The 71,807-nt window shown below is 40.3% G+C and overlaps 2 protein-coding genes across 3 annotated transcripts; one reads left to right on the top strand and one right to left on the bottom strand.

Moving 5' to 3' along the window:
• Positions 1-33,842: 33,842 nt before the first annotated feature.
• On the bottom strand, positions 33,843-41,817 carry RPL7 (ribosomal protein L7). Its single transcript, XM_071554352.1, has 7 exons — positions 41,710-41,817; positions 40,463-40,565; positions 39,552-39,718; positions 38,394-38,531; positions 37,940-38,049; positions 36,604-36,814; positions 33,843-33,909 (listed from the first exon to the last, which is right to left on the bottom strand). The coding sequence occupies exons 1-6, from the start codon at positions 41,751-41,753 to the stop codon at positions 36,606-36,608; spliced, it is 771 nt and encodes a 256-aa protein (XP_071410453.1). The 5' UTR covers positions 41,754-41,817; the 3' UTR covers positions 33,843-33,909; positions 36,604-36,605.
• A 1,914-nt stretch (positions 41,818-43,731) lies between these two features.
• Positions 43,732-71,145, top strand: RDH10 (retinol dehydrogenase 10). Of its 2 annotated transcripts, none has more exons than XM_071554351.1 (6): positions 43,732-44,288; positions 44,754-44,989; positions 64,561-64,659; positions 65,989-66,134; positions 66,450-66,581; positions 68,538-71,145. In XM_071554351.1, the coding sequence occupies exons 1-6, from the start codon at positions 43,997-43,999 to the stop codon at positions 68,659-68,661; spliced, it is 1,029 nt and encodes a 342-aa protein (XP_071410452.1). In that variant the 5' UTR covers positions 43,732-43,996; the 3' UTR covers positions 68,662-71,145. The 2 variants fall into 2 exon arrangements, with proteins under 2 accessions (XP_071410452.1, XP_071410450.1); XM_071554349.1 differs by having other exon boundaries at positions 43,733-44,288; positions 44,751-44,989.
• The last annotated feature ends 662 nt before the right edge of the window (positions 71,146-71,807 follow it).

Genomic DNA, 71,807 nt, shown 5'->3' with positions numbered 1-71,807 from the left:
TGTGTTCAGCATTTGTCTTATACATTAGTATTTTGGATTGTTGTTCTGTTTGAATGCATAGGCCTCCCAGGGATAGCCTTGGATGGCTGAATTGGAATATCTGGGCAGTATCTCTAACAATTTTGCTTCTCTGTTTCATGAGAGAGAATCCAGCTTTATTAGATTTCTTTTTCCTATTTAATGTACTGGGTATGTGCATGGTTTGATGTACAGCATAATGCCTGTTTGGTTTTATTTCCCCTCCGTGACATATAAAATCTAATAAGCAAGTCTTTTTCTTTTGTTGCTACGACAGAAAGATTCTTGGAACACTTAATGACACAATACAATTTTAAAAACCCACCAAACAAACAAATGAAAAAAACCCCACAGAATGGCATCTCACTTCTATTTTTGGCAAGTTTGTTCATGTATGTTTACAAAGCCAGACCTCTGAAAGGCTCTAAGCTAAGAGTTCTACAGTGAAACCAAGCCAACCCCATAAAGCTCAGTAACTCCAGAGTCTAACTTCTTATGCTAAATGCATTATGGTTCAAAAGGAACTTGTAAGGATCATTTACTGGGAAGGCATGCCTTCCTAATAATTTCCAAATAAGGCATTACCTGATTGCCACAATGAAGCAACACATAGGGACTGTGCTTTACAGGCCATAATTTCAGCCATGCAGTTGTTCAGTACTCAGAACCCCATTTATAAACTTTTCAAGAGATTTGCTTTCCCAGCTCCATCCACAATTTGGACATTTTTCCAAGTGTAACTGCTACAGAAATTTCTAGAAACATTTTTAGTGTTTGCTGGTTTTAGGTTTCAGGAGGTACAGCATCAGACTGTGGTATAAAATGAATAAGGCAGAGGATTACAAGACGATGTTTCTGTAAAAATGTGGTAAGGAATGGCACCACTTCAGTGGGATCTCCTGGCCATGTGATGTTTTGTCTCAGATGACTGATTTTAATTTTGCAACCCCATTTGATAATTAAGTGGAGAAGGAAAGGAAAGCTTAATCCTTACCAAGAATTTATTGTTTTTATCTCTTTGCCTATGTGTACAACCTTTGCCTTCCATCTTCTTGTTTAGATATCTCACTTCCCATCTTGTCCAGTACTCCCAGAAACTCTCCTGCATCATCTGTTCTACCGTGACTATGTTTTATTCAGCCTAAGCTCACAGAAAGCTGTATCCCTGCTTTCACAGTGTCCATCCACATAGTGCAACCACACACCATTGGACTCCTTTGGGTCTGAAAATGTTGAGAGAGAGCACATGTGCAAGGGAATGTACTGGTGGTGCAGAGAAAAGATGCAGTAAGAGCAAGTTCTATTGAATGGGGCCTTTCTGCTCTCTGTGTACTTTCTGGTACTCTTGTTTCCTTGAGCTTTCCAGTTAGAGATAAATATAATAAACATATAATAACAATAAATAAAAAATAAAGCATGTGGAACCTTATCACAGTCACATTATGCTAATGTTACCCTTACATGGAGTAAAAGTGTTCACCCTGTTTAACTGTAGGTACCAAACTTGTGCTCACTCAGAAGGCCCAGTGGCTTCCACAAATCAGATAATTTAATTGGATACGTAATGTTGTAAGCAGCACTAAGGTAGCCATACAACTTTCATTTCCTTTCATGTTCATACATTTGTAATGCTTCTTTTATTTAAGGGAATTGTCAGAGCAGTTTCTAACTGCCCAAATAACTTGTCCTTGATCAATGTGTTATTGGCAGAATTTAGCAGCTTTTCAGGCAAAAGCAAAACTGTGTGGCAGAAATTGTCTTAGTTGGTGCCCACCTTAAGTCAATAAAGTGTATCTGCCTGGGGCAAAAAGCATATCAGAGACCCGAGGGGGGTTTTATTGACTCAATTTCAAAGAAACAAAATGAGTGTACAATTCTGTTAAAAACAACTTTTAACCAATTAGTTTTTTCATGGGGATGTTAGAAGTAACGAAATTCAGTAATACACTATATAGGTAGATACATGTTTGCTGTATTCTTGCAGTCCTAGCTGCTAATGAAGTCATATAAGAAATTTTTCACAAGACCAAGATCTCACAGAAGACAAATTCTGAGGCCGGGACATAAGAAGGGGACAAGCAGGACCTGGTACCTTTTCCAAAGCCCCCAGGAGTTACTGGTGCCAGGGAAAATTAACATCCTGTTTAACATAAAAATAATTTTTTATGGGTCAGAGGCATAACACTGATATAATACAAAAGAAATGTATGTGAAAACAAGGAATTTACAGTATTTTGTAGATATATAATCTGAGGAAATTAAGCAATTACATGTTATAATGAGAACCTGCTTTCGATTATTTCTTTCAAATTCTTCTCTATGTCCTAAGTGCAAGTAAAGCTGCTGCTATAGCATGTACAGCAGGGTAAAAACTAAGACAAGAACATAAACAAACTCCATGGTGTTTTGCTTGGCTGTGAATTAAGAGATAGCTGAAATTTCAGATCTCATTCTGCAATACTTTGTCACATTGGGCACATCACTTTGATCCCACAAGAGTTCTCGATATTACCTTGAAGCTTTCAAAAAAGGACAACAAGAAAGCCCATCAAGATCAAACCCTTCATGGATTGTGTCCAAGACAAGCTCAAGTCCAGCATGGGAATTCATGAGGGCCATCAAGTGAGTGTAATGACTAATAGAAGATGAAGCTTTGGGGTGGCAAGGGAGAGGATGCTGGATACAGAAGGAATTCTTGGTTAAGTTTGAAAGCCAAACAGATAGTTCAAAACAAATACACAAAACAAGGTTTAGGAAATTCATTGGTGGTCTTTCTTAAGGTGAGAGGTACTGGAGCTGCCTGTCAGCATCTTGCAGCTTAGAACCAGGCCCAGAACAATATAATGGGAGGGAAAAGTAAGAGTGACTGGAAATCCAGCCCATTACAGGATTGTGAACTTGGCATACCCCACAACGACCTGGAAGGCCAAGTCAAGCAAGAAGTATCATCTATGCAACTGGAAACTTAAGGCATTTGGGAAAGAAATCAGCATGTATTCTCAGGAAGCAGGATCTTCAGGAAAACAAACCCCAGAGTTGTTTACTGAGCACAGGAAAAGCTGGTGGTAAATTCACTTTAAAATCCAACTAATATTTAAATTGTCTGAAATATTATTAAATCTAATGTTCTCCTTATATTTAAACACAGGGATGAAGGCTGTGCTGTGCGACAGCCAGATACCACTGAGTTCATCAGGCTACATGCTCTGCTGCACAGCACTGCAGGGAGGGAGGCAGCTTTGTATCACAGATGAGGGTAGAGCTGGGTGGGCACTGTTACTGTTCTGTGCCATGGACTGGAGGATTGTCCCAACTTCATGCCATCTGTGGTCTCTAGTTCAGAGAAATACAGAAGTGGGTTATTTGCTTCTAACTATTTCCAGGTTCTCTCTTCTTCCTACAATCTCCTTTTCAAAAAGTAGTGATACAATTCTAGAAATTTAAAGAGACTTTTATTGCACTCCTGTGCTTTTTTTGCACTGGGTTCTTCAGACTAAGGCCTCATGTTACACTCAAATGATGTGGTAGTGAGCTGCTGTCAAAAGGAGCAGGCCCACTATTTGCCCCCCATCTGCAAATATTTGCTCTGGCCGTAGCACCCAGTTCCTCCTACATCCTTTCCATCCAGGGTAGTGACTGAGTAGTTCTAGAATTAGCCTGTTTATGTGGCCCATGACACAGGAAACTATTCTGCTTCTTCCCTCCCAGGCAAGGGTTTCTTTTGGATCAGTTCATTCATGGCTGCACCTTTTCTAGATATAAAACATAGTAATGCTGAGTATTTTGTTGTTATTTTTTTGCTTTTTATTTCCTTTAAATGTGATTATGAAATTCAATTGGTAAGGAGGCAGAAGCTTGGTTTTCCCACACATACAATGTGCAGGTACCCATTTCCTGTGACATTCTCACATGCTAAAGTAAATCACAAATTATATTTGTTTTGTTAAAGCACTTTTCAAAGGTAAGCAAGTGGGGAGCATGATTTGTATTAAAACATTGAGGAAGGTACTGCCTGTGCTGCTGTCCCCACTCTTGACTCCTCTGTAACATTTTTAAGCCTCAAGAAAATAATGAGAGAACTTTATAAAGACTGATGAAATGCATCTCAGTAAAAGAACTGAGAATTCTTCACTGATTTGGGTGTACCTCAGAAATCTGCACTCTTCATCACTTTCCTTTGCTTTGCAGATCCTTGGTGTTGCAATCAGTCAAAGCAGACTTGGAATTTATAACAAGACAAGGTCCAGCCTGGACTGATACGCTTCATCACTGGCTACCAGGGCTCTGTGTTACTGTGCATGTGGGTCAGAGGCAAAAGTTTCTGCAGCATGATTAAAATTGCAAGACTCATTTGTATGGCAAGCAGCATGGACACTGCAGAGGGACACGGCTGATCCAGTGGTACCTGCATCTCAAGCAGGCACGTGTTGTTGACAGAGACACCTGACTTTTTCAAGAATCCACCTCACAAATACAAGATGTCGTGATAGCCTTGATAATAGAGACCAGATCTCTTTATAGCTGACAGAAACATTTGTTTGCATTCCACTGGATGTTTCTGTTTCCCATCACTAAGAGCTTAAAGAATTCTTGACATTATGAGTTTTTTAATAGCTTTCCTTTTTATTAACTTAAACAATTTTCCATTAACATGCCAGTGTTCTAACTATTTGTTTAATGTCTGAAGGTGATGTAAAATCACCTTAATTGTTGCTACATCACCATTTTCTGTGCTGGTCTATTCTTTCCCCAATATGTAACTTGAGTAATCCTGTCTTTAAGAATCCTATGTTCTTGCTAGAACAGTATGTTGCCATTATAGTAAAACCAATATAAAGCACAGTCAGTCTCAGAGCAGTTCTTACTCATAAAGGATATAAAACTGATATCCAGAAGATTTCAGTATGTGTGGCAGTGTAAAAAACTGTTCTGAAGAAAAATTTGATGTTTTATATTATTTTAGCTAGTTTTGGAAATTTTTAAATGTTCTTTGCTGAGACCACAAAGACCATTCTTTGCAAACTCACATTTTATTCTTGATTATTGCACCACTGTCCCATCATTCTGAATCTTTTCTTGAATGCTTTTAATGACAATCTGTATTGACAGAAGAGAACAATTCATCATTACAGGAAGTTCTTATGGAAGGGTTTATTGTGGTTCTGAATCAATGCAAATCACTCATAGTCATGCTGTATTCATAGCAATCATATACTTGGACACACTTCATTTGCGAATTTGTGGAGTATAAATCATTTATCCAGAGAGTACAGAGGTGACAGAAAAACAAGTGAGTTGTAGAAAGAAAACTTTATTGATAAGCTCAATTTGCTTTCCCTTTAAAATATGTCAAATACCTCTTGCTTAAGCAGTCAATGCACATTATCAAATCAATTTTTATGTTTAAAAATATAAAATCATGTCACCCATTAATGTCAGTCTTGTGTAAATGTGACTCAGAAATCATTTGACTTCTGAGAAAATTTATGACATTAGCCATTGGGGGAAAAATCCACTGGATAGCTAGCAAAGCGAACAACCATGAGGATTTGGAAGAACCTATTTGGGTGCCTGTTAGAGATTGACGTACTTACCAGGGTGTGTTGAGAAAGAGTTTCTGTCTGTCTACTGCAGTTATGGGAACTATCACATATCATCTTTGGAGCAGATACACATATCCACTCTAATTTCAAGAGGTTAGGAAGAAAGTAAACAAGGACATTCTGGGTGTGGATTTCAGAATGAATAACTGATTGTTTGCATAACTCCCACACCTTTTCTTTCCCTTTAGATTTTACTTAGATACAAAAAAATATCAACACAGTTAAAAGCAATCTGAGTAGGACTGATTTTTGAGAAGCCCTAGCCCAACATGTGTGCACATACAAGCAATACAGTAAATTTAAGTATTTATTCACATTTTCTCTATTTTGTTTTTTACCTTTATATTTTAAGCAGATCATTTTCATCTTGGGCATGTAAGGAACAAAAAGCACCATCACATTCTATTTCTGGTCATAGACATCTGACTGAAAAGACTGCATCAAGAAGACCACTGGTGTGCTTTTTCTTTGAAAGTAGCTGGAGGAGTGCTTTGTTAAAGACACAAAGGATGAAACAAATGGCTAAACGTGTCATTTTCAGAACTGCAATGTGGTTCAGTTCTAACAAAACCTACCTCATGGCAGTCTGCAGCTTCCTGAAGGGGGGCAGTGCAGGAGGGGAGCTGATCTCCTCTGGTGACACATGGAATGAGGCTGCACCAGGGGAAGTTCAGATTGAACACTAGTAAAAAGTTCTTCACTGAGGGGGTGGTTGGTCACTGGAACAGGCTCCCCAGGGAGGTGGTCATGGCACTAAAGCCTGTCAGAGATTAAGGAGCGTCTGATCAATGCTTTTAGTCATACAGTTTAATTTCAGGTTGTTCTGCAAGGAGCAGGGAGTTGAACTCCATGATCCTTATGGGTCCCTTGCAACTTCATATGTTCTATGATTCTCTGATTTCTAGTGAGAATTTGCTGATGAGCACCACGTCCCGTGTTTTCCTGAGTCAAGTTCTCCAGATTAAGTTATTTCTCCTTAGAAAGTAATCAGGATCTGTGTAGGCTGGCTAATTACCTGCCTTGAATTGCAGTGTCACTGCCAGCTCTGCTAGACACAGCCACACTGCCACCCAGCTGCTCTTTTGAGCACTCCCTGATGACTCCCTGAGTGATCAAAACAAGTAGGTTTAATAGAAACCTACCACTTTGTATTAACTTTGCTCACTTTTTGATGAAATTAATGTAGGAAGTGATCACACAGCAACTCAAGTCAGCAGGACAGTCTGCTTGGCACGAAATTAATGGCAAAGGTACAGTAGTCTCCTGTGCATTCTAGAACTTCTGCCACTGAATTCCAGGAGTGCTATTTTAAATTACTGATACATCTTGTATTTCCTGCTCTTTTTAAAGGTTTCACATAACTATGGCAACATGGTCAGACCATTACATGAATTCTTTCTTCTCAAAAAAAACCCCAACCAAAACACCTCTGATTTTAAATGTATAAAAGGAGTTTAATATGAATTAGTTGGTTACTGCTCTTTATTATATCAAATGTCTTAGTTATAATCAGATGCTAATGTTCTATATGTGTCTGTAAACACTAATTTTAAGCAGAATACAGGTCAATTTTTTTACATAAGACAGAATGAATAGACTGTTGCAACACCTAATTTTGCACAGAGACTCCAGAGCTGTGCAGTCATCCCATCTCTTATACTTCAGAAGAAAAAAGATTTGGTGCTCTACAACCATTTCCAACATGACATACTATATATACTAGTGTCTTTGTGTGTGTATATATATCCATGACAATTTTTTACAGATAAACTAAAGCCAGAATGATACTAGTTTGCTCTTTGTCACAACATTTTATACATATTTAATAGTGCATTCTCAGTTGTTTTTATGTCCAGAGGATACCAAAGTGAATGCGTAGGTTATATTACTTTGTTAATCTTGAGTGATGTTTACAGAATAGCACTTACAGAGTACACATAATTCTGAAAATACTTTTCCATTAAGTTAGTAAAGAGATCAAAACAGATTGTCTACTGGTAATGCTGCAGATAGTGTCAAACCTGCACTACTTTCTGCATGCATAGATTTTGCTAGTATAATAGAACTTTTTATTATTAGTGGCAGTTTATGTAAGACAGTGTCTCACTGGAATAGCTGAGACTACATGGTATATCCTTATAGAGTCCTACTGGCAAAAGAGTAAAAGATCCCAGCCTTGGAATAAGAGATGGAGCATACTCAGTAGTACTTTCATTCTTTCTTCAGAACATTACAGTACTAGAGTCTTCTCTTAAACAGCTGTGCATAACTATGAATGTTAGTCAGGGGGCTGCATTATGCTGAATGAGTGACTTGTGTGAGGAAAATAAAGTTCCTGCTTTGACAAGAACAGAACATCTATGTGTGTGGACATTTTCACCTTCTGGTTTTAGAGTTCTTTCTCATTTTCTTCCAGACCAGTTCCCTGAGCCAATTAAAAGCACCCATTTCTTCTGCCAAAACAGCATGGAGCAAACAGCAGGGGTGAGTGTTGGACAGTAGAAAATACTTACGCAACTTTGCTCCTTTCTTATTTCAACCTTACTCTACTTTACAAGTGTCACTCAGTTCATTAAAACGTCAGTTTAGGGTCATGTGAAGGACGTGAGTAACTTGCTTCCTTGTGAAACATTTTTCCACAGTCTTAACATCCACCCAAAAATAAGTTCTGTCTTGAAATCTAGAGTCCTGATAAGCAGACTGGAATTCCCCTAATTTTCACCATTTCTTAGAATGTTCCTTTGACTAGTTTGGATCCTGCTATAAAGAGAGGTTTTGGGTTTTAATTTGTTGTCCTTTCTGCCACTTGGCAGAAATACTCCTAGCTTTTTAAAAGCAGATCAGATTTGTTTGTGCAGCCCTGTGTGTTCCAAGTAGCAGTGAAATATCTTCTTTAGTACCATCTGTACCAATTTCACCATCCAAAGAGATTCAGTTCCTTCCTTTACACGCTCACAATAACAAGACACCGCAGTTGTGCTCATAGCATTTACCCAACAAAATCCAAATAGTTGAGCTCAGCCCTTCTCACCCTTTGTACTGCTTCTACTAGGAGTGTTCAGGGTTCAGATAACCTACAGGCAAACAACTGTTCAGTAGTCTATTCATTAGCTTTCTTTCAAGGCTGAGTCCACTATACCCATTCCTTTGAAACAGGACACACTGACTTGCTATTGCTTTATACATTTCTTCACCTGTGCGTTTTTCAGATCCAAGGCAAACGTTAGCTTTTCTTATGGTCTTCAGAAAACCTCTTCTTTTTACATGCTTGTTTTACACTTTAGGTAATCTAATATTGACTTCATCTTTGGTGTCTTGGTTTCCACCCACTGAAACAATAGAACAGTTTACACTTCAAAGCTGTTCTTTGTAATAACTGACAAGTGTGTGCCCATACAAGTCCTACATTCTCATTTTGGTGGAAAGAAAGTAATGATGAAAAAGAGAATGACCAAGTGTTTTCTTCAATACAGTGATCAAAATAAAAATCTGGTCCCTTTTTCAGAAGGACTACTTCTCCATGTGGGGGAGCTTGTCTGACAGATCTGCAGGTGGGGTGAAAGAATCCTTGATGCTGGGCATTAGGAGGACTGCAGGCATCCATGGTGAAATGGAGAGATGGAAAACTGGAGGTATGTAGTTTCTAGTACAGCATGTGGGGGAATAAAAATGTTATTATATAGGAAGGGAGTACTGGTTATCAGGCACCTGCAGGAAAGAGAGGACCAGCTGCCAGAGAGAAATAACAAACAACTCAATTCCTTAGACAGGCTCACTGAGATCAGAGGAGTGCCAATCCACCTCCCTTTTGCTGTGCATCCTAAGAATTGGAAAAACTTCGGGAAGGGGTAAGGTGAGAAAAGACTCTATATAAAACACAGTAGAATGGTTGTGAGGAAAGATGAGTTCCTACAAAAATATTTTTAGTTATTGCCATGGTTGCGCAATGTTTTCTAATACAAAATATACAATAGAAAATTCTGTCATGCTTGGTTTGGCTTTAACATTATTTAGCAATACAGAAATCACTGCACTTTGGTGTAGTGTAATTTCCCAGTCTGGAATTTGACTAGGGAATTGGTTGCAGCTTTACATAGGTGAAAAGCCACACACCATAATGCTAAATCTTTCATCTACCATGTACTCCACCAGAAAAATAGAGAATTAAGTAGTTGCTCCAGAAGACAAATGTCTTTAATGATAATGCCCATCTCACCCCTCACTCCCACCCTCACCCTGCTTCCTTAGCCTATTTTACTGATCATGTTATGGTATGGAGTACACCTTTGGTCAGTTTGGTTCAACTGTCCTGGCTGTGTCCTCTGCCAAGATCTTGCCCATTGGTGAGAGGGGAATGCTGCAGAGATGGCCTGGATGCAGTGGGAACAGTGCTGAGCAGCACTGCTGTGTTACCAACCCCTTTCCAGCCACCAATACTAGCACAGCACTGCGAGGGCTGCTATGGAGCAAATAAACATCATCTCAGCCAGACACAGTACAGTGATGCATGAATGAATGAAAAATATCTCCAAAGAAAATGGAAACTGTTGGTGGGTTTTTTAAAATCCTTTGGCAAAATAGGCTTTCTCAATGTGATCATAAATGACAGCAAGGCAATGGAGATGGGACAAAAAGAAGTAACAGAGGCTTCAAACCTAACTCTGTTTTCTTTGTAGGAAACATTTTAACTACATTCTCATACTTTTTTCAAAGCATTTTCTTGTCCTCTGTGTTTACTTCAAGATTCTAGGGAGTTACTCTGTTGAGATGATCAGTTAAGTAAGATGCCTCTCTCACTCTGTCAGCTTTTCTGAAACTTCATTTTCCAATATTATGGTTCAGCTTTAGATGAATCATACACTAAAGGAACAAAAGAAAGTTCCAGGTCATACTAATGAGAAATAACTATTTTGTAAAGTACTTGATTGTGTAAGATGTAATAAATAGTTCCTGTTTTGAGGCTTTCCCTTAACCACCATTGCAAAGATCCCTTAAATGTAGCTCCATCTGAGTATCTGTGAAGACATGGCCTCATTGCAATGCAGAAATATGTATAAAAAAAAGAAAGAAAACAATTACATAAGTAAAAGATGGGCAAACTCACTGGAAAGAGTAAAGTTGTTCAGAACGGTACTTCAGGAACTAAGTGTTTCTTACCACTGAAATCCAAAAATTATTTTCCTGTGCAGCATGGTGCTCAATAATTTTTCCTTAAAACCATACCTATGTAAGCAATTCATAAATATCATAATTTGGTATTACAAAATTCTGTATTTGTGCATATTGTGTGACTTAACATCAATATTTATATTTATGTAAAATATATTGTATTTTGTAATTACATTTATATCAATATTTTATACTTGCATAGACTGTTCTTTTTAGCAAATCATATGGGTTATTTCTGGTGGTCCTGGATGTGCCTGTGTCCCTCTGGGTCTAGACTTGCCCTAAACATGTACCTTCATTCCGTGTTGTGCAATGAACCAGCTTAACTCAGTCCTCCCTCTCTTGGCCTTCCCACATCCTGCCCCTCTTATTTTCCTTGGAAGAGAAACTCCGGGGTGAGAGATGCTGCACCATATTCCAACAGGTCTGCCCATGGCCAACAGAACTTCAGTCAAAGATCTGGTTAGATGCCTTGGGGAAGTTCTAATGAACATGAAGATATTTTTTTTTATTCTGCTGCTAGTGAAATCAGCTGTAAGTACCCAAGTTGTTTCCTCATATAATTTTTTTTTATCTTTTGATGGTATATTGTTAACTAAATAGTTTATTCATGGATTTTGTTTCTTAATTTCAAATGTCAGGGATTTTGCCCATCATCTCCCTCAGCACTTTTTCTTCTATGATTTTAAACTTCCACTGGGTGGCATAGTTTCTCCCGTATAAAATCCAGTACATGTGATTCTGCAGTAAACTTGGAATTTTGAGCTTCTCTAACACAGCTGTGGCTAACACACTGATGATGTAGATGGCAAGAGAATACACCCTATGAATATATTCTTTCTGTCTATTTATAGGAGTCTGCAGATGGTCTCTGCCTTGAGTTCTTTTAGACTGTACTGAGAAGAATTGCTAGGTAAGTTTCTTTGGTTTGCTCCTTTTATACTCCAGGCAGCTGGGGAAACAAGCACAACTCAACATAATTTATTTGTGTATGCCAGATTGTATTTATGAAGCTTTCTCTGGAGATGACAGTATTAGTGAATTTGGAAACAAAGGAAAAATGTAAGAATTGTGCTGCTCGAGGACCAAACAATAGACATTTGACACTCTTTCTAATAGATTTACAGATCACAGCTGGTTGCAAAATGCAATAAAAAAGTTGCATCCATGCTGGGAGAATTCTTAGAATCTCAAATGGGAAGTAAAATCTTCAATCATCACACACACACACAAAAAAAAAGAGTATTCACCAAAAAAAAATTGAACTAAGGGGGTAGCAAGGATCTTCTGCCTTGAATTGTCTGTAGAAATTGAAACTAAATTGTGAAAATGTCTCGGTCTTTTCATCAATTAGAGGAAGCAACCTTCTGTGACTAAATCAAATTTTTGTGAATATTCTTAAGCTAAATATTAAGAATTGACCCTAACTAGATGCCTAATTTTCTACAAAGTAACTCGGCAATCTTTTTGACATGCAGCTCCTACTTGATGAGAGGGAACCAAAATTTTTAAGTCCAGTGTTGGCATCATCAGCCAGCCCAGCACGCTGTCATGAGACAGGTACCATTCTAGCCCTTTTCAAAAGCCATCAATTGTCTAAAAGTTACTTGAATGTCAAATGTTCCTCTAAATTCATCAGTGAAAACTAGTGGGAAGTGATCCTTGACATTGTGCACAGTTAGGAATCCAGTATTCCCTGGTTTGCTTCCAGGCCTTTGGTTGGCTCGCCAAACTCTTTGAACACACAAAAAGACAATTCCTGGCATGTAGTTTTTGAGTGGCATCCATCATCTTGTTTCTAATTATGAGTCATAACTTCTTTCTCCATACTTTCTGATTAATGTCGTGTGTTCTGTCCTCACTCCCCATCTTCCCCACCATTTCCAGTGTTTCATCCAAGTCTATTGAAAAGGCAACAGTCCAGTTCTCCAAATCAAGAGTTGAAAATGTTCAGACAATTTAAAACAAAACAAACTAAACACATAAAACCTCTTGTGAATTTTCTTGATCACATATAGCACCATTCAGTCTGAAAATCAGGAGAAACTGAGTCTTACTTTGATATATACTGCCCAATTGATACACCCTTTATATTGTAGCTGTTTGTGACTCAGGATGATATTTCAGATGAGATGAGATGGTTAGAAAGGCAGGGAATTAATGCTTTTGCTTATTTCCATATCCGTGGATAGCTTTGTGGAAACTAAATCAGTCTCTAAGTGTTGCACATTAATGTCAAATAGCCATTCTATTGCCCAAAAATTGGGTTGCATCTTTAATCTGAAAACTTGGTAAGAAACATTCTCTACAGTGATTTAACTTCTTTGTTTCCTTCAATTAGCAGAAGACTCTGCATGATTTGCAGAAAAATGCTACAATATGCAAGTCAACTTTGAAACTTGACAAAATACTATAATTGCCTCGAAATCCCTTCATCCTAAATTTAGCTGCTTTAGGAAGATAATGCTAGTATCTCCTTCAACATGCAGCGCCACATTGTGGGAAAACAAATGTCAAGTTTCACTGTGTGGATGTCAGTCTTTGAAGCAAAAAAATGAAGCTTGCTTCTGATTTCTGAAGAAGTCTGTAGGAGCTGCAGGTGGTCTGCATTTTTATAATTCAGACAAGTCTAAATAACAATCAGTAGATGAAAAACATATTTGCTAAGCATTTTATTGAATTAATTAGAAATGTCATGGTATTTCTGAGGACAGTAAACAATTATTATATTATAGAACCCAGGAAGGGACATTGGTGTGAAACAGAGAATATGAAAATCATAGTAAATTGGTCTAATTTTCATACATGTGGTAAGAAAGCCTTTACTGTGGTGAAGGGTTAGAAGAAGGAATCACTGCACAAAATAACTAGTCCGTTTTTAAAAAGATGAAATGCTTGATTTGTGGAATCAAGACCTGAAATTTAGGTACAGGTTGAATTTTTAAAGTGATTAAATACTGTGCAGACTAAAAAGTTCTGTAGTTAGAGTTACTTATTGTTGGGGAGAAAAATTTTTGCTTCTCCCTGAAGTGCTAGGTGTCAACTACTATTAAAAGAAAAGATTGTGATGAATAAATCATTAGGTCTTGTCCAGCACAGAAGTTACATTTTGCTTGCTAAATAGTTGCTGTATTGTATAGTCAAAAGCTATGTTTATTCTATTTAAAGTCAGCATCTGTGGGTCATGGAAGTGAATGAAGCAGCTAAAACTGTGTGAGGTAAGCTAATCATACATAAATGATGCTGTGATATCTTGACAACTGTTACATAACTGTCCATACAATCTATTGTTTGTATCTCATTATTGCAAAGAAACATATTCGGGAATCAAGCTACAAAACTTCTGTCTTTCTCTGAGAGTATCCTCATGACTAAGCTGTTAATAAAGCTGTGGGGGCTTGGGGTTTGGGCTCGTTTTTCTTTTTTCCTTTTTCTGTATTTTTCTTTCCTCTTGCAATGTAGCTAAATGGAATACTTATGGATGATTTTCAAAACTGGCCTTAGGGCATTTTGCCAGTAAAGGGAATTGACTGGCTAACCAGGTCTGGGTTTTATAATTTGAAAAACCTGGACTGTATTGTTTTAATTTTTTATCAACTGCCTCATGTATCTCCAGGTTTTCATGTACTTTCATCTGGCTTTGTTTCAGAAAGGGTGAATCTTCCCAGTGGATATGATCATTCTCTAACTTTGAATTTTACTTGTATCAGTCTTTGACAAGAATTTCTTTCTATTTGCCTAGATTACTACAAGTTTTCATGACATTTTAGTTTTGATTTCTTGTCAACATGTTGTATACTTAATGAACTTTATTCTGTTTTCCTAAAGTATTTCTTCAATAACTAATTTTTCTGTCTAGTTAGGGTAAAATGAGAAAACCACTTTTTCGTGACACTTCAACATGACTTTATCTGGTCAGGACTCTGTTTTCAGAGGCCTTACCAAAAATTGTTTTAGCTTGTACAATTGTAGTTGAAAAATATGTCTGTCTGGATCCAAGTTCTAAACAGAGGTGGTGAACTGGTGCTCAGAACTGATGCTTAGAACTGAAAGACATGTTCTTCACTCTTTCTTGCATTTAATTGAGTTTAACTAGCTCTCTGTCAGATAAAATCCAAAGCACCTGTTGAAATGTGGATAGCTGCACCAGGCTATGCTCCAGGTTAAGTCAAATGTATTTTTTATGTTTTCTGTGGGGATTTGGATGTGCAGTTTTGCAGAATGAACCTTCACAGGTTCAGAAAACTCCTGAATATGTAACCAATATTTGAACACATGGCCCATGATATCATTCCCTTGCTGCAATAAAAGTATGTTCCTTCTCATATATTTCGTTCAGAGAGGTAGAACAGTTGTTTCCTGTGGCTGAATTATGTATAATTTTTCTCTGGATTTTCCAAATTTCAGGTATTTATCTAATCATCCTCACCCTCATTATGCTGTTCAACTGCAGTATCCTGTAGTCTTCTAAGAAATTTGAACCACAATTGGGTCATCTTATGGATACTGAAGACTCTTTCATGAAAAACTTTCTTGCCATTTGACATGACCAGCTTTATTAAACAGAGTTCATAAATCCTTTATCCTTAATGCTACTTTTGATCAGTTAACTGCAGTTAAATGTCTCCCTGACATCCGATCCGTCAGATCTCAGAAGCTAAGCAGGGTCAGCCCCGGATTAGTACTTGGATGGGAGACCTCCTGGGAAATGCCGGGTGCTGTAGGTTCTAGTCCTGAGGACTTCACTCTGGCACTGTCCAAGCTCGCTCGGCTGTGGCAGATGAACCTCAGGACTGAAACGGTGGGGCCAGTTCTGCACACGCTGAGCCTCACCTAAAATCCACTGCGCAGGCTGGAAGGGCACACCCACGTAGGGACAGCCCTTCCCAAATCTTCGTTCGCGAAGCCGAGCCACACATTTTTGATCATGTGTGCCTAAGGCTAAACCTGAATTAAAGCAATTAGCCAGGATGTCAGTGCTCCCTTCCCTCCCTTCTGCACTCTCTTCAGCCTACTGGACTGTTTTCTGTACTCACATGCCTTCACTTTGTTTGGCAGTATCAGTGCAGGAGTTCCAATGCCTGTGGCAATGCTCCCTGAACCAGGAATGCAGCTGGTTTCACTTAATGTTCTGCCCTGGGCTGGGTCCTTCAGTTGTTTCCCTATGACAAAGAATATTTTCTGGAAATCCTTCCTAGAATTTCTAGGATACAAATATCCAAGTCCTATTGTATAACTATCCCTAAGCTATCTTTAAAATCCTGAATGCCCAGGAGCATACTTATCTCTTTGGCTTGTTAGCTGAGATAAGGTGGAAAGCTTTGGCATGATCCCATAGTTAAAAGATGCAAAGCCATTACCAAGGCCTCAGCACCAAGACCTTTTTCTTGGTCATTTAAGCACATACAATTTAGTTTTATTATCATAAAAATCTATTCCGTAATTATTTGGATTAGTCTTCCTAGAGTTTGGCTTCAGTTAAGAGATTGAATTTGATTCATAAAAATGATGTTTTAATGCTACCGATTGGCTGGTTTGGCATTATTAATAATCTGGTGACTTTTTTTTAGTTACATTACATTTTGTAATCATAATAGACAATAAAGAAAACCAAAATAAAACAACATAATTTTCCCCTACCTTTCTTGTTGGAACATGGCAAATTGTGGAGTCTAATTCTGAACAGCTGCTTCTGAATATGTCAGGTTTTGGTTGATTGAATTACCAATAAATAGGATTGAAATAAATGCCTTATCTCAAAGAAACTAAGCAATCTGATGCCTTATTTCGTAAACAGTCTTGAGTCTCTGAACACTAGAACTAGATTCAGTCTTAAAATAAATATTTAAGACCCCAACAGTATTTTAGTTTTAGAATATGCTCAAAGCTCTCATGCTGATTCTTTTGTTTAAAGAGCACTAGCTCTTGCTTCATGCATAAGTGCTGTGGCATGTTTCTTCTGCTTTTTGCTAAACAAGGGCAATCAAGAATTGAGAGACAACACATTAATATCCAAAAATAACTTTTTCTTTTCATTACATGGGCTTTTCCATTAATCTTTACTGGCAATATTTTTTAATGTTTTAAAAGCTTGATAGATTATAACTGATAAAAATCTGATCAAGTTCAACTTACCAGTTTTTTCTGAATCTGTGCCAGTTGCATGAGCTGAATCATTCTGGTTTGAGTTATTCCCAAATAAATAACTTGCAACAGCATTTAGATTTAGTTGGATAACTAAGACAGTGAAAGTGCTTTAGAAAGACACCAATACTTTGTTCTTCAAAGCTTTGTTTAAGACTTGTGAACTATGTCACTAAAGAGAGAGAAGCATGTGTGAAAGGAAGAAAGGTAGGAAAATATGTCAAAAAAAGAAACTTTGAATTTTTTACTCCCAGGTTTAGAATAGGAGGGACAGAATACTCAAGATGGAAAATCTTTAGGGAAAGTGTCTTTAGATGATGATCTCATAGCAGACCATCCCAAACTGCTTTGTTTTGATCTTTGTGACTGTAGGGAAGGACATCAGCTTGTCTATCCCTAATAGAGGTGTTCCAATAAAGATTAAAGCTGCTAGTTTGCTTTAAAATACAATTATTTATTTGGATAAAGAAGATTTTCATTTTAATATTTTTAAGGATTTTTGATCTTCCATTTAAATTGAACATTACTTGAAATATTTTTTAATCCTATAAGGAAAAAGCCTTAAAACATGTTAGGTTTCTTTCTCATTGTTTCATAGATTATTCTTTCCTACCCCTAAAAAAAAAAAAAAAGGAAGGAAGCAAAATAAAACACCTCTACCTTGTTGTAGCAGGATATTTTTATGAGTCTCGGGACCTCCAGGAATTAAACAGTTGACAATCTTCCTTAGCAGCTGTGTAGCCATGCTGGTACAGTCCTGTCCCTTGTCCATAAATGCTGGTAGTTTCAACCAATCTGACTTGTCTATGGTATGCTTAATCTACAGCCCAGAGCTACTACTCAAAGATAATTGAGAGGTAACGATATAATATGCAATCTTCCTTGCCATATCTGTATAAAGCTGTCTGGTCTTTGTCTTGCTTTTGCAGATGACACTTGCTGGTCTTTCCTAGAACTCGCAAGTTAAGTTGTTTTGTCTTTGCACCTTTACATGCATGAACTTCAGTGAAATGTGAATAGTACTTTAAAGCTCATCATAAAATCCACAATACTCATCACTGAACTCAGCCTTCAGTTATTGAGATTATTTGTGGCAGAGATTGCAACCATGTCCCAGATGCAGAGCTTGTGTCCTTCAGAGCCAGTCTGCTTCTGGATATGCTTTCTGGTGCAGCACTCACATGAACTAAAGCAGTTGTTTGGATTTCAGCACTCTCTTTACCAGATACTGCTTTAGCCTAGCTTTAGCCTGCTTTAGCCTAGCTATTCCTTGAGCTGGTTCCATTCTGAGCCAGAGAAGGATACTGCAGAAGTACTGCAGGAAGGTTCTGCACGAGTCCAATTTGCTTGCATTGAGCTCTAAGAGGTCAGTCTCAGCATCATGCCTGCTGGACTTTCAGGTGACAGTCATTCTGTAAGAGGCCTCTGTGCTCATGTTCCTTTGTCTTTAGGTTTCCAGAATGCTTATTCACTCATGACTTCCATTGTGTGAATGTCTCAGCCAGACTTAGTCTGGGATTCTGCATAAACTAACAAATATTTCCTGGACCACTGGGCAGCACTAGGAAGAGCCAGCAGGACTTCTAGACAACACCTACTTCCAAGTAGCAAAGTCAAACCAAAGGTAACACCAAAAAGATAAATTCAGCTTAAACCACTTTCATGTAAGAGTTACTCAGAGGCATCCTTGTCATGCTATCCATAACCTCTGTCCTAGAAACCAGGTTTTCAAATATTTTCTTTTCATAATGGAGCCCTTATTATTTTAGATACTTAGAGGTCATTGCATGTCTCAGTACAAAAACATAATATTTACAATTTTTTAGAAGTATTTTCTAAATCTTAACATTTCCTTTGTAATGTAATGCAGTTTTTAAAAGAAAAGACTGAACAAACAAAAAGATTTAATGTGATTCCACTGAGGGAGAATCTGCCTGTGAGAAATCTCTACAGCAGAATGAAATCTAGCTGCTGTTAGTTTTTTTTGCTGGAAGAAAACCAGACCATAATTTTGCCCACTTCCCAGAAGAGTGTGTCTGTGGGTGTTCTCTTTTCTTTCTCACCAGTAATAGATGAGATCTTGCAATAAGACCTGACTGCTAGAGAGACTACCTCAAGAAAACTATTGTCATGTAAAACAATTACATCAGCCCAAGATCTCTGTTATTGCCCTTGCACTCTTCCTGTGGTACAACATCAGTAAAGAATAGTTGTTCGTTTCTTGGAACAAGAAATACAGCAAGAATTTCTAAAGCTAGCTCTAATGCTTTGCTGTATTGTTTTGCTTGCTTACATTCTCCTTTGTCCTAACTTCTAATTACATTTCTCTTGTGTAAATATGGGTAGGAGAAAAAATTTATTTCACATAAATGCTCTCCAGGAACATGTGATGATGGGAAGTGGCTTCTACTTGTACTTGTGTGTCCAAAAATAATGTATTCCTTTGTTTTGGAAAGGAATACTTAGAATTTACTTCAATCCTTTATCCCATAGGACAGCACTGACATTTCAAGAGCTAAAAGAAACCTGGATACATGAGTCTATGTAACACTCATTATAGTGGCTGGATACCTGATATTCAGTTTCTGTCTTGGGACTGTCATGAATCCATTAAGAAAAAGTACACAATCTAAGCTGGGTTTCTATTGCTGGTATACTTTATTCTGCATCCTACTGGTAGAAAAGGCTGACTTCAATGGATCTTTGTTATTAATGCCAAGGAACTTGTCCACTTCCAGCTCTAGTGGTACTGCCCTTACTTGATTATCACTGCCCACCACCTGAGGTCACAATCTCTGCAGGTTCATGCAAAAGTATGTGTAAAGGTGCTCCCTATTCCCTTGACAGTAAAGTAGATTAGCTGAAACCACCTTCACTGATGGATTAAACTGAACTGGTCCATTTTGCCAGAAACGATAAAGGATTACGTACTTTCTTGTATCAGAAGACGTAGAAGGTTGGTGACAAATATTAGCATAACATTATTTTCATCTACCCCAAAGTCACAAAGCAGTTAACCTTCTGGGTGCTTTGATACAACCTAACCCTTCTGTCTGTGAAGCTTGTGTTCCTAAATTGCAGGGAAAGCAATTTTTACCATAAGAATGAATGCAATAGAATGAAAAAAATGTATGGGGACTTAAGTACAGTTTAAGTATACAAAGACAATTACGGTGTGGAGGGTGAAGAGTCAGAAGCAGGATCATTAGCTGGAGGAGATGCTGGTTTTGTGGTAGCTGAGATGTTTCAGTATGATCTACCACAGCTTTCTAACTGTCCTAATTACCTCCTTTCCCATCCTTTTGAGAGATAACTCAAATTCACTCAAGTTAGAGAAAGATGATGACTATGATGAAAATGCAACCATTCAGAGACAGGCATCAAGAAGGGAGAAAATATTAAGGTCAGGATCTCAGCTTCATAAATGTGATGAAGTTTGACAGATACAAAGTCACAAATGCTAGTCCCCAGAAAGCCAGCATCTCCTCCAGCTGACAAACCTAATGGTCTTATGCATCCTTTTCAATAGTTATGTTTTCATCACTGTAATCACCTTCTTCGGATAAACTAAGGCCATTAATGCATGAAGGATAGAAAAATGAATGGGGAAATGGTGGTGGGCAGGAAGGATGTTAAAACAACTGGTGATGTAACTCTAAAAAAGCAACAGTACAGGGTGTTGCTGTGCTATATATTGAGTAAGCAGTATAAGACACTCTGGGGTTGGTCTGCATTACGCAAAAAGACACTTTCCTTATGATAACTATGGTGGTAGGGTTATGTCTGGCATAAACTCTCCATAAAGTTCTTATACTAGAATTTATATCATGGAAGTCATCTTCTTCCTTCACTGACCCTTGCAATAAGCTGTATTTATATCATGGAAGTCATCTTCTTCCTTCACTGACCCTTGCAATAAGCTGTAAGTGTCATTACATAGTGACAGGCCTTTTATTCAGCAGGACTCCTGTTTCCTTTAGTTCATCAGATGAATGATGCTCACTTAATGAACAATAATCCAGTACAGTTTTCCCTTTGATACTCAGTGTGTGGCCCTCCAAATGATTTAATACATATTGTTCCAAAGACAGAGCTATGAACTCTCTTAGGAGTTTTTCTCACTACAGTGCATGCCTGTGTCTCACAAAGTAATTTATTTTACCGTTGTTATAAAGGAGGGGCTGTTCCACACAAAGGGTACATTTCAAAATACCTGCTGCCTTTTGTTGTCTAATCTGAGGCATTCTGGATCTGGTTTGTTCAAAGAACTTGTAATAGTCTTTCATACATGAAAATGCAGATCCCATTACTCTTACTGTGAGCTCTCAAGGCTTTTGCAAGTAATAGCCTGAGATGTCTGGGCAGGTACATAGAAAATGAGGAAACATACAGCTGTGGCTGCTAAAAGCAGTGGAAGTCAATTCTTCATGGTAGTATGAACTGAGGCATCTTTTCTTGCACAGCATCCCAGTATCTTACATGCTGTCATTAGATCTCAGCAGTAAAACACAGGGATTCTGAAAACAGAAGTGTCCTTGCCTGCACAAGCTCTGTTCATGCCTAGAGGCAAGGGCAATGAGCAGGCTAGAGGGATGAGAAGACATGGGGAAAAGGGACAGGAGGTCACTCCACAGAAATCTGAGGTCCCTTTGATACACAAAGGCAAGCTATTGTATGTAGTCCTGTAATAAAGACCAGTAGAATTCAAAAGGGGAGGCAATCAAGTTGTGTTTGTCATGTGACTGTCCACAGTTGTGTACTTAACACGTGATCTGTATCCCTAGTATGGGAAGTTGAAGCTACGAAATGCATTTGTGAGAGGCTAATCTTTGGACAGAACTTGGAAGGAGGATGAAACCATGCAGGTCCCAACATGAAAAGAGTGTTGGGTGCTGTTCCCTGAGAGCACATCTGAGGCTACAGCAGTGACACCTGCTGGAAATAGGCCCTGTTTAAGTCATCAGATGAGCAACAAGTTGAAGGAACAGCAGAGGATCTGAGCATACAGTGGCATAAGAGAGGATGAACAGATGACAGGACCTTTGTAAAGAGAGGCAATAGCTCAAGCCTCACATTGGAGGGAGGAATAGTAAGACCAGTTGTTCTTGGGATACTCAGCATGGTGAGCTGAGAGAGAGCGACAGGGAGCAAAATGATGCCTCCATAACCCAAGGGAAAATGGTCAGCAATATGTTGTATTGCTTAGGCACACACACAAGTCTATGGGGATGGAAGGGCTGCACCTCAGGGATTCTGAGGAAGCTGGTGGAAATGTTCATTGAGCCACTTTCCATCATTTAGGAATGGTCCTATGTATCCAGGGAGGTCCCAGTCGACTGGAGGTTAGCAAGTGTGACCCCCATCTACAGGAAGGGCTGGAAGGAGGCTCCTGTGAACTACAGGTCTGTCAGTCTGAGCTCAGTGCCAGGGAAGGTCATGGAGCAGATCATCCTGAGTGCCATCATACAGCACATACAGGATAACCAGGGGAGCAGGCCCAGTCAGCCTGGGTTTATGAAGGGCAGGTCTTGCTTGACCAACCTGATCTCTGTGGTCAGGTGACTCACTTAGTGGGCGAGGGAAAGGCTGTGGATGTCTATCTAGACTTCACTAAAAAAGATGCAAGAAAAAGACTGAAGAACGGGATTACTTTCCTTTACCTGGCACTGACAAAGCTCCATTTGGAATGTTGTGTCCAGTTTTGGGCTTCCCAGTAGATATGTCAACAAAAAAGGAAATTGAGCGGGCTACTAAGGTATTCAGGTAGGTGGTATGTAGGACCATAAAATCATAGAATCCCAGAGTTGTTTGGGATGGAAGGGACCTTAAAGACGATCTCATTCCAACCCTGTCACCATGGGTATATATTACAAGAGACTGAAGGAACCAGTTTGTTTAGCCCATAGACAAGAAGGCTAAAGAAGAAGAGAGAGGGGAATCTAATTGTAACCTTGAAATACCTAAATAGAGTTTAGAGAGAATGGACCCAGACTCTATCATGAAAGAAGTGCACAGCAAAAGGAACAAAAGCAACTGGCATATGCTACAAGAGAGATAATTAATTGCATGAGAATAATTGGGTAGCATGGAGAAAGACTGTAAAATTCTCATGCCTGAAGAATTTCAAAACTCAAGGGACTGACCAAACTGACCTTACTTTGAAGTTACTGTACTTTAAGCAGATGATTGACTTCAAAAGCTTCCTTCCAAACTACTTTTTCCTTTATTCATCTCTATTAGTTATCCAAGTTCTCATTTAATTTTAAATTAGCTCCTTGCCACTACAGAGCACACTTTTCTTTTCACAGAAGTCACATTTCATTGTCACTCTGAGTCTAGAGTTCTACTATTTGCTATTTCACTGTGAATGTTTATTCGACTCCTGGTGCTTTGCCAGGAATCACAGAGGAATACCAAGGTAGAAATAGAGCTGCCATATTACCTAGTACAGTTATCCATATTCAAAGTATGCAAAGCCACTCTCTGCATACATTAACCAGATATACCTCATTCTCTCTTTTCAGGTCACTATGGTAGGAATAAATCACTGGAGCAGACTCTGGTTTTATTACCTGGACAAAGTGCCCATAACTGCTTTCACATTTTGTGTCTTCTAATGGACACCTTTCCTCAGCAACAGATTGAGCAAAGGCAGTTACTGGCCTGCAACTGAGTCTGCAGAGAGATAGACACACTTGCAGTTCTTCCCTCAGTCTCATGATATGAGTAAGAATCCTCTACTAATTGGGGCAAAAAGTTTCTGGATTACTCAGCATGTATTACTGTCAGAAAATAGGAATTATCTCAGGCAATATAGTCAGAAATTAAATGAGGTGGTGTGGGACTTTGGACTGAGCAACTGAGGGTTACTTGGTTGGATCTCTTTGAGAATTACTGCCAGATCAGTTCCATGCAAGGCAAAGCTCATGGTTCTTGACTTGCTTCGCTGGCTATTCTGCAGCACCTGTGAGCACAGTAACTGCTGGAATCTTATCTTTTTGCCAAGGAAGAAAGCAGTTGTGAGACAGCAATTGTTTCATGATCCTGAGATCGTGTAGTCTTAAGCAGGTTTTCACAGACAGTGCAGAAAGCTGTATTTTTGAGAGCTGTAGTTTTCTCTTAGTCTTAACCCAATGTGGCACAAACTCACTGTATTTTGTTACAGGATTGGCTGCAAAGGGGGTGTCCCATAGTGCAGCCACCTTCAACTCCAGTTAGACAGCAGGATAGAGGAGGTTTTGTGCCAAAAAAAAGATGTTGAGAGCTCATAAAGTTGGTTTTAATTTGGTCAGTTTTAACATAGATGCTTTCCTACTTTTCCACATACATCAGTGACCAATGTGAGACTCTGAAACCACACATTTCTATGAAGTTGTGTGAGGGGAAAATGAGAACAAACACAACTTTAAACAGCCTCTTCAAGCAGTCTAATATGTTCTACCTTAGAAAAATAATCAAGAATAACATATAAAACCAATCAGGGGTTATTTTTCCTTAATGTTATATTTGCACTCTGGAAATCCCTTTCTCGAGGAAAAGATGTTTTTTCCTAAACTCATGCAATAACAGTGTTGAGGTTCCTTAACTCTGAGTATACGACATAGCTGGTAAATGCTTTTCTAAAACAGTGGGCTAGTAAATGACAAGGAAACAAGATATCACACCATAAAAACAGCACCAAAAGAGAACGTGTGTGACTAGCTATTATCAATGCTGACAATTCAGACAATTCTAATGTGCAGGCAGATATTGCAGGAGGCGCCATTTTCATACTGATTTAAATGCTGAGTTTCTGTATGTAATTGGATGCACAGGTGCAGACTGACACTGAGAAAAAGGATCCTAGCATTACATTACCCAGTAATGTCCTGATATGCAATTGTTTAGACTATTAGCACAGAACCTTTTTAGGCTTTAAGCCCTGAAAACCCCAGTAAGGACCCTCAAAAATTTTCAGGTGGATATAAAGATCTGATATGGAATTAGATGTTTTTCTCACAGCTGTAGACATTTGGTAGAAAAAAATCTTCAGTTCATTTCGTTGTCTGCAAAACTCATGCATTTTTGGCTCCATCTAGAGATTAATTTACAAACTGACTGTGGTACAGTCACCTGCCATGTCCCTACAGGCTTTGTGTAAGCTACCAAAAGGTATATGAGGCTGAGTATCTACGACTATCTTAATTTAGATTACTAGTTCTTCTAAATCATGTGCCCTGCCTTTCCCAGCCATTCCTAGAATGTAGACCCCATGAAACACGTGCTGAAAAGTGCTTTGGCTTTGTCTAAGTGAACTTTCAGAAAGTGACCAAAATTTTGCCAGAGGTTATAGCTTGGCAGGTGCTCTGATACATCCTACTTCACAGGTATTTCTCAGCATCCAAAACCATAAATTGAATACAGGAACAGTACTTCACTTGTGAAGGTTCCAGATGGATAGTGAGCAGCTTTTGAACTGGGGGCTATTTTCTCTTCCCAACCAAAGCCTGCTCTGGATGCAATTTTAATGAAATTTCATGTAACAAATAGTAGTATTGTTGGATCTCAGTCTCACAATTGCTTGAAATAAAGTAGTTTCAACATACTAGAGCAATTGCCTTCAGCTATGTGTAGCTTTGAACAAGGGTGTTACCAGGAGGAACATTTCCACAACATGTTAGTGCAGAAGGAGCCTTTCTGTCTGATAGGGCTGTCAGCACCATTAACTTCTGCATCTCGATAGGGTCCTGAAGGTCTTAATGACAGTGCTTCTGTACTACAAATACACAGGTTTAAGATCAGCACTTCAAGAGGAGACATTGCAGATGGCTGAATAACAGGAGCCCTAGGGAAAAATAATCTGTGGAGGAAGAATTTCATCATCCTGATTCGCAGCTGAAGACCTGCTTTTCTTCAGAGATACACAGACTTTTCTAATAGATTTATGGCCATTTCCCATGTAGGACAATGTTACCCACACACCTTTATCTATACTGTTAAAACACACTGTATAAAAAATAGGAAGAAAAAATGAATATATTTATTATTTTTTTCAGAAGTGATAGCTTATCATTGAAAAAACCTACATTCACTTCAAAAATTCATCTTCTGAGCAAAAGCTAAGAGAAGTTCATTCCTATTGCAAAATCTTCATTCAAGAAGACTCAGATTGAAAACATGGAAAGAAACTAAAAACTACAATCAAAATTTGCATTCTGGAAATGTAACTGTGGCAGAAATTGTCCCTTTTGCTCAAGCATGCATGTTCTGTGAAAGAATTAAAGAAAGCAATAAGGGAATTAACAAAACCAGTAATAATCTAGGCATTTAGCAAAACATGTATTTAAATCTAACTACATATAAAAGTTTTTAATGTAACACTATTCACTAAGATTATATTTCAATGATCACATGTATGTGCCATTACTTGATTTACAAGCTCCATTTTTTTCAGTTCGTACTTTCTTCAGTGCAACAACAGTCTTTCAGAAAGTGCTAGTAGAGCATCCAGAACAAAAATTCTGCAAATTTATTTGAGGTCTTGGCTTGCTACTCAAACACAACCAACTGTTAATCCAGATTACTTGTATAGTGGAGAATCAATAGGCTTGGTGAAAAAGAAATAAAAAAGGGAAGGGATAGAAATTAAATTTTTATTTCATTCTCATTTCCTGTTTTTTCACAGCTTAAATTTTCACAGAACCCAGGGGTAAAAACTGTGGAAAAATGAGCCAATTTAATTTAAATAAAGCAAGTAGTGACTGATGTTTAAAAGAGGGTCTAACTTATTTGAATATAGCAAAAAGAGCAAAGCTAAGAGGAGTAGTCCAGGAATATTGCCTCTCAGCTAGTCCAGGCCAACTCTCACTCCAGCTGAAAACTGCTGGCTCAGACCTGGCTCTGGACCCAGTTCCCTTTGCAGATAACTATCCAATCAGGTTTTAAAGTGTACCTACGAGCTCAGTCCTGAAGGACTACAGCAGCCCAAACTGTCTCCTAAAATTCTCCTACTGTGTCTGTCCAGAGTAAAGCACATTTTGGGGAGGCAAAGAATCTCTGTATTTATGTCAATTCTAAGTTTATTTAACATCCACAATTGAAGTCTATAGTAGGATAACTCAGACCACATGTAATGCTTAGTTCAAAAGAAAGCATAGTCATTATTCAGAAAAACTGAATTTCTAAGAAGTGTAGGTAATTTTTGCTGCAGAATTATATATGTGAAATTAAATCTGAGCCACAGAAAATTATTGAATACACATAGACAACCTTTGCCCAGGTAAGTGTGCTAGACTAATTTGCTACAAGGAGCACTGACCATTACTACCTTTCCAGGTACCTCTGGAAACCTCAGCCAGGGATTCATGTCCATGAAGACTAAATCTAGGACAGGATTTTGGGTGGTCCCAACCCTGCTTGCCAAAACACCTCTTCCTCTGTGATTGCACACACCTGGCTTCAGAGCCCTCACTGGTCACAGTACACCAGCTGGCACAAATCCCATTCCCAGCCACAGCTACTGGCTCCCTGACACTGTTTAGAGGCTTCTTCCCAGGCTGCACATTCACCTCCTACTTCTGTGGGCTGAGCTTTGACTGGGCTGCAAGTCTGGTAGGTAAGCCTTGGCAAGTCCTGTTTGAGTAGGTCTGCTCTCCCAGCAGAAATTAAAGGGCAGCACCGATGTGAGCAGTGAAGTACCTCAATGTCTACTGAGAACACTGCACAGAAAGGCTTTAGAAATGGAGGCAATAGTTAGAAATATTTACTCTTCATTTAGGAAAGCCAGGGACTGTAGTCCAACAGAACACACAGATGTTGGGACAGAGATGCTAGAAAACTGTTAACTCAGTCCTTCTCTGTAATGCTTTGGAAGCAAACTAGTTTGGAAGTACTCTGCAAAATACATATTCTGTGGAGTCATTCCACATCTAGACAGATAACTTTTAGTTTTATACAGTAAGTAAAAGCAAATAAAAGGCTTAAAGGAGTGTTGTGTTCTTTTTCATGGGACTTTTGCCTACTAAGTTTCATGTCCTCAAAACATTTAATTGGAGCAATAGTTTCAGAGATAGTCATGAGAAGGAAAACAGCAAAGATCATGCAGAACTTCAAAGAACCATCAGGCTCTAAATGGACAAAGCAATCATTAAAACTAAACCAGAATGATAAAAGTAACATCATCTACCAGTTAACACTGTGCTCAGGTCAGAGCTAAACCCCCTCACCTGCAACACTTTGAGTTGTAAATAAATGGAACATTTATATTCCGTCTCTTTCAGTTTGCGAGTAAAGAATGTAACTGACATAGACATTACTATATAGCTAGTTTACTTTCTTTTTAACGCATAATTAACTTTTGGTATGCCTAACTAAAACAAACTGACCTGTCTTCCACTATCTATTTTCAGGCACTGATCTCTCTCTGGTGATCTGAAGGAATATGCAATGTGTGTGCCAGGCGAGGCTCAGGCTGGGTATTAGGAAAAGATTCTTCACCCAGGGGATGGTTGAGCACCGGAACAGGCTCCTCAGGGAAGTGGTCACAGCATCAAGCATGACAGAGTTCAAGAAGTACTTGAACAACACTCAGTCATGTGGTGTTCTTCTTAGGGCTGTCCTGTGCAGGGCCAGGAGCTGGGTTTGGTGATCCTTATGAGTCCCTTCCAACTGAGGATACTATTCTATGATGCTGTGATTATGCACTTTCAGTTCTGATGGCTTCTTCCACAAAGTGTGTGTGTGTATTAGGAGACCATTTGTGTATAAAGAAAAGCCTCTTCTACTATATTTCAGTAATAGGAAGACATATCAAAATCTAAAAAAAGCATTTCAAGTTTTAAAAAGTACTTAAAATTACAAAATTAGGACTGACACAAAAAAGTACCAATATTCTAGTTAAACATGTTATTTTATCATTGTTGTGTTAAATAATGCCTAGCAAAAGAAGTTAAAAAAGATTCTGTTTTTCAGACTAAAAGTAGAAATGCTTAGAGCCTTCCTTGAATCCCATTTTCCTACTTTTCTTGGCTCACTATATCTTATTTCTTTTTATCTTGAAGGCCTGGTTGTGATGATATGTGATATAAAGTATTAGTATAAAAAATTTAAACATGCATTGTGCTGAAATTATGAGGTACTACTGTGTTATTTTATTAATGAAATATCAGAGTGATCAGGACTTGGAAACTTCAATTAGATTTTATAGTGCAATAAAAGAAGAGCAGAATATTGTGGATAACAGCTGCCATCATACATGTCAGTGAGATAATCCTTGCACAGCTGCTAACAAAGTGCAGTAACAATGGGAATGTGCCATGGGTAGAGCTTCACGACAGCGCTGCAGGGCCTGGGCAGCACACACTCACCAGGAGACATCCAGCATTCCAGGCAGACTCCAAAGACTAGTTAAGTTGTACAACACACCTCTGACTGCCAGAGCAACTGAGGATGGGAAACATGTAAAGCATGTGGCATGCTGGCTAGTTAAACTGGATTTACAGCCCCTCTGTACTGCCAAAACAGTGCTAAGTGAGTGAAGAGTTACACTGCTGCTTACATGGCCCTCTGCTCCCTTTTCTTCCTATACCCCAGATTTAAATTTGCAAATGGCTTTTTCCCCACATACACCCCATTGCCCTAGGACTGCACACACCCTGATTTCTCATTGTTTTCCTCCAAGTACCTACTTATTTCATAATGAAAGATATTTCGAGCAATTAGTAGTTTATATGAAGAAATACTTCACAGTATTTGGACTGCAAAAACCTGCAAATGCAGATTTTTTTATCTTTAGAAAAAGAAATCGGGGAAAATGGTTTACATCTCTCAGCTCTGAGGTTTTCCTTATTTGCAGTATGACCAAGGTCACAACTACTTAGTTTTCATGGATTAGGCTAGAAATGGCTGATGTGATGATCTACAGATAGACTGGAAAACTACAGGCTTTGTGTAGAAAATTGTTCCTGAACATCTCAGTTCTTTCTCAGCAGTTGCAATCAATGAGGTCAGTGCTTCATTTTTCAGACTTTTCCCTCATGAAAAACTGCAGCATGTAAGAGCTTACCTACATCTAAAGTTGCATGTTTGGGGGATCTAAGATGCCTGGAGTAGGCTGGTGTAGTACAAATGCCTTTAGAAAAAAACAAGTATGCCAAGAATGGGACCATCACAAAAGAGAATGGGCACAATCACGCAAAAGATCCATGAAGAAAAATCCTCACTACAACTTAGACCTGACAAAACTAGTAAAGCAGAATATTTTGCCTGGGGTTCAGGAGACTATAATTTTGTTCTTTTCTAAGCTTGACTGCTTTCAGGTTCATATCTCTGTCTGCTTTGCAGTCTCCTAATCTGAGCTAAAATCGGGATCTTCTCCCTTAGACTTTGGTGCAGTTTCAATAAGGAGCAACATGCCAAGTTTTCTCACGAACGGTTCTGTAGAAAGGACAGTCTTCTGGAAACTGGGAGATGGGAGGAACAGTTTGAACAAAACCATGCACCTAGTTACCTAAGTGTAAGCAAACCTAATGTATGAAGTAAGAATACCACTTTGCTTGCTGGGAATTCAACATGGACAGTAAGCAACTGTTTAATTCTTAACACGCTGGTCCCAGTTCTCAGGAGAGAGCTGCAAGATCTAGATTCCAACAAGGAAGAAGCAGTGAAGTCCGCAAAAGGTCTGTGAAATCCTAACATCTTTCTCCTGCCCCCTGTTTATCCCAAGGTTCCGTTGACTCACCATTTTGTGCACCATGGTACTTCCAAGTTGCTTTGTGAAGCACATACCACTCACCACCACCATCCTGAATGCCACTCGGGGTGGCCACCTTAAAAACATAGCTCTAACTTGTCTCCCTCAAGTACTTGAAGAGCCTGTAGTTAGTAACTTTTGTTGAGTAAGACAGGCCTCCAGGACTACCCTCAACAAATCTCTCAGAGGTATAGCATATGCTTTACAGGAAGAAAAAACCCCAAGTCTCTATTTAGAACTGACCATCGACAAAGAATCTGGCACACCGCTGGTTAAGTGTTCCAGTATCTAATTAGGTTCCATTAGAATTGTTTAAATCCCAAAATTTATCTGGCTTCAATTTCAAGACATTTCATCCTATTACAGCTTTGTTAGATCAAAGAATTCTGTGTTATCAAACTACTTTTCTTCATGGAGGTAATTGTAGGTAGATACTAATTTCGTAACCATGTCTGACCTCAAAGTAAGCTCTCCGAGTATTTTAAGGCATTTGCTTGATTTTTGGCACAAGAACTGGATACTACATTTGGCATTAGTGTAAGCACTACTGGAACAAAAGTACTATTGCCTCCCCCATACCATTTGATATTCCCTTTTTAATGCATCCAAGAATTGCATTTGGCCAAGTGGGAACTTATGTTCAGCTGACTATCCATCACGTCTCCTAACTTTCTCTCGAAACACTGATCCTTGGGATGGGCTCCCATTCCATTTCCAGATGTATGATTTTACACTTGGCGATAGTGAAACAGGCTGTATAAGCTGGGCGCTGGCAAAGAAAAGAATATCAATTAACTGTAAAGCATATAAACCTTAGCAAGCCTGAAGAATTTGAGTTGTTAGCATTTCAGTCCCCTGCTGCTTCTCCAATAGCTATTAGGTAAAGCTTCTGGCTTCAGTTCTGAGGAACTAACAGGAAGATGTTGGTCATTCTGAAAGAGAAGAGTTCACAGAAATTTTATTTCAGAATGTGTCAGCAGCTGGCAGTTATGGACAGCAAGCAAGTAACAGCACGTTTCCAAGAATCTGAACTTTGTCATAGAATGCTGACAAAGGATCTGCATTATTTACTGTTTAGGGACTAAATTATTGTCTCTCTGCTATATTTTTAACTCAAATTACCTCATAAATGCTCCAAAACACGTGCATGGAGTAAGTAAGTGGATAGTGCCACATTTTCTGTTGGACTTCGCTCACTTTACTGAGCTGTTTCCGTAAATGCCTACTATGGGACATGTCTGAAGAGCAATACCAAAAGTCCTGAAAGCTACGCTACTATAAAAGGTGACCAACTACAGCACATTACTGGCTTAAATACAGCTAAACTTTAGTATTAGTTTCCACACCAACATTTTGCAGCTGTTATCTGAAAGAGGATTTCAGAGGCAAGCAAGAAAAATGAGTTGCTTAAGTACCATGAAAACTAATTTAACTTTCTTCTCACTAATGCTTTAGTCCACGTACTCCTTTGAACAAATTCTGGGACCTATAGGGCACTCTTATCAGCGAAACAAGCTTGTACAGCACTAATTTGTCACAGTTAATCTTTGATTCTCTATATCTATCATACAGTGTCTGCTATCCATTTGTATGGCTTCATCATATTCACAAAATGCTTTTCTGTTAATATACTAGAACAGATGTACAAGTCAGAGGAAAATAACTGAAAATACTGTAGCAAAGTATAAACTACTAAATGAAACAAACGAACAGGGATAATGAATCCAATAGACTTTTCTCAGATACATCTTCCTTGACATGCAGATTACATTGCTTGTTGGTGCAATTCTAAACTGAAAAGAGCACGATTGTACTCTTACAAGATCAATACCATTAATTGTGCAAAGTGAATTATTACATCTTTCACCATTTTTTCCCTTCATTCAGCAACATTATGAAAATGCTTTTTTCCCTGTAAAACAGCTTATCACTTCATGGAGATGCCGAACGAAATACTTTTATGGTTTTCAACTCACACTCATTAAGTCTCTTTCAAGCATGTTGCCAGTAGTCTAATTACTTTCACTAAATAGCTGTAAGGAAATGCTGAATTCTGATTAAGTGCAGTTAGCTTAAATGGACAAAGATGCCGGTACTTCCATATTTAGACACAAGAAATTGTGTTACTGTATTTTGAAGCTCGACTCAACAGGGAAATCACCAGTTCAGATTGTTCGAGTACCTGGAAGCACTGACCCATCTGACTGACACTCGGCTCTTTTGCCAGTTCCCAACCACATTCACAAACAAAAGCACCCCAACTATAATATTTTAAAACAGAACTAGCTTCTGACAAGCTTCAATAAACTCATTTAAACTGAAGTGCAGAAATAAGCTCTTCCACAAACTGGCATAAACAATAAAAACCAATGCCAGTGATTTTTAAATGGAGATCCTTCACTGGTGATGTAAATACAGCTTGCCTGTACCTGAGACAAGTGTTTCAGTCAGACACAACTTGTTGATCTGTTGCACCAAATGCCTTGGCAGACTCACACTCCTCCAGCAAAGTGCTTGCAAGATGAGAAATCACTTTGAATGCAGTTACATGTCTTACCAGTCCCAGTTACAAATCTGTTCCCTGCTACACCTACACATTACGAGCAACTGCTCATATCCTCATATGTCCTGCAGTCTCCACTTCTGTAATATCTGCAGTAAAACACTGCAACTAAATTATGTAATTAAACTGAGTAATTATCCAGAATGTGGAAATTATTTGCTATTTCATAAAAGTATTTCATGCTTCCTTTGGTAAAAAATACCTAAAGATGTTTAGAGCTGGAATTAATTATGATCCTGAAACCAGGATCTTAGGATGTTAAGCACTGATTTACACTTGCTGCTTTGCTTCTTCACATAGAAACATTTTCACCCATCTTTCTGGTGCCCTACAATTACAGTAGGAATCCTGTCCCCTTCACAGCACACAGTTCTGTATGTCATTTACTGTACTTTTAATCACAACAAAAATAAGTAATTGTTGCCTCTCGAAACTTCATCTGTTATCTGTACAAATGCTTCTGAAGTTTCTTTCTCCTAATGAAGGTTGAACAGTATCTACATATTGCTAATTAAAACTATACAAGGCTCTCTGAAACAGGTTACTCCAAAGTGAACCTGGCAACCACCACATTTCAGAAGAGGATCATAAAAAGAGACTAATCAAGACAACAGACTCTTTTGTGCAAGATTGTTTTTTATTAACAGACCAGAGTTTGAAATATTGCAGCTGGGCATCTGTATCTGCAAGGGAAAAAAAGAAAAGGGTATCATTAGGCACATGTAGATCTGAAATTACTTTGGTCCATAAAAAATTAATATATTTTTACATTTATAATTTGGGCTGAAAACACACTAATTTCACTGGATTTAAGATTGCAGTAGTCACCCACACAGTAACTAACTCCTAGATTAACTTCACTGAAAACACAGATTTCAAGTGCCAGACCTAACAGGCTAAACATTTCTACCTTGAACCATTGGTGCCTGTACTTGGTGTTTAAAGAGGTGCTGAGACATCGTGCATATTCTAACTCATGCTTAAAATGAGAGAGCGGCAGATTTCAGGCACTACTTACGTAAAAAAACGAAACAAAAAAACTGGCTTGAGACCAGTTCCTGTAAAGTTGGTTTGAAAACTAATGAAACTCAGTATTTTGCCAATGCTGAATTGTCAAAATTTACTATCAAGTACCATCCTCTTCCCCCCTACCTATATGAAGGAATCAGTTCTGGAAGTCTATTTTTTAAGTCACTTGAGACTATCACTTAAGTAATAAGAAATAAACACAAATACAGTTGCCCATTAACCCAGCAGACATGACATTTTTTCTACATGTAGGCTACTTGTACTTTAAGCATTCAAAACAGTAGGAAAACAGCAGGAATAGAGTGTGGAAGGGACAAAAACTATCAGTTATGTTAGATTTACAGTTATGTATGTTTGCAGTTCAAGCAGAACAACTAACTGCTTATAAGCATAAGAAACTACAGGTCAAAAAGATGGAGAGTAAAGCCCTAATGTATGTCACTTATGTGAAATGCTGAGTTCTGAGTGCAATGAAAAAGCTGAGCCATCAGCTGAATATCCTTAGTTTTTCTGCCCATGTATCACCCTCAGCACTAACCCTCACAGGCATTTACAGCTACTGCAACAGTGAACTAGATGCTCCCCTCCTGTGGGAAGGCTCCTCAAAACAAGACCACTAGTATACACCTGATGTTTGGCAGGGAAGATGGAGGAGAAAGGATCTATCCTGACATAAAAGCTGCGGTGTTTCCATTAAAACAGCAGTTTCCATCTGATGCTCAGAAACCAGACAGGAGCACAGGGTGAAACTAGTTTTCCTCAGTCTTGGTTATGAAGCCTCATGCACCAACTTTTGGGAAAAGTCTGCACGTACTGAACTTTCTGCCATCAGCAACATCATCTCTACAATACTGGTATGAGCAACAAAACATCACCCCAGGCACCAAACGTTACAGCAATTCTGCTTGTCAAAGTTACTCCCTTTTTCCCATTGGTTGAGCTAAAACCCTTTACAAATAAGAACACTGTCCTCAGTGAGCAACTATTTTCCTAAAGTGCAAATTTCCACAGGCCATGTAACCAGTGCTTTAAAACTGTGCTGGCTTCACAGATGGAGGTAAAAACACAACATGAAAGAAGCCTGGAGATGTGAAAACTGAGGAAGAGAGCAGCCTACAAAAAAGCTCCAAGAATAAAAGCTGTCAATCAGAAAGTATTTCCTAGATCTCCTTTCACTCCTTGGACAGATAGCAGACCACAATCAGCTCAACTTGCTGTGCCTTCTTGGCTAAGAATATTTTTAAAAATCTGAGAAAAAAAAACAAATGAAAGCAAAACTTCCCTCCCTTCAGAAATTTTAATTTCTGAGAACTCACCCAAATAGCAACTGCATCTGTTTTACACTGTAAATTCACAACACTATGCACATTTTTTTATTAACCAACCCTCTGGGCGTTAGGAATTCCAAAGTAAACTGCACATCTGATGTAAAAGAAAAAACAAAACCGTACAAAAAACAACCAACAAAAAAAAACCAACAAAAAAACCTCAACAAACCTATCAAAACTCCTTTACTTTGGAGGAATCGACTTGGGGAAAATTGGGTCCTTGCCTGTTATCCTTTCCAAGTACCCTAACAGTAACAAGTTTTCTTGAATTTCAGCATACCTGACACACCAAAAGGGCATTTATCCTTGACTGAAATTAAGACATGGGCAACACTAAAGTGAGTTTAGTGTGTAAAAAGCAAAGGGAAGTACAAGAACTCTGAAAAAATTCTGGCTTTAAATGGCCAGGCCTTTTCCCCCAGAACAGAAACAGCAGAGAGACGACAACAGATGAGACTGATTGTTCGAACTAGATCCTACCTTCAGGTCTCATCTGACATTGTCAAACTACCTTAAATGTTGATAAACCTTCCCATTTCTAATGGACAGACTACTCAAATGGGCAAATCTGTTTTTCAAAATTACCATTTTGGTCATTATACATTAAAGTTTTAATCAAATCATTCTGGTTTGAACAAGCTGAAAATTTAGACCAGTCCTAAAGAAGCTTTAATAGACAACATGAAGAGAACACTGTAGTTTGACAAGATTAAGAATTAATTAATAAGGGCTAAAAGTTTGGGCAAGGTCTCAAGGCTTCCCATCATAAGTTTTAAAAGTTCCTAAACATATTGTATTTCCTAAACATACCAGCTACAAAGATAATTTATCTTCACAAATGTTTAAGCTTAAGTAAAACTTCAAAAATAAAACCAGAACACTACATTGTCCAAGTAGCTTTACACTGCAGGTACCACCCAAGCATGAGTGAGCATCTGTTAAGACTTGAAAGCCTGACATGAATGGCAGCAGCCCACAGGGCAAAGCTGGAACACTGGATTGCCTTTGGCAACATCTCACCATTAGTTCATTCTTCTTATGAGTCTGTTGATCTGGTCTTCTCTGTTACCAGCATCCCCACCTTCCACGAAGTGGATTGTTTTCTTCTTCATTCCACCCCGAGGAGAGGATAACTTGAAGGGCCAAAGGAAGTTGTTCACGACTTTGAAGTTCTTGCCAACAGTGTAGATTTCATGGATCACATCTTCCATGCAGATGATGCCAAGCTTTCCTAAAATTCAGAAACAGTTTTCAGAAGGACTACAGAGCCACTGGTCAATAACAAGCTGAAAATTATCATGTTGTTACTGTCATGCCTACTGATTCTGATAAACTTCAGGAACTCAGAAAGCACTCACTCTGTCATGAAACTGAATTACTGACTTTTCCAATTAAAATGGATTAGCTGCAGCCAATTCAACATCTAGCTGGCATATTTGGCAAGAGGCATCAGTTTCAACTATTAAATATTTGCAACCAGGAATGAGGAACAACAAAAACCCAACACTGAGTGAATCTGAGGAAAATAAGACTGTGTTCTTTGAAGAAAGGTTAGATTAAATACACTTAAACCATAGCCATGTGCAGCTCACAGGAATTCACAGTACTATTTAGTTAGGCTATTGAATAATGCAACAGCATATTTCCTTAATGCCTTTATAGCGTCTTCAGCAACAAGTTACAAGTTAACTGTTCATAAAATACACTGGTAAAACGAAAAGTGATTATAACACAATACCTGTACATTTCGAATCTGTTTATCTATTGCACTGGAAAAGGAACAAACATGACACAGCCTAATTTGATGCAAAATGCAAATCAAGTACCAAAAAAAGGGTGAGGTTCAAGTCTTAGCCTTCATTCATCCCGGCACGACTGCAAAGGGAGCCTCCTGGAGCAGTCTATATTCCAACAACAGTTCACCACACTTTGTTATTACTAAACACACTGATCACTAATAGCTAGCTCTTCCTTTAGTAAGTCTAAAAAGTCCATTTGCCAGATCATGACAGTCAAAGACATAATGTCTAACATCAAGTCTGAAAGTCACAAGCTATGTATGATGCTTTCCTGTTGCAGCACAGTTGAACAATCCACTGACCCTGAAGGTCAAGGAGTTCACATTTAAAATTACAAAATCAAAATGCTAAAATTTCATTCTTTACACTGGTTTTCAGTACTTTGTAACAGAAGTTACTTCTTTCCTTTGCATTAAGCAATTAAAACTGAAGTAGAGATCCTAGCTAAACACTAGTATGCTCCAGAGACACACAGAGCCCCTTGCCCAGCTCAGCACCAATTAATTGATCAGCCCAAGGCACCAGGCTGGTTTCTGGTTCTGCTCAGCAGTGCTCACCAAGGCGTTTCTGGATCAGGCGGTTGTCAGTGAGAGCAATGCGCTGCTTGTTGATCTTGCCGTAACCACGCTTGTAGATCAGCTCATGCACAGACTTCAGGTTGGGGTACCTGAAACAGTCAAGTTCAAAAACAAGAACTGTAAGTCTTTGCAAGCCACATTCCAGGTTAACATCCCTGATTTAGACTTCCATAACAAATTATTTCCATAAGTCCAAATGTAAATTCAACAGCAGCAGAGAAGCAGATCTTACACCAGGTTCTTGAGACACCAGCACAAGAGTGCAATCATATCCATCAAGCATTACCCTTAAAAGCACTGCCTTAATCATGTTTTCAACTCAAAGCAGGGAAAGCACACTGAAGTTAAAAATACCCTGCAAATCTGGCATAGGAAACATGAAAGGTGCTCAACCCTTGCACACTGATCAGATAAAACTGGCCATTTCACTTACCCCCAGGCAATGTAGGGTTCAACAATCCGCAGCATATTGATAGAAGCCTTGTTGAGCTTTACAAACGTGCCATTAAAGATCTGGCGCAGGCGAAGAAGCTGCAACACTTTGCGGACCTTTGGGCTGACACCATTTGTGCTGGAGAGCAAAGGGAAAAACCCTCAGTTATCAACATCCCAGAAGCACTTGTTAACAGGTTAAAATAACACACAATGGAACTGTTCCCACATGAAAATCCATCACTATTGCACCAATGACACAAGCAAGCTTACTTACCAACTCATTATCTCTAGATATTTCAGTGTTAAGTTAAAACATCTATTGCCATGAAAACAATTGAAAGTACTGTACTGAATCAACTTAGAACTAGTCTTGTGCTCTCCTGAACCTAATTCTTCCAATCACATCTTCAGTTAGTTTTTTGTAACACCTTACCAAAGCAGAATTAAAAAATCACTAAAGAAAAGCTCAGTAGAATGTCTGGGAATATGTATAGCCAAACTTCATGAACGAAGATTTGGGCAGGGCTCTCCCCACGTAGGTGTGCCCTTCCAGCCTGCACAGTGGATGTTTTAGGTGAGGCACAGCGTGTGCAGAACTGGTCCCACTGTTTTAAGTTCTGAGGTCCATTTGCCACGGCTGAGCGAGCTTGGACAGTGACAGTGAAGTCCTCGGGACTGTCACAGCACCCGGTACTAACCGGGGCTGACCCTGCTGAGCATCCAAGATCTGACGGGATGGGATGGCAGGGAGGCATTGAACTGCCAGGGGACGGTCCCACTGAGACTCGAACTCAGGACCTTGGGATTCAGAGTCCAGAGTGCTCTCCTTTACACCACGGGACTGCCCTAATGTTTGGGAATAGGGGCATCTAATTTTATCGAGCTCAAGGTGAGGCAGAACAACTGTCTGGGCATATTTGCAGCCTTGCCTTTTTAAAAATCAGAGATTCTTGAAGACAATAGTCAGCAAAATTACTTAGCACTTAATTAAACATGCCTCTGGTGTATGTACAACATACTGCCAACCACTTCCCAAGCCATTGGTGGAAAGCTTTATCTTATTCACATATTTAAGCCCTCAAAACACAGAGGTAGCAGAAGAGCCAACTTCAGTGCTTTTGAACATGAAATTGCTAACAGCTGTATTCAACCTTACCCTCTTATCCTGATCACAAAGGCCAGTTTGGGCTCAGCTGGCACATAGTAGTTGCCAGCCTTGCGGGCCATCCTGGCCATCCGGATCTCCTGCCGGTACATGTGCCTGTACTCCTTGTGGTAAGCCTGGGCTCTGGCATAGATGAGTTTCCTTTGTGCCTTACGGTGCTGCAACACATTGGAAATTGCTTAGAGTCACACACATAATGCCTTTAAAGCATGAAAATCACCTTCAAGTAAGGTGCCACACTCTGGAACTTCCCACAAGTAACACAGATTAAGTACCACACAGCGCAGAACAACCCTGACAGAAGCTCTAGAGAACCTGTCAGCCCGTTACACAGCAGTGCTGCTCTGCCCTGAGCAATGCCATCATGCCTGACCCTTCCTCAGGAACTGCAGCGACAGGACAAGGAGTGATGGGCACAAAATTAAAGGGAGGAAATACAGGTTAAATATTCAGAAGAAACTATTGCACTGGAATAGGTTGCCCAGAGAGTGTGTGGATGCCCCAACCCTGGGAGTGTTCAAGGCCAGGCTGGATGGAGCTCTGAGCAACCTGATCCAGTAGGAGGGGCCCCTGTCCAGGCAGGGGGGTTGGAACAAATGATCCTTAAGTCTCCTTTCAACCCCATAACATTCTATGATTGTGCATCAAACTTGCCCTCACAAAAGCTGTAACCTCTTACCTTGTACCACACTAATTTCAATGTGACAGACAACAGCACATTTGACCCTTAACCGCCCAGGACTGGTTTGTTATCAACCAAAACATGCACAGTTTAATCCAAAACATTAAGAAAATGTCAACATGCTGGACCTAAACACTGAGTATTGCAGCACATCAGCAGGAACAGCAGCTGATACTGTAACAGACAAGTAGCCTAAATCAAGAGGTCAAAGAATATTCACCTTTTTTATAGCCAAAATCTTCTTCTGCCGTTTGGCTTTCATGGCCGCATAGGCCTGCCGCTTCTTCAGCAGGCTCTCGGGCACCGAGGGCACCTTCTTTGCTCTAAGGAAAAACAGAAACAAAAACCACCTTTCAGCTGAGATGAAGAAACCCCAAGAAGTTGCACACGACAAACAACAAGGCTGACTCTCTAACACAAGGTGTGCACAGGCCTTGCTGCCTCCAGCCATTGCACTGGGGCATCTTCCTCATTCCCGCTGTTCCCAGACCTAGAATAGTGTTCCAGGACAATCCCTGGGACTCAACCAGGTGATTTTCTGGTTTCAGGACCTGTACAGTTCCCCTTTAACTCAAGGGAAGGAACCCTGATAGACCAACTGAGTTGCACACAACCTGCAGGGATGGATCACTGCACAGACTGAAATCGCTCCAGTGACTAATTGTTTTCCTTACCTTGATATGGAACAACTTGTAATAAAACACTCTGTTTCAAAGAGAACTTCTCTAACATTTCAACAGATGCTTGAAAATGAAAAGCTAATTTGGCAGTACTCTGAATTTTTTTCATAGCACTTTCAGCTTGCTCAGATTTTCACAGAATCACAGAGTGGGCAAGGCTGGAAGGACCCCAGAGGGTCACTGGTCCAACCTCCCTGCACAAGCAGGGCCATCCCAGAGCCCGCAGCACAGGATTGCAGTCAGACGGTTCAGGAGTATCTCCAGTGAGGGAGACTCCACAGCCTCTCTGGGCAATCTGTCCCAGTGCTTGGTCACCCGCATAGTAAGTTCTTCTTCATACTAAGCTGGAACTTTCCATGCATGTTTCTGCCCACGGCCTCTTAACCTTGAGACTTTAAAGTCTTCAGCGCGTCCAAACTCGCCAGCGCAGCGTTTACAGCGCCACAGCCACCCGGGCGAGCTCCAACCCCAGCGCGCCCGGAGATCCCTCCCTGCTCCAGCCACAGCACAGCCCTGACCGCCCTCCCGCCTATCCCGCAGGACGCCGCCGGCCCGGCCCCGCACCCCAGGCCCGTCCGGGGCCCGCTCCCCGTCCCGCCTCGCCGAGGGCGGGCGGCCGCAGAAGGGCCGGGCCGGTGGCGGCTCCATCTCCGCCGCGCCGGGCGCTGCCCTCCCACTGCCGGCGGCCCCAGCGGAGGCGCGGCGGCGCCGGGGACGGCGGGGGCAGCGGGCGGGCGGCGCGGGGGCCGAGGATGGCGGCGGATGCCGCGGGCAGGCCCAGACTCACTCCTTGTCCGCCATCGCAGCGCCGGAAGAGAGGGGAGGGCGCATGCGCGAGGAACTCTTAGCCCATTCGCCCGGGCAGGCGGGGCCCTACGCACCACCAGGACCCCGGAGTTGGGTGTCCTCCGTTGTGCCTGAGCGCAGGACGAGGATCGAGGTAGGCAGGCAGTGCCTGAGGTAAAAGTGTCCGGGAGCCGCCTCCGCCGGGGGGGCTGGAGCTGCGCGTGTCCCGGGAATGGTCGCGTCCTGAGAGCTGTCCCGGGAATGGCTGTGTCCCGGATGCCGGCTGTGTTCCGGCCCGGGCGGGAGGCGCTCCGGCTCAGCCCCGGCTGTCCCTGCAGGAGGCGGGGAAGGAGCCCTCCGTGCCGCGGCTCCCGGGGGTCTCGCCTCAGGCAGCATTTCCCCCATTCCAGGCTTAAAGCCTGTGCTCCAAACCTCCGGGACGCCTCCCGTCCGCGCCCGGTGCCGAGGCGGGATGAGGCGGAGAGCGGGGACCCCGCGGCCCGGCGGGGAGAGCGCCCGGGCCCCGCCGCAGCCGCGCTCTGCCCGCCCGGCCCCAGCCCTGGCCCCAGCGCTGTCCCGGGGACCCCGGGGATGCTGCGGCCCGATGGAGCAGCGCGCCTTTGCTGCGCCCGCAGCATCGCCCGCCGGGATGCTCAGGGAAATGGGAACCGCGGGCTCCGCTTGTGCCGGGACGTGCTTTCATTAGGCTGGGCAGCGGCATCGCTGGGAACCGGTTCCTGCACGGGCAAGGAGGGCAGGAGGGCTCGGGAGCGGCGCTGCCCGCACCGCAACGCGAGCCCTGGGGCTGCTTTGGGCTGTGCGTCCTCGGTCGGTCCCGGGTTTTTTTGTGCCTCCTCGGTCGGTGTCTCTCGCCCGGGCACCTGCGCTCCTGGAATCACCTGCGGAGGCGCCGCCCGGGCACATCATTACACACGGGCGGGGAGAAGGGGAGTGAGTGGAGCTCTGAGCAGCAAAGAACAGCCCGGTGTAAAAGGTGCAGGCAGCAGAGCTGGGGATAAGGAGTGCCGAGCTCTGCATTTGCTGGTTCTGTCGCCTCTTGACAGCACGCAGAGGTGCTGGGTGGTACTGACACTTGAGAATGTTATTGAGGATGCTCGGGATTCTAGTTACAGCTGTATTAGTGTTGATTTTATGCTAAGACATATAGAAAAATCACAAAAGGGGGCGATTAAAATCAGCACGCAAATACGAACTAAAACACCTGCAATATCTGCTAAGGAAGAGGTCGTCTGCACATTCTACCAAAACTTTGGAACTCGCATTTCTGCTAAATCCGAGAGGCAGCAATGCAAAGCTCCAAACACCTCTCTGAAAACTGGAAGCTAGGCAGGGAAGAAAGCGCAGCGTTCTGCTCTTTGGGGCGCGGCTGCAACCGGGCAGGGGCGGTGGGATGAGTCCTGCCCGTCCACGTGTGAGAGAAATCGCTAGGGCACGCTCTGCTCCTCATCCTCTGGAGCTGGCAGATGCCCTTGGAGCGGGATGCTCGGGCGCCGGGAGAGGCACAGGGGGTCCATCTATAGGGAGCGGCCGCTGTTGTCGCGCAGAAAACACACTTTCCGTGTGCGGGCACCTGTGAGCGCCCATTTCAATCTGTGGCCCTACATTGCCTGACAGACCGAGAAGCCGTCGGGGTTTTGTTCAGCAGGGGAACCCGAGGCACGGGGGCCCGGCGGCTCCTGGTCCCCGAGCGGGCCCCTCAACGCTCGCCGTGCTGCTCCGACCTGCGCTGCGGCAGCTCCGCCGAGCCGAGCTGGGCCGAGCCGAGCCGGGCCCCGAGCGCCCCCGGGCATGCAGTCCGCTCACCGGGGGCGGGGGAGCCGCCCGGAATTCCGTCCTGAGCGGCGCGAAGCTCCGGCCGCTCCCACGCCCGTTCCCGGCGGGGACCTCCCCCGGCGGGGGCGGGGGATCCCGGGAATGCGGGGCGGGATGGGCCAGCCCATGGGAGGGGCTCGGCCGCCCGGTCCACCCTATATAGAGGCCCGAGCGAGCAAGATGTTCACTGCCAGTAGCGGGGCCGCGGGAGGGACAAGACGGGGTGGTGGTAGCAGCGGGCGGGCAGAGCCGCGTCCGGGCTCGTTCCTCGGCGTGTGTGGCTGAGAGGGGGTGTGGGGCTCCGAGGGCGGAGAAGGGCAGCTCGGCGGCGGCACCCCCGGGAGCGGAGCCCCGCTCGGTGCCCGCGGCCCCGGGCAGCGGCGGCCCCAGGTGGGAGCCGGGCGGCGAGGAGGCTCCGCGCCGGCAGCCCAGCGGGTGCCCCGCGCTCCGGCAGCATGAACATCCTGCTGGAGTTCTTCGTGGTGACGTTCCGAGTGCTGTGGGCGTTCGTGCTGGCCGCGGCCAAGTGGCTGGTACGGCCCAAGGAGAAGAGCGTAGCGGGGCAGGTGTGCCTGATCACCGGGGCGGGCAGCGGCCTGGGCCGCCTCTTCGCCCTGGAGTTTGCCCGGCGCCGGGCGCTGCTGGTGCTGTGGGACATCAACACGCAGAGCAACGAGGAGACCGCGGGCATGGTGCGGCACATCTACCGGGAGATGACCGAGGAGGCGGCCGCCGCCGCGCCCGGAGGTAAGCGCCGCGCTGCCGAGCCGGGCTCGCTGTCCGGGCGCTGCCGCTCACCTGCCCGGCCCGGCCCGCGGTGCGGTGCAGTTGCGGTCCCGCCCGCAGCTGCCTCCCCGCGGCGGCCCCGGGAGCCGCTCCGGGCCGCACACCGCCGACACGGGGCTCGGAGCCCGCGGTGCCGCCGCCAGCCAGCCGGCCTGTGCCCGCAACGCTGAGAGAGCGCACCCTCCGTCCCGCAGCCCTGCGCTCCAGCGCCGCTTTGAAACCTGCACCTTTTCTTAAAGCGCTTTGACAGCGACAGTAAATAGCTCTGTCCTTGTGTACTTCGGTGACACCAAAGTAAATGGAAGTTTCGCTGGTTTGGGATTGTATTTACTGTCTCCACTTAAGTTCTTGTTTGAATGTCAAAATGCGAGTAAGAACTTTGTTGTCCCCCACCCCTTCTTTTCTCTTGTCTGTGGTCTTTAGTAGCTGGAGATGGAGAGAAGGATGCGCTGCCCCATTGCAAACTGCAGGTTTACACATACACCTGTGATGTGGGCAAAAGAGAGAATGTCTATTCGACAGCTGAGAGGGTCCGCAAGGAGGTCGGCGAGGTGTCTGTCCTCGTTAACAATGCTGGTGTGGTCTCCGGGCACCATCTTCTGGAGTGTCCTGACGAGCTTATTGAGAGGACCATGATGGTCAACTGTCATGCACATTTCTGGGTAACTATAAACTCCTTTCTGCTGCCCTTTTTGGCACTTAATTTTGGGAAATGAACTGCTGTTGCTTAACTCCTTGAGTTCAGTGCTTGCTCCTTTTCATTTGCAAGCTCACTGCTTTGGGGATTTCATATTTTGATCTGACTGTTCTGTTTAGCAGCTTTTAATCGACTGTATCCTCCTAGAACCCAGAGTTCTAAGTCTTGTGCCTATTCTGTAGCTCTGGGTATGGAATCCTTTACAAGCATAACCTCTGAATCTACTTAAAGGTCGTTACTGTTAATGATCGTCTTCTCAGCCTTTCTCACATTCTCTTTTGCCAGCACCGTGGCAGCTTTAAGGTGCAGTTTTAATGATGGTTACAATAGCAAATTTGCACATTTATGGAAAAAAATGTTTAAAACTCCTGCTGGAAGTGTTGTTTGAATTGCTTTTAAGGCAAATTGTTGCTTTTGAAAGCTGGGAGGAAAGGCGAAAAAGATTTCTGAAGAAATCAAGCCAAGAACACTTTTTCAGGAATCCTGCATATTTGTCCTCATAGCTTTCTTTGGGGGCTGCCTGTTGAATAAGAAAATCTTTAACATGATTTTGGGGATAGTATTCTCACCATAACTAGTGGATGCTAACTGAGGAGAACAAGCTGTGCAATCTTACTCCTTTTGTCCATCTAAACCTTGTTTTCCTGTGTGTTTTATTTTTAAACCCACGGTGGTGTGGCGTTACATAAATTGGAGTGTTGAAGGAGGGCATGATGCACACTTGGGTTAGCACTAGCTAAACTATTGTTAGTATTAAAACTGTTCTTTGATTCTTCAAATAAGGTTATGAAATACACTTGCATAACAATGAAAGGATTAAGCAATCCAAAATATACTTTGACTTAAACCTTCTTTGACTGGTCTTACCTTTTCATAATAAAATTTTGTAAAATGCTGCATCCTCCAAACTTAGGCCTTCCCAAACTGAACTTTTTTAATGTGGAAGTTAAATGCTGTTTCATAACCCTAAAGGAGCCCCTTCAAATCTGTGCTGAGAAACACTTAATGGCAGAGCAGTCTCTTTCCAATGCATTGTAAAGCTTGTAGAGACAGTACTTGAACTTTAGTGCATGTGAGATAGTATGTTTAGAAACTCTTTTAAACTCTAAACGTATATTTTGAGGCAATCTGAAAGGTTCTGAGAAAGCTCGTGTGACAACTTATTATTAAGAGCTCTGCATGTTCGCTTCATAAAAGTTAAGTTGGTGCTTAAGTCAATAGAGATGTGCACTGGATTTAATGACTGTTATTAATGTGGTTTAAATGTCAAATTGACAGTTTCCAAGAACTCTAAATTATGACATCACGATGAGTTAAAATATGGGAGGATCCTAAATTCTCCAGCTGTTCTTCCTTCAGGCCTAAGTCATACACTTATTTATAACAGTTTCGGAAACCTTTTTAAAGCACTCTGTGTGTTCTGAGCCTCTTACAGTAGTAGAAAATTCAACTTAGAGTCTAGTATTGCTATGATTGGCTTTCTGTAACAGTTCCATTCATCTCTAAATGTTAGTGTGAAGTGATTCTAAAATTAAAAAAAAAGAAGAAAAAAAAGAAAATTACTCCAAGAAAGTTTAGCTAGGTCTGACTGTGGAACTTGAGAACTTGGCTTAAGTGTTTAAGGAGCAGTCAACATCCTTTATATTTAATTGAGGATCTGCTCATATGTACACTTCCTGTAGATTCTGTGTCCTGCTTTGCTTTTCCTCTTTTCTTTTGCTGTTGGCAAAGCTCTTTTCCTTGTATTCCCCTTCACAATCCCAGAAAAGGTTGGCTTGACCAATAGTGGGTGGACTTCTGTTGAAAGTAATACTACTTAATTCAGAAGAATCAGCTGATTTGAAGCCAACTTTTTTGATGCAAGTCAATGCTGACTTAAATAGAACAATGTGTCTAGATGTGTGAAGTCTTACATAGCTAGTCTTTTCCATGTCAACTAAACTGGTGGTCCAAAAGCAAAGCTAATACTCTGGAGCATTATGTAGGCTTTTAACTATTCTTGGAGGATGTTTAGTCCAAAAAAGCTGTAAATGGGTTTTGTGAAGACATGGATCTTGCATGTAATATTGCTTCAGTAGTTAAGTTTCTGTAATTTCTGAGGATTTGGTGTTTTTTCTTTTTAATGTGGTTTGGGGAAATTGTTTTTTGTCCCTTGATGATTAACCAAGCCTCACTGTGCTTCTATATAAAAACTGAAAATGGGACTCTAGTACTGCTCCTTTTAAACCTCTCATATAAGATTGGCTTCTTGCTCCCCATGCAGAATGCAGGTGATCTGAGCTTGCTTTTATGTTTGCAGTTACCATCTGAAGGCTGCCCAACTTCTGCAGTAGGCAGTGACATGAAAATCTGTCACTGTTTTGCTGTTGTGACTCCAACTGGGCTGTGTACCATATCACAAACTGGCAGTCAAGAGATCCTTAGCATGCCACAGCCTTAACAGATGCTTTCCATTTTGCTGACATTTATGATTTCTGTAATCCTTCCTATGAGTGTTCTATATAAACATGTCACCACTGCATCATGTAGCAATTTCCACAGCATAAAATCCACTGCAGTATTAAAAGCCTGTTATTTCATGCTGTGATAACTTGAATGCTTCTGATATTGAAAACATAGGGGCAAAATCAGTTCCTGGTTTGAAACAAGCCAGCTCTGGTTTACTATAATTTGCAGATGCATAAAATTGTAGCAGGAGTGTAACACTATCTTTCCTGCCAGTCTGTTGCAAGAATAATAACTTACTTGGCTGCAGTTTTCAATTATTAGAACTGAACTTCCACAGATGAAGAAGTTTTCTTCCTGCGATATGTCAGGATTCAAATTTAAAAAATGCTAAATCACAGTAGAAGCTAAAGCTGTTGCTTAATCAGTTTTCAGCAAATACAGGATTAAGATTTTTTCTTTCTTGTAGTTTTGCAATAAAACCTAAGTATCAAAATACTGTGTTTTTAGATTGTCACTGTATTGTCCAAAACAACTGTACCAACTCTTATTTTTTGGGGGACAATTTGAGTCTTGTAACTACTCTAACATTATTTTCTGGAAGAATAATCTGTTGCTGGATCAGTAGATATTAATATTGTACATTACCTGGGGAATGCTTCTAGATTTGGTTGTTGGGACAGGGGTGAGGTGTTGAGCAGGGTCTGAAAATCTCTTACATAAAAGTCTTTCTGTACAACAGATCTTCAGTATTCAGCTCAGAGAACCGGGATCTGAGTTTGTCATGTGGATACTCCATATCTTTTAACTTAGTTTCCTCCTAGACTTCTCTTCAACTTACCAAAAGGGGGAAGCAAAGGCATTCTCCTCTATCACATTAAAAAAAAAAACATGTAGAGAGAGACTAGGACCTGGATTTTTAAGAGCTATGTACTGCTTTCTGAGATGGAGTAGTTATGCTCATTTATTTACAAACTACTTTATTCTTGGATTTTTTAAAGGTATATTGGCATATCTTTAAGAATTGAAGTTATTTTTAGGTGACCCAACACTGATACAGGAAAAGAGAAATACTGATTAAAGAGGGAAATATAAGTAGTTAAGGAATTCATGAATAGTCTAAAACCTCTAAAATTGAAATATATTTTGCAAAGATGGTTAATACAGGGTTACTAAATCAAATACCCATTTATTCAGTTGCTGTACTTATTAGCCTAATTAGACTGAGATGGTGGTTGCTAAAGCCTTGGAGAGTAATGGTGGCTCACAGTTGTCTATAATGTATCAGTATTTATGTATTGTTCTACTCTCTTCAAGCTCCCTGATGTTAAATAAAACTCACTCATGCCTATAGTTTGTTTAGGTCAAATATGGAAGTATTACACTTAATGTGCACACTGAATCTTCTGCAGAAGAAAAAGCATCTTATGTTACTTGGAACTACACTGTGCTGAGGCTTGTGGCCTGTTGGCATTGCAGATTAATTTTTATCATCAATTCCAGGATTCAAACATCCATGATCAAATACAGGGACAGTATTCCACTGACAGGTCAGATAGCTATATTTAGTATTTTGGATGAGCAGAGTTAGCGGCTTAAATTGATGATTTTTTTTTTGATAACGTATCCCAAGATGCACAAGCTTACTTGAAAAGTTTAGTCTCCGTGTTCTGACTTTTTTTCTTTGAACTTTATCTGACTAATTTTTCAATCAAAATGTGTGTATGTGATCCAAAAAATATCAAAACTAACTCTTCCCTAGCAAAATTATTCCAACTCCATGCCACCAGTAAGTTACCCTGGACAGCACATGTGTTTCATATACTGTAGTAGCATGCTGGGTAATGAGTATGAAGGAAAAAGCAATCATACTCTTAGCTATGGAAATAGTCATATTAGTCACATGTAAAACTTGTAAGTGTTTTGGTATGGTTCTTTTGGTCGTATGTTCTGGGTTCATTTCTTAAGAAAATCAAGAGAATCTGTTGGTTGAGAAAATACTGTCTTCCAGAGGCATGCCCCAAAATCTGCACTTTCTGGTTTTATAAAGCAATGTACTTAACATAAGTTTTGGAAAATAAATATGTGGATAAATATTTCTGAAGCTTGAGTGGGGACAAGTCTGCTGGTTCAGAGCTTTCCTCATGGATTTCCTTCATAATCTTGAGGACTTGTCTAGCATTCTATCAAGCACAGTTGTCACCAGGATGCAATCTTTAATTTTGTAACCTGTACCTTGCAATCTGTGTGTATCTATAATTTAGATTTGTAGTCACATTTTAGTTATAGTGATCAATTCAGAAACTTTCAATTTTTTCTTTTTTTTTTAAGTTTTTTTCTTCCTTTTTTGATGGGGGCACCAACCCATGCCACTCAGGTACCTGTATGTCTGAGCTTTGGCCATAGCAGCAATCATGTACAAGTTTCAGCATAGCCACAGATGAGGATAAAAATGACTTTTCAGACAACATGCTGAAAAGCCAACATGCATAATGAAGCATGTTGAGGTGGAGTGGTAGGTAGGTCTTAGTCTTATGCAAAAACACCTCTTCATTTGCTTTGTATATGGCTCATATGAGTTCAAGCATCTATAATTGGAATTTGCCAGTACTGCCAACCAAACTGTAGTTGTTCCACGTGTTTCTCAGCTCTGGACCCTGAGGGCTACTGAGTCTGTTCCATCCTGGTTCTTCATTGTCTGCTGTAACTTGATGATAAATGAGTTGTTACATATCAAGGAGTCTCAGCAAAAGAGAATAAAGCACCCTTGGTTAATTAACAACACTTCCATCAGGGCTGTGAGAAAATCATATTGAAGATTCTTTGAGTGTGTTACAACACCAACCTTCTTACATATACTGTCTGTGCTAGAGCATCTTCCTTATATGGTAGAGAATGCTGACTTCTTTTGGTCAAATGGCAGCTGAATTTGTGCATTTCCCTTCCCTCTCACTGATGATGTAAAGTATTTGATTTTCATCCCAGTCAGTTAAATCTAAAATGACCATCCAGAATGTTTTGCTTACACTGCTTCAATTACACCTAAGGTTTTGCAACAGCTTCTCTCAGACGTACTTTGGAATTTAATTTGCTGCACCATTTGAAGAGAGCATGAATCTCAGACTCTCAAAGAACAGAAAACAGAGATTCTCAGATTGATTATAATGAATTGTTTATTGTCTGTAGATTGGCTTCCAGCACAGTAGTATAAAGTGTGATCAGCCAGTTACTTCCATGCACTGAACTATATGAAGCTTGAAGAGTTCAGTGAAAACAGTAATATATTTCACAGAAAAGCAGTGTGAAGGTTTTGTTAAGGAAAGGGGAGGTTGTCTGAAAGAGACCATACCAAGACTTCTCAAACTACTTGAAACATATCTGAGGTATTAATTGGTTATTAGTGGCTTGCACATCTAAAATAAAGCTGGAGTTACAATATGGCTTACAGAGGTATGGCACTTAGGGTAATCTCACTCTTGAGTCTCCTGTGACTTTTACTGAGGGTCAGAGACTTGTCAGTAAACTGTGTGAGTGTTTTCAGGGTTGCTAATCTGCTCTGAAAGCGTGGTCCTGGATGAGCGATCAGTGTGATGGTTAAATTCCTCCTTCTTACCGAATGAGGTAGGTCGGCTGAATGAGCAAAAACCTCTGCCCTGACTTGGGTCTGCAATTATGCTTTTACTTGTGAAGGATTTGGAGAGACAGGAAAACTGTGAATGGAATGATAGTCTTTGCCAGCATGGTGCCTAACCTTGCTAGAAGTGGGAAGAGCGGCTCTTCAATGTTTCAATGAAATACTCATCTAAAAGATTATTCGTATGCCTTTCTTGTCCTGTGGAGGTGAGGAGGGCAATTGAGTTTAAAGTTCCAGATTATTCTGTTTACAAGTAAAATCTGCTCTTATTTTATGAAAAACACCTAAGTTAGTGTTACATTATAATGTTATTAATTTGCTGTAATAACCAAGCAACTAAAGCAGACTTCTGAAAGACAGGTGTGTTCATGTGCTCAACAGCAGAGAAAAGCAATCCTAATTATGATGCAGCTAAGTGTCCTGCTAACGCAGTTCTTGCGTCACTGCCCAAGACCTCTCTTAACTGCTCTGTGAGGGTAAGCAATCCTTTTTCATAGCTCTCAGTATCATCAAGTACACCAACAGGACAAGCCGAGGAAAGGTGAAGGTTATGTTTTCTAGCACCATCCCTGCCATTTTAGCACTGCACTTCTTAAATCTTTACTATTTTTATCTTTATCAGCTGTGAACTATTATTCTCTCCCAATGCTTCTTACGCTTTGGTTTCACTTCCAGGGTTTTCTTGGGGGGAGGGGAAGTTGGGGGAAGGTTTTGTCTTATATCTCTAGTACTAAATCTTTCCACAGTTCTCTGCATGTAAAAGCCAGCACATCACTCACTTGATAAGTCTTGCTCCCTTTGACCTCTGAGGTTTCTGGCTATTGACACTGATGGTAAATCTTGAATTACTGATACCTGTCTGTCTTTTGTGAAAAATGGCAGAAATCTTTCTGCAAAGACAAGCTGATGCTGATTTAACCTCTGCTGCTACATGCTTTTGCTTGTGTCTCAGGCTCCATAGTCTATTAAAAAACTTTCAAAATGCAGTTACAGTGTAGGTAGGTAGACATAGACTTTGACGTTTGTAGAATCTCAGATTTTGAGGGCTTGGTTTGAAAGAGGATAAGGCACAAACAGGAGAGATTTATGTCTGTGCTTATACTTCTGAATGAACACTCTGTTCTTGTAAATAATTACATTAGTGTGATGATTTATGTGTCAGTCAAATTAACACTTGACAAGAGTGAGTTATCACAACTGGGATGGGAGGGTATGATAGGCCAAGGGATGCCAGAACAGCTGGGGAACTGAGGTGGCTGACTTGGTGTGAGCCTTTTGAAATTCAAGTTTGTTTGGCTGTTGAATTCTGCACCTAAATGTGCCTTGGTGGTGCTGGTTGCTTCTGCCATCTGTTTGAACTTGTGTGACAGCTTCTGGAGCACTTTCCTTTCAGTGTTGTTTTGGAAAAGTGCATGAGTACTTAAAGTACAGGTTACTTGAGTACAAGTTACTTAAAAGTGCTTTTAAAAGTTACTTTCAAAGTAACTTGTCCAAAATTTCTGTTGACTTAGGGTAAAACTACAAGGAAGCTTGATGGTGGCAAGCTGTCACGTGGGAACACGCCTTGAATCTGCATCTTACCTTGCATTAGTTTTCATATTCACTTGGTCTTTGGGTGAGCCTGTTCAGCTCACTAACTTGTCTGGAGGGCAGGGAGGAAAGCTGTTCGTTTTCTTGTCCAAGTTGGTTAGTTTTTCTATTTAGGGACTAGAATCACCTCATGAACATTTCAGACTTGGAGTAGTCAGTGTGGGAGGAAGGGGAAGATGAGGAGGAATAGGGTAAAGCCACATAGCTGTGTAGCTATCCCAATGAAATCTCATTCTGGGAGTTTTGGGGTTTTTTGTTTTGTTTTTTTTTTTAATAGGATTCATAGCCTCTACATAGCTAAGTGGCCATAAATGGTTCCAAGCTGTAGCAAATCCATCACTGTAATAACAGTCTGAATGTAACAATTCGACTTCTAAAGAGATGGCAGTATTTTAATTACATGCTATTAAAAATGCTTAGATAAAGGCAAGTTAGTTTTCTGTACACATCAGATAAATTTGTGCTAATGGCTCTAACTTACTTGCCTGGAACCAACACTATGGTTGCTGTTGTCTATCATCAAGAGCAGTGATCTCAGTGCAGTGTGCTGTGCTGACTTCTTTGGAAATCTGTTGTATTAACACAGAATGTGGAAAAAATCTGGCCAGAGCTGTGCTTATGGGAACTGAGCAGTTCCCACAGGCAGGCAAAGGAAGCATCTCTGTCTTTGAAAACTCACCCCCTAAGAAAGTGAATGGTTTGCTGGTGTTTGGTTAAAATGCCTGTGCAAGCAGAGTCTTTGAAAATTGTATGAGTTGCTACTTAAGTTACTGTATTAGCTGGAGGCTTTTGATCATTTTATCCTTTGCTGGCTTACAAGTAAAAGTTTACCTGCTAAGACTATTTATTTTCTGCACACCCTTTTTTGGAAGGGCAAGGAGAAGTATGAAACAGAAATTTCTAGGAATTTAAAAACCTCTAAGCTTCATACATTTTAAAAATGCTATTTCTCAGTCAGTGAGTTACTTCGTAAGAACTGTAGCCTTTTAGGGTCTTACTGTTTCCTAAGCAAATATTGAAGCCAAATTCAGCTATATCTTCTTCCCGGTTTTTGTGTTTCCACAAAGAAAGACTGTTGTGTGAAAAGCTTTCCTTCTAATCTTGTTCTTTTTGTGAGATGCTCAGTTGTAGCACAATCACTTTCCTCACTGTAAAGTGGATGATTCAAAACAATGATTTGGTGACTGAGTTGGGCAATATGACTTAAGTGACTCAGCTTCATCTACCTGCAAGTACTCTACCAACTGCATTGCTGTGGAGGTAGTGGCCTGAAGTAATCTGTAAAATGTGAGAGAGTCCTCGAGTCCTTTTCTGCTTAGCCACTTCTTGAAAACTCTGCTATATAAATCATAAAACATGAATGATGACTTCATATTTTCTGTAAGTAGTTCTAACAGTACTGTCCTCTAGTAATGTTTTGGAAACCTGTAGACTAAAATACTAAGCTTTGCTAAATATTCCAGAGGATGACTAAGCTTATGGCAAGCAGGAGAAAAATGTGTATTTAACAGTTGGATTGTTGTCTTGTTCCCTGAACAGAATATTCTGAGGTCTTATCTAATAGGTTTTTTCTAAAATGAACTTGTTATGTGGATTTTTCACAGACTCATAGGGTCATGTTTTCATTTTTGTCAAGATTATCAAATAGCTGGCAATAAATAACTGCTCTCCAAATGGCTGGACATTTGCTGCGAACTTGTGCTAATGAAGGTGAGGAACTAATGTGTTTGTTACACTAATGTCAACATAGCTCTGAAACACTACAAATCCTTTGACACAGCCATTTGTCAGTATATAAACAAAGTAGAATTTCTAGTCACTTGACTTCAGCTGGACTTAAACCAGCTTTTGTGGAAAGGAGTAGGCAAGTGTTAACTTCTTGTATCACTTGACAAGAAAAATCTAAAGTAATTTCAAATTTGACATTTGAATAAATGCCAATTAGGTCGTCTTTACTGATAGATCTGCCTGTGGAAGAATACAATGTCAGTGGTGCTACCCACTTGATTTATAACTTAAATTCCTGGATTTACAGGAGTCTAACTGTGCTGTCACAGCCTTGTTGGAGCTCTGGGTTGTCTTGGGTGTATATAAAGCTCAAATGCTGACGTGGTAGATCTGAACAGAAGGATTCACTTTCTTTAAATTGCATTTTTCTTTTCCGTGGCTGCTGCCAGCTGAGTAATACTTCATTTAAATTGAGTAGTAATTGTGGTTTGATAGCTGTGATAGTCTGAGAGTAGAATGAGATTAATATTTATGGAAAATAAATATCAACATGTCTAATAAAATGCCTTTGAGCAGGAGGGAAGAGGTCAGCTTTTGAGCGTGAGTACTTTGAAACCTTCAGTTCTCATACTTGACTGTGCCCTAAATTTGTGCTGTCTGGAGAATTCTGCAGGTACACATGTGTTTCCAAGTTCTGATTTATTCTAGACTTGCATTTTGCAGTGTTAGGCAGACTAAAGACATAGTTGGGCCTCCAACAGCCCTCTTACCATGCCATCTTACCTACCAATAATCCTTCTCATCTTTTAGATTAATTTGGCTTTTGAAATTCACAACAAAAATTGTCAGCAATTTATGTTTTGCACTTTTACCCTGCTTAGATATAGGTACTGTCTTTTTCCCTATTCATGGCTAGCTGCTGAGAATCCAATATGTGATTACTTTGGCCAAGCTTTAAAATCCATTAAAATTCAAAGTGGGCAGAATTGTTGGTGAGGGCTCAGAATATCCTTAAGAAGTTGGCAAGGAAGTGGTTATTGAAGGGCTTCATAATAGCCAGGGGGACATAATTAGTTTTTGAAAACAGTATAGTATATGTATGTTCTGAACTTGGCTAAAAATATGTTAATTCCACAAGAACTGAATCTAGGTGCTCTGCACGGCTTCATTGGGCCCTCCCTTCAGCTGAAAGGACTTGAGACCAAAGGAAAAAGAGAAATGGAAGTAGAACAGACACTGTTTCAGACAGAGCAGGATAATTTATTACAGACAAGAGCTCCTGTTGGAGAGAGACAGGAGAGATGTGGCAGAAGAATCAGCATCCTTTCCAGTGAGTTAAGATTCTGTGTTGATAAAATTGCAGTCAGCATAGAGACAAAGAATGCAAGGTCTCTGCTGGCTTATGAACTTCTGTGAGAGGGAATGGGCTGCTGAGCAGAAAATAGGTGTACTTTAGTGGACAATCACAGAATGGCTGAGGTGGGAAGGGACCTCTGAGGATCATCAGGTCCACCCCTCTTGCTCAGGCTGGGCCACCTGGAGCCAGGGGCTCAGGCCCATGTCCAAACAGCTTTTTAATACTTGTAAGGATAGATATTTTCACAACCTCTCTGGGCAAGCTGTGAGAATGTGCTTCATTTTTCATAGCCATAGGAAATCAAAGACTTGCAAACTCTGGAGGAGAGAGGTCTAAATATATAATCAGTGACTAAGCAGTTGTGTATGCTGCTTCACAGGTGGGAGGCAGGTATACATCAACCAAGCAATACCTGCAAGTACAGGTGAAAGTAGACAAGTCCATGTGCATTTATGGCAGTGTATTTATACAGGCATGTCCATTAAAGGCAACTAAATGTTTCCACAGAAATAACTGGTGGCATGTAGTCATTAGAAAAATTAGACACTTCACAGGACAGGCTTGACTTCTGAGGATGAAAGTAATAAAGGATGTAAGTATAAAATCTGTTTAGCTTCTTAGGAGCAGAAAAGTGGAGGCTGCATTCTAATAACATAAAGGATATAAATTCCATTTGCTGGTATACTAGTAACAAGGGTAGTTCAACTTGAATACCTGAATTTCTTCATGCCCAAAAAGCATATAAAGTAGTGAACCCTCTAAACAGAAGTGAAATATTCTCAAGGAGAAATCAGGGCTGTCTTTGGCTGTGTTCTATGTATCTAAACCCTTGCCCTAGGTAATGGTTCACTCAAAAGGGATGCAGTGGTGGGGAATGCAGAAACGCTTTACTGAAAAGTTTGATTAGCAGCAGAGCACTGTAAAGCTTATGCAGTGATACCTTTTCCACCTTGACTCTGGAAGAAAGTTTCTTAAGCCAAAATTGTATTATTTAGGTAGTGTTTTTGAGTACGTAATCTCCACTTCAGATGAGAGGGAGAACAAAGCTGTTTTCTGCCCCAGAGTTTGGGGTAAGATCACAGGAAATTAAGCTCTTAAACAAAATGAGAGGAGAGACAATGTAGTGACATGATAAGGCAACAGTAACAAAAGTTTCTGTTGCAGTGTCCTTCCTAAGCATTTTTCATATCCCTCTCTCTGTGAACACTGCCTTTTTCAACTAAGCCTCGTAAACAAACTATACAAAAGGCAATTTAGTCAAGCAATGTTCACTTGCCCTAGGCATAGCATAATTAGTTCTAGTAGTAAAGAGTGGAAATCAATGATTAATCTTTGAGAGATAACTAGTGGTATTAGTTTCCTGTGCGCTTTTTTTGTTTAATGGCATTACTTATCTTATCTTTACTGTCTAGCCATTGTAAACAGCTTTGTGGCACTAAGTTCTGATTAAGGAAACTACTTAATTCAGTTTTAGTTTTCTTCTGATATATTCAACATGAGTTAACTCCATGTAAAAGAGGAACCACTAGGATAAGTGCACCATTCATAGGAAAAAGTGGCTTTGAAAATTGGAGAAATTTTGGAACTGAACCCTAAATAATACAAATGCTAAACAATGTAATAATGTAAATATGGACTGTAGCAACACACTTTTCCTGTAGGAAATAGAATAACAGGTACTTGTTACTATTAACAAACCTATTTAAAAACGTCTGTAAATAAGATTTAACCTATTTTTGCACAACTTCAGTGCTTCTCGGCTGATTAAGTATGTTGAGAAGCAGGAGATTTTGTGTATATGAATCAATTATTAGGGTGGAGAAAATTACCTTCATAAGTTAGTAATAAATTATAAAATAAGTGATTCAAATAATAGCTTATGCTTTAACTAATCCAGGACTTAATGTACTTCAATACAGTATTTAATGCAAAGTTGGAGAGAGGAAAAAATATGCTTATTTCTGTAAATCAAATACAATTTTAAATTAGCTGATGTTGCTTTTCATTGTGACTTTTTCCAGGTGTTACCTTCACCTCTCAAACTGAGTAGACTTTTATCTGTAGTTTCACTCCGTCTGCAAATGTTGACTACCCAAGGTATTGGGGAGTGTGTGGGTCGCTTTGCTTCCTTGTAACCCATGATCATTATGGACTTCTGTTTGAGTGTGTCCTGTTCTTTCATGACCTTCTGGTTGCAAGGCAACTGTAACATTGTTACTGTGCATTTATGTTAAGCATTACCTGCTGCTGTAGTTCAATATTAAAGGAATCCCTAGGGCCCCAAAACAGTGGGGTCTATGACAAGGACAAATAAATCTTTAACGAGAAATTGAAGGTTGTGTTGCCTGTGAGGAGATAAATAACAAAGGGACTTCTATTGAGATGAAATACTGGAAAGTCTAGCTTTTTTTGTTCTGAATGCAAGGCACACTTGAGGACAATCCTTGAATAGTTTCCTTTCATGCTTTTGATACAGCCATCTGTGGAAGCTTGGCTTGAGCATGTCATGTTTATCTCCTGATTCTTTTTACTTCAAAAGGTAGACCCATAAAGAATTGAAAAATGTGTCTTTATTTTTAATTCATTACTTTAGGAAGACTATGTAATTCTGACCTATTTTTCATTATTGTTTCTTGAGAATAGAAACCAAAGATCAAAAATAGTTCTAATATCCACAGCTATTCAAATATTTACTTAGACAGTGGCTAATTATCCAGAAGGGGCCCAGCACTTCTTGAAAACAGTCAGTGGAGACATCTGAGGTCCTTTAAAGTACAGCTTTAGTCCCTTGTGTTGGCAAGGTCAACAGTAGTTGAAGTCCTCTGTCTGCCTGCTGTATTTGGCCTGTTACTGTCAGAGCCACATCCTTTGTGTTGTGTGGTCTCTCTAGTCTTCACCTCAGTACTTGGTATTTTCCATGTAGTCTTAGTGCTGTTACTAATCTCACCTCAACCTAATATTTCACATATGTTTATATAATGGAATTTGAGAAGGATGGGGAAATTATATGGGAAAATTGAGATGATAGTGCAAATGACAAGTAATTATTTTGAGTTCTCTTTAGAACTAAATAAAAAAAGCTGGAAGAAAAATAAGTGGTTAAGTCCAGGCTTGTAACTTCATGCTTTGGTGCTTGAGAAGGCAGTTTGGATATTATAGCCTCTAACTTGAATAAATTCTCCTTTGAGAGTTAGAGTTCTAGGGTATATTTTCAAGGCTGCTTCTAAAACTATTTGGCTAAGACTTGCACTGTAATCCTGTAAGTGAGGTTATAACCTGAGTTTATTAAATGTATTTGGAGTGGCTGTCTTCTGAAATAAGCTGGGATGTATGACTGTAGCTGAAAATAACTTCAGTGTATTTACTGATAAGCTTGCCATGGGGGGTTTCTGCTTTTTGGGCACCTTCCTTTGCCTTTAACATATAATAGTGCATTAGTGCTCTACTGCATAGTTTGGACAAACCTACTTCAGGCAAGGCTGCCAAAGCCTGTGTGCAGAAGAGTTAGAGGTGCCCTTTTGTCAAAACTTCAGGCATTTTTTCTCAGTTACTGGAATAGAACAAGAAATGGAGGCATGTGGAATTCTCTGGTTTTGATTCTGTGGTGAAGTGAGTGGCCACTTGCTGTTCTGCACGGGAGTAAGAGAACTTGGAGTGTGTTCTGCTGTGGGCTGTGAAGAACAAGGGGAAGAAAACAAATCTGAATGTCTATGCTAAAGGGGAGGAGTATATTTACATGCATTTAATATATAACATGTATTTTAGACAAAAACCTTTTCTTGTCACTGTTAGTTATAGGATTGGCTAACATGCATGGCTATTATGGTCTCTGGTACCTTAGTTCCTAGAGATGTCTGGATATGAGTCCTTGACAAACCAGACCAATTTTGCTTCTTGGATCTGGCTGCATAGTTTTTAACATGAAGTTGAAACTACGTTAAGTCATTTGTGATGTCAGGCAGCTGCTCTGGCAGTCAGGAGTAGCTGTTGCTTGGGAGGAAATGTCTCCTGAGTTATATCAGTGTGCCACTGTTGTGGGTGGTTAGTGATGTAAAAACTCACCTGTTTTGATGAGCCCCAAAAATGCCCATGCTCTCCATCTTCCTTCCCTGATGGAGCTGTGTGAAAAATGAGCTATTCCTGTGCCATAAAGGGTTTCTAACCTTACAGTAGCATAGCTTGTTTATGCCATCAAAATAGTTTAAAAAGGCTGTTTACAGAAGGCAGAAAGTATGAAGAAATTTATTGTTTTGTGTTGAAAACCAGAAATTTAAAGTACCTCATGTGTTGGTACCTGCTACCTTCTTTCTTTGATACAAAGGCACCTGTCTAAACATGAGGTGGTAGCATGTACTTCTCTACCTTGGTGTGCTTTCTGCATTCAATATCCATTGTCTTGAGCTGCATACAGCTAACATTGTTTTCTGTGGATGCTTGCTTTCTTCTTTAAGAATAATTAATCCAAAATTTAATTAAAAAATCACTTTCCCAAACACAGTATTTCTTCATATTCTCATTTGCTGTATTTAGACTAATTTGTCTTGACATTGCAGCTGTGCTGTTCTTTGTGTTGCACAATCTTTTGAGTTTTGTTTCATTAAGAATGGAACTAAAGAATTTGGGGAAGGGGAGGGAAGAAGTGCTAGACTGTTAGAAGTTAATTTGCCGTAAACCAAAATGTTGAGAACAGATTACGAAAGCTATGAAGTGACATGTAAATGCTTGTTCAGTTTCACACTTGTGAGAAATAAGTCATTTAAGCTGTGTGCACATGAAATAGATGTTTGGTTACAGCTACTGGGAATAGTTTGTTCTTACTGGTATGTTCAGAAGCATAGAGGAAAATGCTTATAAAGTATTGATCTCTAGGCTCCAAAAAACTTAAAGGTTAAATTAACCTGATAAACCAGCTCTACTCTTTGTTCAGAACAGCATCATATATTCTATCTATCCTACATAGTTTCTGTGTATCTAAAGTAAACTGCAGGTCAAAAAACTCATGTTTTCACTATGCTTTTGGGGGTTGCTTTTTTACCTTCCTAAATTAAAAAAGAAAAAAGAAAAGAAAAGAAGAAGCTAATTTTGTGCAAAGAGGGTGCTTCACTTGCATTTCTTGATGTTGAGCACTGCGTAACTTCTGATTCTTCACCCTGATGCATCACAACACAATTCCTTTCATCCACTATATTCTACTTACTGTTTTCTCCTCAATGTTGAAAACTTGTACATTTGTCATGAATAGATGGCCTAGCTCTGGCTTTAAGTACTTCAGTTGTTTTGGTTAAATGTCTTCCTCTGCAGCTGTGAGAGGTAAAATTGAAACCTCAAGGATCAAGCCAGAAGGGAGATAGTTTGATTAAATCACTTGAGTTGGTTTGAATTATTCTTGAGGTCTGGTTCATGACCTCTAATGCCAAGGACGAAACACGTTTCTTGCTTGGTATCTTCTAATACTTTTTTTTTAATGAAAGCTTAGCATGTCCACGCATCACCTCAGGAGACTAATGTGGGCTGTGCTACCTGTTCAGACAAACTCCAGATGGGAAGGCCACCCAGGAGGCATCTTGCCACAAACCAGTCAAACTCTTAACTAGTTTCTCATCAGCACAACAAGCCCACAGAAGACCTCAGGTCTGGTAGGCAGATGTAGCTGAAGCTGAAAGAAAATAGAAACTAGGTTGATCTGGTTTATGTAATATACAGAAAAACTGGGGACCAGAGTATGAAAGAAGCTGCTCTGATCACGAAAGTGTGCTGTGCCAGGAGCTCAGTAAGAACACTGATTTATTTGGGGATTGCTTATACCACGAAAGAATAACTTCACTTTGGGATTGTTTTTCCCAGCGAGAGAAGGCTGGGAGGAGCAATGGGCAAGCCTTTACTCTGGGCCTGGAAGTGTGTCCCCCCCGCAGGGTGTGTCTGCCTCTGAGTGTGCTTGTTTTCAAGAGTTGACTCCCAGCTGCTGCAGATGGCTGGAGGGTGGCAGCAATTGAGATGACTTTCTCTGGCATCTATTTAGCTGAGATGTTGAGAGTTGAGTACTAAGTTTTTATATATGATAGCTGTGCTCTTTATAGACTGCCTCAGCTTCAGGTTTTAAAGTACAGGAGTCTGCTCTGAACAGGCTGTTTCACAGCACTGAGGTCTCATGCAAAGAATTCCGTGAATTACTGATTGTCTTCAGAGCGAAGGAGCTGTGTGTTTTTCCTGTGTGGCCATAAATGACTTTTTAAGAGATGACTTACGTGAAGTGACTATAGTTCTGCGCTGGGAGTTGCTCAGTCTGCACTTGAGATGCTGAAGACGTCACCCAAAAGTGTCCTCAGCAGGCTTTATTCATCATCTGCCAATTTCACCTGCTTAAAAATGAATTACTTTAGCCACAAGCTCTGAAAACTCAGATTTTGTCATCTTTTTGCTTTGAAGCAGTGTAGCATGGACAGGTGGGCTTTCTGAAATTTACTGCTCTGGTTATTTTCTGTATTTATACATAGACTCTGTAAATTCTCTTTTTCAGCCCTAGGCACTTACAGACACCTAGTTATAATTCATTGTATTAACAATAACAAAAGGAAAAAAAAGCAGTGCCATAGTAAAGATTTGTGCCGTTGCCTGTTTATCTCTTGAAAGAAAACATTAATTTGTGCCTTGAAAGTAGTAGGGAAAAAATATATCTATTACTGCTGCTTTCCCTTCTTTCTGCCCCCCAAGACAAACTCCTAGGTGATTGCTCCTTTCCTGTAGTGTCTGGAGTTTGCAGCCAGGGCTTCAGTCTGCATTATCAAGCTCTCTGGCAAGGCGAGGTGGCAATCAGTCATTCCAATGTGATGTGGACAGATAGCTGAGACGCAAGTGGAAACTAATGATGGAGCTGACAAATGCTTTGGAGGGGAGTAAATTGTTAGCAGGACTGAGTTTGGAGCATGAGTGTCTTGCAGGGATATAGCACAGAGGATCAGGGCTGGTATGCACACTGTTGGTGCTGGAGCGTGCAAGGCAGGCTGCAGGTGAAGAACACTCTGTGAAACTCCAGTGCCGTCCAAGCAAAGCCTCTTACTTTCTCAGACAGCGCTGCCCGATGGCGACTGGGCTTTGTTGCCATGCAACATGGGAAAGAGAGGCTGAAACTTTGTGTGCCTGGCACAGATTAGTTTAACAGCAAACTGAATTCTTGTCCGAGGCTCTGTATAAGAGGTTTAGAGATCCCTGCCATGAGGAAAGAAATAAATGCAAGGCAGGTTGCTCTGATTATTTTTTATAATTAGCTTTGTTATGTAGTTATGACAGAATCTAGAAGTTGTATGAATCAACAGTAGAAAAGGCAAGGAGTTAGGAGGTCTGTTAATCTTCTATCATCTGCCAGCTGTCCAGTGAAAACACTCCTTTGTGTGGTGTTAGGAGGTCTGGATTAGTCATTTAACACCTGCAGGCAAAATTGTTGTACGAGAACATGTGAAAATCATTAGAGCAAAACTGTCCTGACGTCTGTGATTGGAAAATGCAGACAGCATAAGAATGGAATTAGATGGATTCAGCTGTAGCTTGCATGTCTTTTTAAGAATGCAGCTGGCACGACTCAGACAGACAATTAAGTAAGTAGCAAGGGGCATTTGCATGCTCTGTTTGGATACAAATGACACAAGAAGACTTAAGTTTCTGGGAGGGTTGAGCATTCACAGTATTGAGTTAAAATAGACTAGTAGCTCTGTCACTAATAAATTAATTAGGCGTGTTTGTGATTGAAAAGCATCGGCTGAAGTTCTTGGGCAATTTCAAAGTGATCTCATATAATATACACTGACAACCCAGAAACTGAATTGCATCGTAACTACACATACCATTTTACTGCTTCATTGATTTTGTAGCATATGTGATTCTCTGCTTAATACTTACTTAAAACGGGGAAATGTTGAGTCAGCTTCAGAGGAGAGATATGACAAAGGCAGGTATTCTAGTAAGGGTGATCTTCTAGAAAGTACCATAAATTTGTTGCTTAAATTTTAATTTTTTAAAGGCATTAACTCTGACTCAGGTTTTTACATTGAAACAAATTTTGTTATAATCAAAACATTAAAATTGGAGTTTAAAGTTTCATCTTGAGACTTGCCTTGGGCTTATTTTATTTATTCTGTTTTATTTTTAAACTTCTAAGGAATTGGTAACAGAAATGTATATCTTGTCCTGTTAGTTACAGCAATACTTATAGATAGTAATAAAGATGGAAAATAATTTAGGTTAGCAGATGTTTACCATATTGTAAGTAAAAAGTAATGTCAACAAAAACTCTGACTCTAGTATTTCTTTGAATGTAAAATGTTCAAGGTGATAAGTTATTTGGATTAAACTAGGCCATATCTAACTTACAAAACACACTGTCAATAATTAGAACTGATAATTGGTACTGAGATGTGCTGGATGGTGTAATTAAACACTTTGCATTCCTTTTTCTGTCTTTAAAAAATGTGACTTCCATTTTAGGGTTGAATTATCTCTTTCTGATAACTAGTCTTTTGCAGAAAAATAAACATGCTCCATTGATCCTTTAACCTTAGGATTTCTGGAGATATAATCCTTGCTGTCTGAATTCACAAACAAGCTGTAGATTTTCTGTTGATATTTTTGGCCAACTCACAAGTTCAAAACCTGTACAGGGATTGTTCTATGTTCTTGGTAATAAAATAAGGTAGAGGTTTTGAAAACTTATTATTAATGCAGCTTGTTTATGTGTCATTTTTGTTTATGTTGTTTGTGTGTGTTTTGTGGGTTTTTTTTCACTTTGTAGACCACTAAAGCATTCCTTCCCAAGATGCTGGAAATGAACCACGGACACATTGTGACAGTTGCAAGTTCCTTGGGACTCTTCAGTACTGCTGGAGTGGAGGTTTGTTAGACTATACTTAATAAAAATTTGGCACTTCTTGCTTAGGATAAGCTTTTTTAATATAATCAGCTAGAGAAAACAAAGTCAAACCTCTGAAGATACTTGGAGGCTGTGGTGATGAGTACCATGTCAATCCCTGTGAGTGGGAGCCACAGGACTCAGGCAGACACTGTATTTATTCATCTACTTAATGGTGGACTTGCCACCTGGAGCAAAAGCCTATAATGTCTAAGGGTTTCAAAATGCTAAATGATCTTTGCATTACCTGATAAATTTAGCAACTAGGAAGATGTCCACCTGCTCCTGTCAAGATCTTCAGTGCTAAGCTTAAAGCCAAAGACAAGGGCTTTCAAAAGTAATGTTTTCTGTTTCTTGTTTCTGTGAGGAAATGCCTGCAAACCACCTAGAATATATGGCTCACCTGCACTTCACTAGCAGCTGTTTGAGAACTCCACTTTGTGAGACTTGTTTAGTGCATAAAAATAGGTTAGGATTAGAGCTTGTTGTCTTGCTTTTTGAGTCATTAGAATAAATACAAGTGTAAGCAAAAAGCATTCAGTTAGTGAAAATTAATGTGTCTAAAATAATAATGGTCTCATTGCCCCATATGAACGGGCTTCTTTGCATATAGGTAAGGCTCAGTCCAAGACATGAAACAGCAGTGTTTCATAATACGAATGAAGCTGGTGTAACTTAAGCCTTTGTAGAGTATTTACTGTCTTGAGAAAGCTACAAAGAATCTCCTGTAGCTGTGACCACCAGCAGCAATGGACACATCCAACAGAAAACATAAATGCTGCTGTCTATGCAATTATTTATTATTTTTGCTGAACTCAGCCTATTTGTGTATCTCAAAGAAATACTCAAAAGTCCATTAAGTCTTCCATTGAAACTAACCTTAAACATAACACCTTTAAGATTTTTATGCCTATGCTTTGCCAGCTCCCCAAGTTTTTTTCAAATCTGACAGAAGGTAGTATTAGGTATCTGAGTCCTTTGTTGTACCATTTATTATTAATCAAACTGGTAATTGGAGTAACTTGTCATGTAAGCCTGCCTGATTGAAAGACTTGAATCCAAAGTAATATCCTCCTACATTCAGCTTTCCTGCTTTCATGATTCTGGGCTAATTGCCTCAAAAGTAAAGTGATAAATTAGTTGATTTGATGCTCTATTCAGTGGGTGTCTTTTGTAGTTACTTTGAAAATCTATGTAGAATCACCTCAGGAATGCTGGCTTTTGAACATTTTTCATATCTGTCCTTTCTGTTTTGTTTGGTTTGGTTTTTTGTTTTTGTTTTTTTTTTTTTTTTGGTCACTGCCAACACAGGATTATTGTGCCAGCAAATTTGGAGCTGTAGGTTTCCATGAGTCTTTGAGCCATGAATTGAAGGCTGCTGAAAAGGATGGAATCAAAACTACTTTAGTCTGCCCTTATCTTGTAGATACTGGAATGTTTAGAGGGTGCAGGATCAGGTGAGTAGAAGTCTCCTTGTCCTCTGTGCTTGTAGTGCCATAAAAGTATTTGAAAGTAACTCAACTGTTACCATAAAAATATTAAAATCAATATTATAGCTGCTTTAGTATATTAGTGTTAGCCTCAAAAAAGAGACTTTCTGAATTCAGTCTTCTGTCACTTTGTACATAGGCAATGCAAGTTTTGAGCTATAGTCTTTGTAACTTAACAGCGAATACAAATAAAGAAGTTCCAAAGAAAGTGTGTTAATAAACTCTTCAGTGAGATCTGTGATTCTTTGTGTCATATTAATCTGTCTTAATCAAATATTTCAGAAAAGAAATTGAGCCTTTCCTTCCACCCTTGAAACCAGAATACTGTGTGAAGCAGGCTATGAGAGCTATCCTTACAGACCAGCCAATGATCTGCACACCTCGCCTCATGTATATGGTCACCTTCATGAAAAGGTAAGAGCTGAAGTGCCAGTTAGTTGGCAATACAGTGCACAGAATACTAGTAAAATACATAAGTGTCTCCAATTTCTGGATATAAACACCCTCCCACCCCCACAGACCACAGCTGCTCTTCTGTTACGAATTCATAAGTCTCTCTTGGCTTGCATGCTTGGAGGTTGCTTGTTGGGAAGCTCCATAAAACTGAGATCCTGTGCATTTATGCATCATTGTTTTACCCATCTTGTATCTTCCATCCTCCTTAGATTCCTATTCTGTTTTCAACAGACTTTTATTTCCACTGTTTGAGGTCCTGTTTAGGAATGTGGCATGAGGCAGCTACCAGCAGATGAACCTTTAGCTGCTTGTCTCTAGAACCAATGTGTAGGAGGCCCTGCCTGCAGATTCTCCAGAACTTGTGCAAATATGGCAGATAATATGAAAATCTGCACACTCAGAACCAGTTCTCAGAGTCTAAGTTTGTGGAAGGACTATTTCAAGGAGTTACTATTTTTGTTCTAACACACTACTGTTTTTTGGATGGAAACTCTGTTTAATCTGTAACCAGACTGACATTTCAATGAGGCAGGGTAATGCAGGAGTTGCTTTAATTTCTCTGATGCAACATCACTTGCATTCTTGCCATTTATGGAGATCAGCTTCATAGCTGTCTGTGTTTTTGTTTTAAGTCTGTAGTGTGTAGGGGGAACCTTTAAAATCTAGCATTGTCTTATTTTCCTTCTGTGAGGGGTGGTTGAAACTGAGAACCTTGGTGATTTTTATTCCACTTACAAGGTGGTGGTTCTCCTCTGGCTCAAGTCTCTCTTGGTGGCCAGGCTCACCAAAGAATAGAGTAATCTTCACTGCTCTTCTCTTTCCTGGAAAAACATATGTAGGTGTCTGTTCTTCCAACAAATGAAGGCCACTGTCAGGATCTTTAAGAACTAACTTTTCCAACCAAAGCTCAGAGGGTGCTTCAGTGCTTCCTGCACAAGCAGTGCCTTGTGCAGCAAGTCACATCAAAGGCCCTTCGGGTTTTCTTGGTTCAACACTTTAGCTTCCAATAGGGAGATCAAAGCTTCTGCATAATCCATGCCCCAGGCAGCAGCCTTTAGATCAAAGGCCCTCCAGTCTCTACTGCACAAGCTGTACTGCTGGCAGCGAGGACACCTGTACCAGTGACACCTACTTCTTGGTGCTTCAGTGGTCATTACTCCTGGTGACTGGAATCTGTGCACTGCTTTCCACTGAATGTCTGCTGCTGTTTCCAGGGGCTGAAGAATCCCATTTTATCCTTCACTAGTCCCTGAGTGCTACACTTGAAATAAAACCAGTATTTGGTGCATGCACGAAGGAGGGGAGGGCCTGTAGCCAGGTATCCATCACATAATCACCTCTTGGAATTTTATCTAGAAAGGGGGAAAAAGGAAATTGCTCCCTTTACTTTGGACATTTCTTTTTGAGGATGGATGATTGCATTTAGAATATAAATCAAGGTTGTTAGACGTCTGGTGATCAAAGAATGGCATTAACTAACACTAATCCCACATTAAAGAATATCTTAAATGTCTGATGACCTCTGCTGATGTGGCTTTCAGCAGATGCTTTGCTTTTAGTAGACCTTCTGTGATGTCCTTGCCCCACCCCCCACACTTCTTTAAAACAAGCTATCACACTGGTTGTGAAAAAAACAGAAAATCAGGTCTAAACTGGAGGTATGTGAATAAGCTGCGGCTTCTTCCTTTCTGCTTCCCTGTGTGGTTGGGACTCTAGAATTTCAATTTGCTCTCTTAAGTATTCCTGCGGAATAAAAATCCTCTAAATCTTTTAGGAAGACTCTTCAATAGCTATTATGTTGCTTTTAATGAGACCAAGTACACAGTACATGTAACTGCATGTACTTACAAGTACATGTAAGCAGAGGTTTTGTTCTGTGCTGTCTTCTAATAAAGTGTCACCTCCTTTTCACAGTATTCTGCCGTTTGAAGCAGTTGTGTGCATGTACCGATTTTTGGGAGCAGACAAGTGTATGTATCCCTTCATCGCCCAACGGAAACAGGCTACAAACAACAATGAAGCCAAAAATGGAATTTAATAGTTTTGAATGGACTAATGTTTATAGATGAATGCAATAATGTTACATGACTGAATTGCAAAGTGCACTTGCATCTAACAGATGCAAATATCAGCATCTTAATGTGGCATTCTCTTGGGTCCTAAACCTGTGTATTGAACTCTAAAAAATAAAGGGGTTTTATATACTGTAAATAAAACTGACTAGAGTACTTGGGAAATGTGATAGGCAAGTCAAAGGAATTTACTATGTAGCTGCCACCATCGTCCTTTAGAATATCACTGTATGTACAGTAAACTAGTCATACTACTTACTGTAGGGATGCACTGTGTGGTATCTCTTCCTTAGCCTGCCAAGACTTTCGAACAGCCGTCTCCAACTGAAGATAACAATGTTTCAGAAGTGGTTTGCCTTTCCCTTTGTTATTTTGGAAGAGGGAGGGAGGGAAATCTTACAGTTTAAGCCACTGCTCATGATCTTAAATTCAAGGAGAGTTTCTGAATGCATCTCTTCATTTGTTCACCCAGCTTGTCTGAAGGACACGTGGCCAAATTGTGGTGTAATTCTCTTCTGTTGCAACTGTATGTGTTCTATTTAAACAAAGATTAAAAAAAATTGTAAATCTCTGCCAATTCAAAGGCAAATCAATGTCTTACACACTCTCAGAGCAAACGTGTCCTGGGCATCTGTTTTTTTAGAAATTCAGTCAGATTTAAGCTGACTTTTTTCAAGTGACTTGATTTGAAATATGCTCTGTTCTGTTTCCTTGTGTATGTCAGAGTCCAATTTGCTGTTAGGGACTACATGTTTCTTTTCTTCCTCTTAATTTGTTCTTCTGACAGAATTCTCCCACCACCCCCACCCAAGAAAGCTGTTGTGTTAAATTCTGTAAATGGACTTCTGCCTAAAAGACAAAGCAACTCAGCTGAGATACAAACTGTTTATGTAAGTGGTGGTCATATGCCAATTATTAGCAAAGCAAAACTAGAATAATGTGTGATGCAACTTTACATGCAGAACATGAAAGGTTGTAAAGATTTTCTTTTGTCCTACTCACATTGTAGAACAGCAAATGACATTTTTACAGTATTTTTTGTAAAGCGAACAATTTTGTGCCTTGAATTTGGTAATCTGTATTAGTGAAGCATTGTAAAAGTGAACTTCTACCTCTGTATCTTAATGTATACCATCCACTTGTAAACTACTATCAGACAAATTGTGATGACTTTTTTAGAATGTCTTGTTAAATAGTGACCAATGCCTGTGGTTATTAAAGTGAGCCACCTTTTCCTTAAAACAACGATTGCAATGTTTCCTTTGAAGACTGAGCTAACATAACCGACTTGTCTGTTCTGCAGCTCTTTAGTTTCGACACAGATCAGATAGTTTTGGCCCAATTCCTGTATTCACTCTGTCAGCTACATGGTTTAGTGTCATCTCTTAAGTCCATCAGTAAGTACTATGAAATTAGGCTATAGGAGCTGACAGTTTTGTCTATCATCTGAACTCGTTGAAGAAGTAGCTGGTCAAAGAGATTTTGAAAAATATTCATTTTGGTGTTCTGTAGAGCTGCATTCAGATCTGTGAAAAAAATTACCTGATGTGGATGCAGTTTTAGTGAATTAAAAAGTAAATGTAGTTTCAGTACAGCTGTAGTTATTGCTGCATATACATAAAACATAAAAAATTGGTATCTGTGTTAAGAATAGTGTTGTTAACGAACTCTTTAGAAACTAATTGAAAGTAGAAGAAACTGTTTACATTAACCCTTACTCCAAATTCCATGGTCTTTTTCAAAAGTCTTTTAATGAATTCCCCAGAGCCAAATTAACTCCTGTGTTCTTACAGCAGTCACTAAGAGCAAGTACAGCAAATTTCATTCTATGAAATAGCATCACTTTATTTCACATTTGTTTTTAAGATGTCTCAATCTTTACTGCTGTGTCAGACTAAGAAGCAGTTTTAAAGTTTGATGAATTGATACTTACAACACTTAATTAGCCTGACAGAAAAGGAAAAACAAGAAGTTAACCAGTAATACCAAGGTTCTGTAAAGCATCATGACAATTTCAGTGGTTGCAGACTTACTTAAAAAGTGAGTTGCAAGGTTTGCAGAGTTCTAATTTAATTATTGAATGTTAGTCATCCTGGTTTCTTTACTACATTTCCTCTCAGGTTTCAGTTGTGGGACTGAGGTGTGGCTTGTGGCTAGTGTTTCTAAAATTAATTCAGATCCTTAACTTTTCATCTCCTATCCAAACATCATGTACACAGAGAAAAGGAATCCCAGGTACCTTATAGATCGGGTGAGACTTGCTTAAGTGCTTGTGGGGAGGATCTTTGAGGCTGTATAGTGCTTATCTTGCAGAATGAGAGACGGCTTAAATTTAATTCAAACCTCCAGAAAAATTGAATTTGTACAACTTGGTTCAGATGAGCTGTTTTTAAAACAATCCTGAAGCTTCTGTCACCTCTAGTCACACCTCAAAAAAAAATAAAGGCACATAAAGAAGCTAATCACCTGTCCAAGAGGGTTTTCTGTTGACAGGGTGGTGGGTGATTCCCATGAAGCGTGAAGAGAAGATTTATGCCAGAGGATGGAGTGGGAACCAGTTTCCCCTGTTTAAGTTACCCTAAACTGCTGTAAATACCATGTGATGCTGATTTTCCTTTAACACTAGGGTCAGAATTGATGAGAATTGCTATGTCTCTTCAGGGCTGTGGCTGATGGGACTGTATTATTTCAGCATAAAGTCAATGTAGTTTGAGTAGCTCAGGTAAAAGTTTTAAATGAACACTTTAGCCTAGTATATTAGTGTAGCAACACTTTCCTTCATTCCTTAGGACGGTATTGTGAAAGTTTACTGTGAAATCCAGGTGAGTGCACCTCTTGGCATTTTTTTGCCTTAGTGTGACTACCCGATGGGGCAGGCAAATGATGAAAGTTTCTCTGAAAGCTCCTATTTTAATGATACTAAGCTTATAGACATGTATACAAGGTGTTTGAAGATCATTCTATAGCTCTCTACTTCCAAGTAAGCAAAATTAATTGCATGCTTGGTTCATCTAAAGTGGTTTTCTAGAGCTTCTCTTCTAGTCCTTCTTTTCTAGTCTTTAAAAAGTTCTAGGGTTTCTAGATCTCTAAAACTGGGTGTACTTGCTCAGGA

Source organism: Pithys albifrons, chromosome 4 (assembly GCF_047495875.1).
Source record: "Pithys albifrons albifrons isolate INPA30051 chromosome 4, PitAlb_v1, whole genome shotgun sequence".
In the NCBI taxonomy this organism is placed as follows: Eukaryota; Metazoa; Chordata; class Aves; order Passeriformes; family Thamnophilidae; genus Pithys; species Pithys albifrons.
The sequence above is the reverse complement of the archived record's forward strand: the minus strand, read 5'-3'. Positions and strand labels throughout refer to the sequence as shown.

What these genes read in the sequence shown, in the direction of transcription:
- RPL7 (XM_071554352.1), bottom strand. Translation starts at nt 41,753, where the DNA reads ATGCGCCCTCCCCTCTCTTCCGGCGCTGCGATGGCGGACAAGGA. An exon ending in GCTGCGATGGCGGACAAGGA is followed by an intron (nt 40,566 to 41,709) that starts GTGAGTCTGGGC and finishes GTTTTTCCTTAG; the next exon opens with AGCAAAGAAGGTGCCCTCGG. An exon ending in GAACCCTACATTGCCTGGGG is followed by an intron (nt 38,050 to 38,393) that starts GTAAGTGAAATG and finishes TGACTGTTTCAG; the next exon opens with GTACCCCAACCTGAAGTCTG.
- RDH10 (XM_071554349.1), top strand. Translation starts at nt 43,997, where the DNA reads ATGAACATCCTGCTGGAGTTCTTCGTGGTGACGTTCCGAGTGCTGTGG. An exon ending in GGCCGCCGCCGCGCCCGGAG is followed by an intron (nt 44,289 to 44,750) that starts GTAAGCGCCGCG and finishes TGTGGTCTTTAG; the next exon opens with TAGCTGGAGATGGAGAGAAG. An exon ending in ACTGTCATGCACATTTCTGG is followed by an intron (nt 44,990 to 64,560) that starts GTAACTATAAAC and finishes TTCACTTTGTAG; the next exon opens with ACCACTAAAGCATTCCTTCC.